General features: G+C 42.7%; 4 protein-coding genes across 4 annotated transcripts in view; 1 reads left to right on the plus strand and 3 right to left on the minus strand.

Moving 5' to 3' along the window:
- The window catches only part of pde1ca (phosphodiesterase 1C, calmodulin-dependent a), a 23905-nt gene extending 21771 nt beyond the window's left edge, over positions 1-2134 (minus strand). The window contains exon 1 of the mRNA XM_055150847.1: positions 2050-2134. Within this exon, the coding sequence (XP_055006822.1) occupies positions 2050-2134 (85 nt within the window). The remainder of the gene's footprint in view (positions 1-2049) is intronic.
- A 13742-nt stretch (positions 2135-15876) lies between these two features.
- On the plus strand, positions 15877-19293 carry LOC129408097 (uncharacterized). The gene is made up of 5 exons (XM_055150848.1): positions 15877-15977; positions 17219-17327; positions 18087-18206; positions 18319-18397; positions 19170-19293. The coding sequence occupies exons 1-5, from the start codon at positions 15877-15879 to the stop codon at positions 19259-19261; spliced, it is 501 nt and encodes a 166-aa protein (XP_055006823.1). The 3' UTR covers positions 19262-19293.
- A 13485-nt stretch (positions 19294-32778) lies between these two features.
- Positions 32779-37851, minus strand: dtx3la (deltex E3 ubiquitin ligase 3L a). Its single transcript, XM_020940757.2, has 5 exons — positions 37786-37851; positions 35592-35674; positions 35382-35518; positions 34730-34941; positions 32779-34212 (listed from the first exon to the last, which is right to left on the minus strand). Exons 2-5 carry the CDS (start codon positions 35671-35673, stop codon positions 34143-34145), a joined length of 501 nt encoding a protein of 166 aa, XP_020796416.1. The 5' UTR covers position 35674; positions 37786-37851; the 3' UTR covers positions 32779-34142.
- An 11030-nt stretch (positions 37852-48881) lies between these two features.
- On the minus strand, positions 48882-53397 carry c1ql3a (complement component 1, q subcomponent-like 3a). Its single transcript, XM_020940765.1, has 2 exons — positions 52777-53397; positions 48882-49061 (listed from the first exon to the last, which is right to left on the minus strand). The coding sequence occupies exons 1-2, from the start codon at positions 53371-53373 to the stop codon at positions 48882-48884; spliced, it is 777 nt and encodes a 258-aa protein (XP_020796424.1). The 5' UTR covers positions 53374-53397.
- Positions 53398-72089: the final 18692 nt, after the last annotated feature.

Raw genomic sequence — 72089 nt, forward strand, 5'->3', positions numbered from 1 at the left:
GGCAAAAAAAAAGCAAACGTGAGGATGGGAGGCTCTGATGCCCCACAGTTTCTAAGGAAGAAACTCAAAACATGCAAGATCTAAAGACCTAACATTGCAGGCAAAGTAACACTATGAGGACAAGCAGGTGGTGGACCCTCCCCCAACCACCAGCACTGCAAAAGTTACATATTGCATCTTTCTCTTGACATCATGAGGGTAAATATCCAGCTGTGGGGCTTCCTTGTGACTGTGGAGGTCTCTGCAACTGCTCATAGCTCGAAATAGCCCAGGTTTGTCTAATCCCAACACAGAAGGAGAGACAGAGATGTACACAAATGAGATTATATACTGCCACGTCCATTTTCAAATTGTTGCGGGGTAAAAGTACATCACAAAGTACAGACTGAAGGCCGTGTTGTTGACGGAGCTGAGTGATCGTCATGGTAACCAGACACATTCTCCATACACTGGTTTGTACAGAGCTGTGGAGACTTTGTCTGCTGCTCAGAGAGACATGGGACGGACATGGGTACTACAGTACTCTCGTGTACTGAGGGTATTTGCAGAGCTTGTACTTGTGGAGTTGAAGTAGGAGTAGTACAATGAGTGTTATGTAACTTTAGCTGAGGGCTCTTACACTGTGGCCTTGGACAGTGGAAACACAAGAGACTGGATCACTACATCTCTGTTAGTTCACACAAATGCAACGCTGTTTCACACATGCAGCAAATTCATACTTTTGTTGGTGTAGTAATCGTGTTATTATCATAGATATACAGTATCTATGTTTATCATGTAGTTTCCACATCACACACAGACCTGGAGTTGCTTCATTCACACATGTTTAACGCACAAACCCTGCACGTTTAGACTGTGCTTTTCTCTCAAACTGAAGACACAAAAAAAAAAGAGTAGGGGCGTGCAAAAACATAGAAATATTGATATATATCATGTCATTTAATGTGATGATACAGTATGGATACCGTGGGCTGCTGTATTGATATATCGCAACAGTATTTCTGGTATATTTTACTAAATTGTTTTGGTATTTGTTCAGAAGAAGGAAAGTTTTTATGCAACACATTTGACATATTCACTGTTTTCATGATTAACTTTGCACAAGAAGTGGTTTAACAAAGACAGACATGAGTTAAGCTTTATTTTTTATTGAACTGTATCGAATTGAAAGCTCACTGTGTCGAGATATGTACCGTACTGTGGCATATATATCGAGATATGTATCGTAAAGTGGCCTATGTATCGAGGTACGACGATATTGTATCGGCAACTTCTTAATGATACCAGCCTTACTTGTGATGTCATGTGGTAATACTGTGGATCTATATTTAGAAATGAGCAGAGGCCATTGAAAACAAAGCAACGCCGTCCTAGGTTCAGCTTCCAGATTTGATTATAGTTCTACTGGTAATGCAGGAAGTGCTCCAGCATGTTTCTAAACTCCAGACAGCTTCATCAGAATCATTTGGATCATTTCAGCCTTGGAACTGCAGATCTCAACTGAACTAAAGCAAAAGTAAACTGTTCACTTGAAAACTGCACCTTCATTTTCAACTTTGGAGATGTAGACAGACTAATAATAAAGAGTTACTCAAACATGTGTGAATGAAACAAAACACAACTCCAGATGTGTTTTTGAGAAGGAAACAACATTATAACCTGTCTTAAAGTTTAATATACTGTATGTTCATGGTTGAACATACGCAGAGGTAATTCCATAACTGTTACCTGCAAGCATGATGTAAACAAGGGCCAAAATCTGTTTCAATACTTAGGATTATATAAAAATAGATGACAACATTTGTATTTTGTTAAATGACTATCAGGAATATGTTGTCTTGTACATAAATTGTCTCTGCATTTTGTATAGTTTTTTAAGCAGTACAATTCTGTTTTACTCTTTTTCTCCACAGACTGTCACTAAACTGATGTAAAACTATGACAAATATTGACCACAGGTACCATCACCAAACCAAGTCAGAATTCAAAACACATGAAAAGCTTTAAGCTGTAATTACATAATATAAAGTGAGAGATTTGAGTTCTTACCGATGGTGAAGCTGAACCCGTCTATACTGAAGGTGGCGCTGCGGCACTTTTTAATGCCTTGTTTCTTTGTGCTCTCCTGTGCCATGGTCCCACACTGTCCTCTGTCCCACACTGTCCTCTGTCTTAGCCTGTCCCAGTCCCCTCACTGTCCCTCATGTCTCCTAGCTCCTCGTCTCCTGTCCTCTGTGTGGTGCCCTGCACACTTGACGCTCCCTCCCTCTTTCGCTCTCTTTTACGATCTCTTCTCTCCTCCTACCGCCCTCTCTCCTCCCCCCGTGTCTATGTCTCTCTCTCATGCTCCATCTCTACCTCTCTCTCAATCCCTCACTGTCTTCTCTCTCTCTATTTCTGTTTTCTCTTCTTCTTCCCTTCTTTTCAGTCTTTCAGTCTTTCTCCCTCCCTCATTTCTCCCTCTCTCTGTCTCTCCCTCCCTCGTTTTGCTCTCTCTCTGTCTCTCCCACCTTTCTCTCTCCCTTCCTCAATTCTTCCTCCTTGTCTCTCCATCTCCATCCTTTCTCCCTCCCTTACTCGTTTCTCTCATTTCTCCTTTCTCTCTCCTTCCTTCATTTCTCCCTCTCTGTCTCTCCCTCTTCCTCCTTTCTCTCTCCCTCCCTCATTTCTTCCTCCTTGTCTCTCCCTCTCCCTCCTTTCTCTCTCCCTTCTTTGTTTCTCCCTCTCTCTGTGTTTCTCCCTCTCTCCCTCCCACACCTCTCTCTATATCTCTCTCTCTGTCTCTTCCTCCTTTGTTTTTCTCTTTCTCACTCTACCACTCTCATTTCTATCTCTCTCTCTGTCTCTGTCTCTTTCTCTCTCTCTCCCTTTCCCACTCGTGTCTCCCTCTCCCTCCCTTCCTCCCTCTCTCCTCTCCTCTCGTCCTATGTTTTGGTGGATTGGCACTTGTCGGGTGTGATTAGGGCCACTCGACTGCGTGGTTCGCGTGCTTTGTTGCCAGGCTGCGGTCGGAGAACCCCCCCCCCGAGGGTATACCTCTCATGGGGGTGAGAGGAGAGGCGGGGGAGGGGAGGGGGAGGGGGGTGAGGAGGTGATAATGACCACAATTAGCACAACAGACTTAAAGACGAACACACAGCACAAAGCACAAGTGATGTAACTATTAAGATCCACTTGTCGCTATGGAGACACGCAGGTGGAACCGCAAGTCAAAATGACAGGTCAGGTCTGTGGAGACGTGAGCCTGTTCTTTTGTAGACACTTGACACAATTTATCTGTTTTGTTGCTATGACGTTGTTATGAGGAAATTCTTAAAGATTCTTCTTAAAAGTTGTAGTTTTGTGAGATGACTTGTAAGACTCTCACTGTGTATTTGTACTTGAGTATTATTTTTGACGTAACAGTAATCTTTCTTGGCACTATGTAACTATATACCTCTATGCCTGTCTCCAAGGAGATGTTATTTCTTGTCTAGAATGTTACACAGTATTACATTAAAACAGAGGTGGGGCCACATGAGAAACAGAAAATATTGTGAAGGCCAAAATGCTTTACTCAGGCGTGAGATCAAATGATAAAATATGTTTATTTTGTAATTCAGAATGAGGTTAAACGGGCTGGACAGAGTCGACAGAAGGGCCGTGTGTGACCCCAGAGCTGGACAATGCCCAGGTCTGATCTAGCATATCTATCTCCACCAGTAGACTAAGTTACCAGTCAGATCTGTGTTGAGGCAACCCCATTAACAGTTAGAATGTATGTGTTTCTTTCAGCAGTAAGGAATAAGCGCAAGATCCATACTGTGGAACATTTGTAATTAGACTGGCCAACCTGTAGTTGTTGTATTCTTACATATCACCACTAGAGGAGACTTATGTTACTGCTGTCGGGCCATGTGTGGTTTCATAACAGATGGTAGCTGTTATGTTTCACTCCATAACCTTTAAAAAAGATGGACAAAACTAAAAAATAATAAAGTAGAGCCTATAATCCTGTAGTGGACATGTATTAACAAATGTCAATCTTTTTATGTCTGTACATGACAGTCGCTTTAGGTGGAGGGTGAGGGGGTGATAGACTCCCTCAGTTGTCTCAAATAGAAACCTTTTGGATTGCAACATTAAAGGCCACAGAACACCCAGGCCTAAATGACAATCTGGATTATTTCATGTTCCTCTAAAACTTTGAAAACTTTCTTGGCAATTCCTTAACCTGATATACCTATATATATAACCCTATATATTGATGTTTTCATCTGTGATCCAGTGTGTCCTACTGTAGAATTACATAACTGATAGCAATACAGATGTGATGGACACACCCACCTGTCTCCAACATGTCCTGTGTGTCTTGTTGCTGTTTTGTGGGTCTGCCCAACACTTGGACTTTCCTCATGGTTGGCCAACCTTTTTTGTTTCTTTTTCCTATAGTCATGTGATCCTGTCATGTGATTTTAAGTGTATTTAATGACACCTGTGGGTCCTGTTTCACCCTTATGCCCTGACCAAGACCATCCTGCTCCCTCCATGCAATAAAGGACTTTTAATATATTCACTCAGTGTTCCTCGGGTTTGTACCCTGCCCTTTTTTATATTTTTCGTGAGGTGGCTATAATGTTCCACAGATTGGTTGTGAGCTTATCTATATTGCTTGTTTCCCATTACAGGTGTGTCAAAACTATCTTGAAAAACTGTCAAACTGTATCTTGACCTGAGTGGAGCTGTCTCTTACTTGCTTTCATGGCACATGGCATACTTTTTCTTGAAGACAAAATGTCAGTACTTCTCAACCATGTGTGTAGTATCTGAGATGAGAGGAATAAGCACCACCAAATCAGGCCATGGTCCAGCAGAGAGCGCTGTCTCCCCCTCTGGTGAGGACAGTCGTCTAAGCACACATCAGAACAGTTACACGATCTCACCGGCCAATCATGTGAACCCACTTCATCTGAAACAGAAACTACATCAGCGGGTCAGAAAAAGCAGCTGATGTTTAAAGGTCTTCTATCACACAAAACTGAATCTTAGGACCGTTAAGCCATGTTAGAATGTTCCCTCAGACCTGGAGTTCTGTGTTGTTTCTTTCACACATGTAGGAGTGACTCTTTATTATTAGTCTGTCTACATCTTCAAAGATCAAACTGCTCTGATAGTTTTCAAATTAACACCAGCTTTTACCTTTATTTCAATAGAGATTCAGGACACCAACAGTAATAATCTTAATAGATGGGTCATATTCAGGGGAGAGAGGTGAAAGAAAGTTGTTTTTTGGTATTGGTTTATTTGCTTATTTGGTTTTAACTCAGCATTCATCTGGGGAACAATTTTTGTAACTCAATTTATCTCCAGTTGTTTGTACCTGTCAGTGTTTGTCCTTGTGCCATAGAGTCACTGTTTGGATAGGTTTGGTCAGTTCAGTTCTCAGAAGGTGAGCACGTTGGGCACCAGATAGAGCAGCACGTGGCTGAAGACGGGGAGTGGACAGTTGGCATTTTAAGGTGAGATCTGACCATAACAAAGATGACATGTGCAATTTAATTTCTTTTTTGAAGGCAACAGAAGCATAAACACGTTCTGATACATGACAAAGCATGCACATGATAATCAGAGGGAACTGTACTGCTGTTGGTACTGGTCTCTTGTATGTTTGGGAAGAAAGAGGAGGACAGTTGATTAAATGGAGATGGTTTAATTCCCTTCTCATGATCTCTATTTGTCCAATGATTGTCTGATTTACTGATGTCGTCCCGTCCTCCTTCATGTTTCCATAGAGAATCTGAAAACTGAAAACAGAACAGAAATTAAATAATACTCATAATTCAAAATAATGTTTGGCAGTAAATTAATTTAGGATTAATATATATTGAGAACATAATTTGGCAAAAGTATACAATAACTTACATTTGTAATGAAACTAAAGATGCATGGGCAACACAGGAGAACAACAGGCCACAGAAACAGGAAGGTCCACTTCAGATCTCTCTAGCCTGGTGTGACTCTGCGCCCAGGTACAACCACAAACCCTACTAGTTGGGAGCCAAAGTCTCAAAAGCCCTAGAAAATGGGTTGAACCTGACATCGCCTGCCATACTTTTTATTTGTGTTTTTTTTGTTAACTGTGACCCTGAGGATCAATAATTGGAGGGTCTGCTCTTCCGGAAATATCACGAAAAAAAATTGTGGCCATTTTAGTGTAGGTAACCTTCATTTTGTGATAGAAAATTTTGAAAAATGAAAAATTTCCTCAAATCCTCAGTGGATTGGGTAAACTGTCTACAAATACATTCCAGATGCAAAGAACACATGTGGTGACAACATTCAGTGAAAAAAATATTCATAAAACACATTTCTACATGATTCTGGCTCAATTTAATGCCAAAAAATAAGGCATTTTTTCACTTTTTTCCAGTATTTTCATCTTTACTTCATTGGCAATCAACTATTCCCCCAAGTTTTGACATCAGCCAATATGCCATTCTTTTCTTCAAACAGTATAGTCATTCCACAGAAAAAATATAAAAATCCAATCAAAATCAATGGATCTGTGATGATTTCATTACCATCAACAGGCCCAGAACCTCAATAGAAAGTTAGGCTCCTCTCAACATTCCATAAGGCACACTGGATATTTAGCATGGTTGTTAATGTCCACATTATTAAACATCATGGCCTAGGCATCTTTTAAATAATACTACTACTACTACTACTAATAATAATAATAATAAATATAGCCGCAAGCGGCAATGATCGGCCCTCGCTTGAGCCTATGCCATGCCCATGCCACGCCGCACCCCGGCCACGTTGAGCTCTGCACATGCCGTGCCCCACGAGTGCACCTTACTCATTGATCTAACTTCTAAATTAACACTAACCCCTAAACATACGTGCACTCCTAACTAGGGATGGGCATTCGATGAAATTTTCTTAATCGATCGTCGGAAGAATTAACGATCGATTATCGATTAATCATTAACGTTTTTATATTAAAATGATCATCATTATTATTACTATCTGCACTACTAATCTGCATGAATAAATTCAACTTTACGACATATAAACCGTAACCACTCTAGAGCCACATCAATCCGTTTGAGATTTTAATGTGTTTAATTCAGTTTTGTTCAACTCTCACAGAAACGAAACTTAAAACCGCATCGCTAATTTGTATAAACTCAGCAAAGATAAAACTACAGCTCTTGTGTCCCTGATGCGGTCAATTTCTGTCAGATTAAAAGACATGATTCAGTGGAATACAGGTTAGTGTGACCAGATTTGCTTTTGTCAAAACCAGTATAGTCATTCCACAGAAAAAAATATAAAAATCCAACCAAAATCAATGGATCTGTGATGATTTCTTTACCATCAATAGGCCCAGAACCTCAATAGAATGCTAGGTTACTCTCAACATTCCATAAGGCACACTGGATATTTAGCATGGTTGTTAATGTCCACATTATTAAAAATCATGGTCCCTCACTCCACCTTGTTCACGAATTTAAAAAGTCAACGCCAAAGCAAAAGGCACCAGCTGTTCACCAAGAAACACCTTCCACTGCAAAGAGACCAAGACGTGATGTTTCTGTAAAACCACAAGAACAAGAAAGTGTAGCTCAGTCTGTTTGTCTTCTGTATCTCTCACTTAACAAATGGGATTTTACTTTGATGTTGCTCCACATACAAAATGTTCTATGCAAACTCAGGATGAGTTAGGCAGTCAAAGATTTCCTTTTTGGTTCTTCCTGTGGATCAATCCTGCCCATCACCTTCACCTTCCACTATTTTTCAATTCCGTTGGGAAGAGAAACAGTTTGAACAGAGGTTTGCAGTCACACACATCTGATTCACTTTTGCATTTATGGAGTTTGCAAACAAATTTCTCGAGTCGTTTTCCACTGTTAGGATCCAACAACCACACAATTAACGATATCTGAATCACAAAACTAAAATATGACAATATCAGAACCAGAAACAAAAGTGACATGGTTCAAAAGACTTGAAAAGATCGACTTTGACAATAAATTCCACTGGGAAAACAAACATGGAGGTTTGATGCTCACTCTTTTGGAAAATCCTTCCCAGTATGAATTGCACAATGACCGGAAGTCTGAGATTCTTGATGCATCTATAGGACACCCAACAAAAACTTTGGCGTAGCCAAACCAAATTTGGTACACAGATGCACCATGGGAATAGGGACAAAAAAGTATATTAACAGGAAGTCGGCCATATTGGACTGATCGCGCGACTCGGCGCCAAAAGCGCATTTTCTTGTCCTCATATTTGAACAAACGCGTCCTAAGGCATTTGACCCAGACTCACTAGAATCACACTAACTAGTCACACTAACCTATATTCCACTGAATCATGTCTTTTAATCCGACAGAAATTGACCGCATCAGGGACAGAAGAGCTGTAGTTTTATCTTTGCTGAGTTTATACAAATTAGCGATGCGGTTTTAAGTTTCGTTTCTGTGAGAGTTGAACAAAACTGAATTAAACACATTAAAATCTCAAACGGATTGATGTGGCTCTAGAGTGGTTACGGTTTATATGTCGTAAAGTTGAATTTATTCATGCAGATTAGTAGTGCAGATAGTAATAATAATGATGATCATTTTAATATAAAAACGTTAATGATTAATCGATAATCGATCGTTAATTCTTCCGACGATCGATTAAGAAAATTTCATCGAATGCCCATCCCTAGTTAGGAGTGCACGTATGTTTAGGGGTTAGTGTTAATTTAGAAGTTAGATCAATGAGTAAGGTGCACTCGTGGGGCACGGCATGTGCAGAGCTCAACGTGGCCGGGGTGCGGCGTGGCATGGCCGTGGCATAGGCTCAAGCGAGGGCCAATCATTGCCGCTTGCGGCTATATTTATTAGTAGTAGTAGTAGTAGTAGTAGTAGTAGTAGTAGTAGTAGTAGTAGTATTTAAAAGATGCCTAGGCCATGATGTTTAATAATGTGGACATTAACAACCATGCTAAATATCCAGTGTGCCTTATGGAATGTTGAGAGGAGCCTAAATTTCTATTGAGGTTCTGGGCCTGTTGATGGTAATGAAATCATCACAGATCCATTGATTTTGGTTAGATTTTTATATTTTTTTCTGTGGAATGACTATACTGTTTGAAGAAAAGAATGGCATATTGGCTGATGTCAAAACTTGGGGGAATAGTTGATTGCCAATGAAGTAAAGATGAAAATACTGGAAAAAATTGAAAAATGCCTTATTTTTTGGCATTAACTTGAGCCAAAATCATGTAGAAATGTGTTTTATGATTTTTTTTTCACTGAATGTTTTCACCACATGTGTTCTTTGCATCTGGAATATATTTGTAGACAGCTTACCCAATCCACTGAGGATTTGAGGAAATTTTTCATTTTTCAAAATTTTCTGTCACAAAATGAAGGTTACCTACACTAAAATAGCCACAATTTTTTTTCACGATATTTCCAGAAGAGCAGACCCTCCAATTATTGGTCCTCAGGGTCACAGTTAACAAAAAAAACACAAATAAAAAGTATGGCAGGCGATGTCAGGTTCAACCCATTTTTGAGACTTTGGCTCCCCGACTATACCCTAACCCCTAACACTACCCCAACCCCTAAACTAACACTACTCTAACCTCTAAACCAGGGGTCTAAAACTCAAATTACCTGGGGGCCACATTAGATAAAGTCTGAGTGAGGCTGGGCTGCATTGAGTATTCGATAAATAGCGGTTGCACGGGAAAAAAGAGAAAGAAAGAACAACATGCAACACACTTTCTTAACCCTTGTATTGTGTTAGAAAGTTACACGCGTCTTTAGTGTTAGCGGGTCAAATTTGACCCGTGATTTAACTCAGCCTGAAAATACTTAAAAACACTAGATATCATCCAATATTGTTCTTCCCCTCATAACTAACTTAGTATGTGTTCATGTCAATGGAAACATTTTTATTTATTTATTTATTTTTGGCAGCACAGACCTTTTATCTTAAAATATACCACTCGTTTTTGATTACAAAAACTGCTTAAATTCACTAATTATATTTCCTATAGTGATATAATTTGTAATTATATTATATAATTATACTATAATCATAATAATTTTATATATATAATACATATAATATAAATCTAATTTATATAAGTATAATTATATTGGGTGTCAAGAGGCTTGGTGACCATGAACTGTCACTTTTTCTTGACTTGAAGACGTCTCTTTCAGTCTTTGTGACATCTGGGTTCTCCTCACCACGTGTGCTCTTGTTCAGGGTCATACTGAACCTCATCCTCATCCACAGACGTATATATGAATGGACATAACTAACACTGTAGCCACCGCGTTCCAAATAGAAAGTTCTCCAGGAGGCTCTTCCGGCTCCTTCTGACTCTGGCTCCAATTGACTTATGTTAGGATCTTGTCGTCCTTCTCTCTGTACCTGCTGCTGTGAACCTCATCATTTTGGTCTTAAAATATACGTATTAACCTGCGACACATGATCCTGATTTTTTTTTTTTTTTTTTTGGCTGTTTTGTCTGTCCAAAAAATTCTATTCATAACATATAACCTGGCTCTAGATTCGCTCCTGTAACCGTGAGCTTCATTTGAGCGGCGCCAAACGCTGTGGGTGACGTCACACTCAGTTAGTCCACTTCTTTTATTCCGTCTGTGCCCTCATCCTCATCCTCAGACACATCTTCCTCAGCTTCACTTTCCTCTCTGTCTTCAGAATCACTGTCATGACCAAAAATCTGATCCAGCGCCTCATAAACAGTGAACCTGCTCATGTTGACTGATGCTGCAACAGATACAGCTGATAATATCTCACTAAAACCCTGTTTATATATGACAATGTTTATTTTAGATTCAAAATGTATCAATGTGCTGCAAGAAAGAGAAGAGTTCACGTGGGTGAAGACGACCTTTGTGTGTGTGTGTATATGTGTGTGCGTGTGTGTGTGTGTGTGTTGTGGGACACACTGAGCCATATTTGATCCACAGAGCAGCCTACAGCTTGTAAGTGATGCATAAAACAGCCACTATTCTCTGCCGGGTCATTTTTGACCCGTAACACCACAGATGTCACTTTTTTTTTTTTAAGACCTTTACAATTTACTAAAATGGTGAAAATTGATTTTGTTGCGTTAAAATAGTTGTGTCTGAGGATTAGATGAAGCCTCATTCCGGTACAAAAAAGCAAATGGCAGTTTTTACATACCTAAACTTGAAAACGGGTCAATTTTGACCCTAACACAATATAAGGGTTAATCTTTAATAACAGTTCAGAATATGAAAATGTATTCATAACGTAAGTTTAAACTAATATGTCTACTCTTCTTCTTTTGCCTACTCCTTACTGGTTGAAACCTGGCTACGATTCATCTTGCACAACTGAGAGATATTTCGCTTGCAGGAGGAAGCATATGAGATCCTCAGGATAGATTGAAGATGCTCATCAGTGAGCCTTGACCTGTATTAGGTGCTTTCACACCGACAGTATTTGGTGCGCACCAAACGGTCCATTCAAACCAGAAGTGGTTAGCTCGGTTCGTTTGCGTTGGTGTGAAAGCATCATTCGCTTGAATCCGCACCTCTGGTGTGAACGCGAACCCGTGTCCAAACCATAGACAGCAGGTCCAAACGAACTATTGGAAATGCATCATGGTAGAAACGTGTCTCCTTTGCCTGAAATGACGCGCTGTACGACTCCAGCGCAGTAACAGATTGCTGTCCAGACGCAGCCGCGATTCATTTTCAAATAATTTTACCAACAATGGCCAATACAGAGAATGTAATGCAGGAAGATCAGAGCAAGTACGTGCGAATGTGTGGCTCCAGAGTGAGTCAAAAATGGGGGTGTGTACTTCTGTTCAGGACCTGCACAGAGGTCCCGGTGTTCCCCGTGATCATGTAGGAACCAGCATTTGTTATTTTAGGCTTTAATTAACCAAATAATTTCATGGCAATAGGCAATCGCCCATTCAATTGATTCACCTTTAAAAAATGTCCAGCTTTTAGCTTTGCGTGAGAAATACAGTCGGACTAGATCCAAACTAGAGTCCCGAACCAGCAGGAGCAGCTCCGGTTCTGTCCGGGCTCAGATGACGTGGAGCGGGGAGTGAAAAGCACTTTCCCCAGGAAGAACCAAATGTGGACACCAAGTAAACTGGATTCATGCTTCTGTCCGGATGCTTTGCACCACCTCGGAACCAGCCGTGGTTCTTGAGCGCGGAGGACAGGAGCAGCCCGCACAGACCTGTAGTCACAGTGCATTCTCGCGTTCCCCAAACAGAACCAGTGCACAGACGGCGGAACGTACCCGCTCAGACCCAGTCATTGACCAAGGACCAGACCCCAGCGCCGTCGTGAAGAGCTGCACGCTACGGTGAGCGCTGTTGGCTGCTGCTGTTACCCGAACTCTGGGCTGATGCGGTGAGTTTGTACAAAGTTGTTTTATGAGTTCATGGTGATAAGATGAGGACGCCCGCGGTATTAACAGTGAACATCAGTATTGGTTACTGGAGATATCACTCTTCTACCGGGATACAGAGGCTCGTTAATCGGACCAGTTTTGGTTCACAGGTGTGAAAGCGGACCACACTGGAGTGTATCTTCTTCTTGTATGTCAAACATGGACGGAAGACGCTTGTTTTTGCCTCGTACTTTTTGCTAACATATCGCCAAGCCTCTGGAATAGATCACTGCCGTTTTGTGGTGCTTGCATATTGATGGGACAGCTGTGTTTGCCGCTGAGTGCGCGTGGATTTCGGCGACACATATGTGGAGCTTGGTCATCGGGTTGCCAGCAAGTTACTCATCGAGTGTTGAGCAGGTAAACAGACTGTCAGTGTCTTTTTTATTTCTTTTTAGCCCCTCCAATAAAGGTCCCATACTTATGAACAGGGGAATTCTGTCAGCGCCTCTTCTGAGCTCTGATACTGTGGTTGTGGGAGTGTAAAGTGAAGTGCGCACACGTGTACCATGTGTGGTTTATTTTGGTTCTTCAGTGACGCCGTATGTGCACGTGTACTCGTATTAACAGATCCACTTAGACTCGTTGCTTCACAACTGCTGTAAGTTGAGTTTTGGGATGTAAGCTGCGTTAATAATCTGTTGTGAATCTGCATGGGCACCGATTGCAGCTTCATCTGTCAGTGCGGCCCGCAGTAGGGGGGTGGGATTGTGCTACATCTACCGTGGGCCGCACTGACATTGTTCTTTGGAATTAAGTGGAGGGCCGCAAAAAATCCTTACAAGGGCCGCAGTTGGCCCCCGGGCCGCGAGTCTGAGACCCCAGCTCTAAACTGACACTACCCTAACCCTAACCTGACATTACCCTAACCCCTAAACTAACACTACCCTAACCCCTAACCAGTGTTGGGGAGTAACGGATTACATGTACCGCCGTTACGTAATCAGAGTACAAATTATGAGTAACTGTATTCCGTTACAGTTACTGTTTCAATGAGTGGTAATTGGATTACAGTTACTTTGCTGAAATAAGTGGATTACAAGGCGGTATTTTCCTGTTTTCACATTTTGTGCTACATCCCATTTATTTATTTTTTTATTTTGGTAATTTCACTCATTGCCGGAAACCCAAACAGAATACGCGCAATAAGAGCGATGGAAATGTCATGTTAAAGTTGGCGGTGTCAGTCACACAGTGGAAGCAGCAGTGCATTGGTAAAAACGCATTTGTGTCTTGGAAATTCTTCTCCCGATGTGAGATAGATATATATAAAAAAATATATATATATATAAAATCGCCTACAACTTAAATGTGAAACAGGAGCTACTGGCACTGGTGAAAACAACCTGCATAGACTCATAATATCTGCACTACTGTCCTATAATGACCTGCGACATGAGGGGACGTGCACACAAACACACACAAACACAAACACACACAAACACACACAAACACACACACACACCTTCATCATCGTCATCAACCTGAGAACCCGCGGACCACGTCTCCTTCCGTAGTTACAGCGTGGACACCGCCGTCTCGTGCGCCACGTGTGGACTGTGTTTTCTCGCGTAAACCGCGCTTCCTCCTGTGCGCCTCTAAACCAGAACACCAGGACTAAACCAGGACTAATCCAGGACTAAACCAGAACTAACACCAGGACTAACCCAAGACTAACCCAGGACTAAACCAGGACTAAACCAGGACTAACCCAGAACTAACACCAGGACTAACCCAGGACTAAACCAGAACTAACACCAGGACTAACCCAGGACTAAACCAGAACTAACACCAGGACTAAACCAGAACTAACACCAGGACTAACCCAGGACTAACCCAGGACTAAACCAGGACTAACCCAGGACTAAACCAGGACTAAAGCAGGACTGAACCAGGTTTAAACTAGGACTAAATCACGACTAAACCAGAAGTAAAGACCTGGTCTAGACCTGGTCTAAAATCAGGACTAAACCAGGACTAAACCAGGTCTAAACAACATGACACCTAACAGTAGGTTGACATAATTTAAGGTGATCTCATATAAAAAAATAATTTCTCTATCAATAATATTTTTTAATATGGTGAAGGAAAAGCTTATCTTGTTACTGTCTTTTAACAGACAAAACCTCTTATATTAAGATGTTGTGGTCTTTGTTTCTCTACAGCAAACAGCTGCTTATTCATGGAGACTTGGCCTCAGACAATTTGAAGACAAACAAGAATTTTCAGGATGTGTTTGCTACATTCATGTCGTTTAAAAAAACATGACAATATCAAGTAATCCAAAGTAATCAGATTACGTTACTCATTTTAAGTAATTTAATGGATTACGTTACAAACTACATTTTGGGGTGTGTAATCTGTAATCTGTAGGGGATTACATTTTAAAAGTAACCTTCCCAACACTGCCCCTAACCTAACCCTACCCTAACCCCTACTTTAAGCTCTGACCCTAATACCCACCTTTAAGCCCTGACCTAACCCTAACACTAACCCCTGTCACTACCATAACCCCTAAACTAACCCTAACCGGGCCTTAACCTAACCCTAACCTTCCTATATTCAGTTTTATTTTAATGTGTAGGAGGAGCTAATCACCTTTTTCATGTCAAGTAGACTGATGTGAAAACTGACTGAAATTTCATTGAAATCAACATTTGTGCAAATGGGAATTTTTAAAAAAAATTTAAAATCAGATTTTTTTTTTACTTGTCTTGTCATGATCTACTTCTATGTCAAACTTCTTGATTTTAAAGGGGAATTTCTTTTGTCATCTGCTCTATACCCCAATGCAATTTTTTAATGCCATTTTATTTATTTTTGGAAATTGGAAATAACCAGACGTTATGCAAGAACAATATTCAATAATCTATACATTTTTGAAAATGATGAGAGTCCCTGGTCAGTACAGGCCCTTCATTTCCTGTCAGTGCACTCACCGACTGCTCTTAGCATAGGCCTTTCACCAGCTTCTCCAGCTCGGGCCTATAGAATAATTAATAAAATGTCAAAATCAATGTGTAAATAAATAGAATGACTGGAATGATGTTCTCTCGAGTGCCCAGTAGATGTCACTCTCTACTCACACAATGGTCCTCTGCCTCCTCTTACCTCCTCTGATCTAATTAGCTCTGTCTCTTGATTCAGCGCACATGACACTCCTGCACCGTGTCCTGGCTCCTGTCCTCTGTGTCCTCCTTTAGTGTGCTCTGTGTGGGATCTGTGTGGGTGTTCTGTGTGGGATCTGTGTGGGTGCTCTGTGTGGGATCTGTGTGGGTGCTCTGTGTGGGATTTGTGTGGGTGCTCTCTGTGGGTGCTCTGTGTGGGTGCCCTGTGTGGGTGCTCGGTGTGGGATCTGTGTGGGTGCTCTCTGTGGGTGCTCTGTGGACAGCGTGGTTCTTCTGCCCCAGCATGGCTCTGTGGGCCCCTGCTCTGCTCCTGCTCTCGGGCCAGCTCCTCTCGTGTGGACTGGGCACAGCGGGGCCCCTGCATGCCCAGTGTAAAGTGGAATGGTGAGTTCTCCTCTTGTGTCTTGTGTCTGGTTTCTATCTGTTTGTATGTGGGAGTTATGATTGGGAGAAGAAGATATTTGTCAGTATTATGTTGCAGGACACTTTGTGTAGCTTAGCACTCAAAAGACCAGTGTCTGAAGAGGATTTTTACTGTCCTGTGTGTACAACTAAATGATGATGATAAATGGGAGGAAACAGCATAAATTTGAGCAGGTATCAGTACTGAAAAAAAAAAAAAAAAAAACATTACACTAACAGAACAAGGCTGGAGTTGATCTTAATTGTAATTAAAATTAGACCACATGGTAGGCCATATTTATTAATCATTCCATTAATTATTTAATCATTAAATTCAAACTTGCAATGTACAAAAGTGATTTAAACCATCACTCTGTTATTAAAATCTGTACTGAGTATCATTCCCTTGAGTTTTTGTACCGGTTATATCCATCCACAGGCGACAAATGCAGAGACTACAAACACTGGACACACCCAGTTCTAAAATGTGTCTTGTTTACTCAATAATAACAGTCGAGCTGAGAGTAGGACACTTCTGCACGCAAAGTATCAACAGAATCAATTTTGCACTGATGCTTTCCCACATCAAGAAATAACACTTGAAAAGTGAAATAAGAACAGTTTAAAACCTAATCTCGTGTGTACAGGAAACAAGCTTCTTCAGATCAGCGCTGACAGAGTAAGCAGCTCTGATGTGTGACTCATGTTCATGTTTAACTGTCATGTGATCACAAGAATAATCAGGTTAAGAGCTTCAGAGAGAGACATCCATGGACTCCACTGTCTGCAGAACACTACGTACACGTACACAGCATAGTACACAGTTACTTTTTATGTGAATTTAACCAAATAACACCTTCTATTGTTTAAAAATGCACTCCTCTAATTTCAGTCAGTGCTTTAAGAAACAGGAAATGTGTCTGTAGAAATGTTATACTTTGTACTTTTACTCAATTTGCAATTATTTATACGTTCGTTTCATATTAAGTACTTTTGTTTTGAAGTAACAGTGTTTTTCTTTGTGAAGAGAGTTTTAAAGTGTGTTGGAACTATTTTGTAAAAAAAAAAAAAAGTACTAAATAAATAAAAATGTGTTTTAGAAAATAGGAAAGATTAACTCAAAATAATATAAACACAAGTAAATATTTTGTACATTTGTTAATAATAAATAAATAATAGTATAACTAATATGCTAATAATAGACTCTTTCCTGTTGGTTGCAGGTACTTCGGGATCCGGTGCACAGAAGTGTATGAGGCGCTGGTGTCTCAGATTAAGGCCTGGAGAGGCATGACCAGCTGCACCACCGGGGGGCAGCGCTGTCTCTACAAGGTTTGTCTCAGCCCCTTCAGCCCTAGATACAGTCGGTCAAATTGTAAGTCAGACATGATCAAGCCTGAGCAAATAATGAGGACTTCTATTCTGTTGTCATACACAGAGCTCTTGACTCGAATCACTCATAGAAATGATCAGGTTCAGCATTTGTGCATTTACCTTTCGGAGATTTCATGGTAAAATACAATGTGATCAATAGGGACAGATTTCTGCACACATCTGGGACAAGGATCATCACATTCTACAATCTGATGTACACTGAAAATAAAATATGAATATTAATACTACTGTATATTATAGAGGTGTACAGACTTTGCACTAAGGGCCAAATCATCAAAGATCACATGAAGCAGAGGGTCAGAGCGCTGTTCAGATGGGCGCATTATGCACCATTTTGACTGAGCTGCCATCATTTAATATTAAAGCTTAGAAATGATACATGGTCACATGTTTCTATATGGAACACACATTTTAGGTCTGTGTCACAAATGATGTCACTGAGTTGTATTATAGTTGAAGAATTACTTGATTCAAATTTTCTTGTAGAAAGTATCGATACTGATTGGCACTTACTAAATGATTTCAGGTCTCCTCAGGTTCACTTTTCTGTCTGCACTGTTGTTGTCCGTATGTTACTCCACAGAAGTCCACTCCTGTTGCTCATGTTAGTGCTGTCAATCATGTCCTCATGTTAATGAAAGTCAATCAGAGTTTAAAGCTCTTTTCTTACGTATCTTCACATTGTGTGTGTTGCAGCTGCAGTCTGCCTCGGTGCACTTCATCGAGGCCAAACACACCACACCCTTCAAGAAACACGTGGACAACATCCACATACGCCTGATGCCCTTCCACTTCTTCACCTGCTGTCACGTCTCGGTATGTGACTTTTACATTGTTTGTCACTCTGCCACAATTTCATCCACATATACACTTTGAATTCTTTTTTGCCACTATAACCTAATTCATCCATTTTGAAATTACATTTCAGGCGATGTCTGTTTCTCAGACGTGGTACACCATTAAAGACCACGGTACAAACTACTGTAACCTCTACAACCTGATGGAAGGTGAGCCATTATCACACAGCCTGTGACAGAGCTGACTATCCCTTTGCATTCATGTTACATGAATTGATAAGGATATGTAACCACATTGTCATTAGTGTTACGGGGGTGGGTCAATTCATGTTATAGAGAAGTGGTCTGTAATGACTGATGTTACAGTTACAGGACTGATCTGTAATTGTAAAGCATTTGTTATTATTGTTATATAGAGTAGTCAAACTAATGTGTCATTACTGTTACCGTGAGTGGACTAACATGTGTCATTACTGTTACTGAGAGTGGACTAACATGTGTCATTACTGTTACTGAGAGTAGACTAACATGTGTCATTACTGTTACTGAGAGTGGACTCATATTTGCTGTTGTGGTTCCAGCAACTATTGAAGATTATGTTTATGGGGGTGATCTGTAATTGTTGTCATTACTGTTACAGGGAGTGGTCAGTGATTTTCATGTTGCGCTGAAGTGGTCTGTAACTACTGATGTTACATACAGTTAGAGGGGTGTCATTGCTATTATTGGGGGTGGCCTCACATTGTCAATACTGCTATAAGGAGAGGGTGAAATGCAACGTAAAGCACTTTAAGTCTCCTGAAAACCTCTTTACAAATCCAGTGCATTATTATTGTCATTACTAATGCTGTTCTTGTTACATTGAAGTGGTCTGTAACTGCTGATGTTACAGGCATTGTGATCTGCAGTATATGTCAGCTTTTGTAACTCTTTGTGACTTTCGGAATTAGTGTTTAAGATCCTTATTTGTTTGATGTTCCAGGGAGTGGCCTGACTGAGGCTCGGGGGTACAGAGAGATGACCAGTGACTTCATGTGCACTCAGAGGTCTTCAGCTAACTGCACTGTCTACTGATCACAACTGACCACACTGCTCTCCACTGACCAGGCTGCAGCATTTTTTCTATTTTTGTATTCCAAATATATGAGATATACATGACATGTTTTTTTGTTTTTTTTTACAATCTGCACATTTAAAAACCTGTTCTGTTCTGACCTCTGTGCTTCGTGTAACTATGTCAAATGTGTTTTATTCATATTCATATCATATTCATGAATAAATCCTTTGGGGGTCAGCTGTTTTTATGTTCGACACATTTAAGTGAATCTGTGGCTGAATCAGTCTTCTTAGAAATTTCACTCATAAAACACGGGTACTTAGTCACAAATTTTTATATATACCAGATTTTTTCCCATTAGAGCAAATGTGTCTCACCCCAGTACAGATGTAGAAGCAGCTCTTGTGGTCAAAGCATGTCTGTTGTGTGATGTTTGCATCTACAGCACAGAAAGTGGAGAGTTAAAATTGACTCTCACAGAATCTATTTTAACATGTTGCCAGGGTCTGTATGAGTCTAATTTGTTCTAGAGTTAATTTAACATTTTTGGGAAATGTTAATCAAGTAACACTGGCCCAAAGTTCCTGTTTAACCTCAAAATCAAGAGTTATATTAACATTTTCAGAGTAAACATTATGTACAAAACTGGTTCAAACTGGTCTCTCGCAGGAGTTTGAAATGGTGCATGGCAGGTGGCAAATTAACACTAAGGGAAGTTGCATTAACACAAGGGGAAGTTGAATTAACTTCAGCCATATCAACTCTGGTAAATAACCCCGACCTGAACCCCCATTTAACTTGGAAATAGTGAAAATAGCATGTTTTGTGTTAAAAGCAAGTCTGAAATATTTTACCCTGAAATTTTAACCCTCCAGTTTTTGCTGTGTAATAAGAAAGCATTTTATTTTCTGATGAAGAAGTGTGCGGTTAGCATGCTAGTTGTTGTTAGCTTTACTGTCACAGCCAAACTAACTTCCTTCATCCATGAAATTTTCTATTTAATCAATACAGAACAAAATATGTGAACTTCCAAACAGTAACTGGGCGACAGTAGCTCAACTGGTCAAGCGTCCACTGATCAGAAGGATGGTGGTTTGAATCCCACTCTCAACATAAACATCGTTGGTTTAGCATCAGATCCAATGAGCCACAGATTCCAGCTCCCACAGATGAATGCTGTCATTGTGTCCTTGGGCAAGACACTTAACCCCCCTCGCCCCCAGTGTCTGCATACACTGGTGTGTGTGTGTCTATGTGTGTGTGTATGTGCATGTGCGTGCGCTCACGTGGGTGTGTGCGTGTGTGTATGAGTGTGTGTGCACGTGTTTGTGGGGGTGCGTGTATGGGCGTGTGTGTGCGTGTGTGTGTGCGTGTGCGCGTGTGTGTGTGTGTGCGTGCGTGTGTGTGCGAGTGTGTGTGTGTGTGTGCGTGCGTGCGCGTGTGTGTGCGTGCGTGCGTGTGTGTGCGCGCGTGCGTGTGTGTGTGCGTGCGTGCGTGCGTGTGTGTGTGTGTGCGTGTGCGTGTGAATGGGTCAGTGGTTCCTTGTAAAGAGCTTTGAGCCTTGAATGTGGAAAAGTGCTATATAAAAATGTGACCATTCTTAAGTAGTGTAGTGTTTTTCTTCAAGCTGGAAGAGGGGTTTAGAGCAGAGAATATTTGGGGAATGTTTGAGAGCTCCCTGAACAGAGCAGCTTGGTTTTCTTCATATTTACAATTCAATGGATAGAAAATGTCATGTATCAAATATGACAACTTTCTATAACATCAGTTATTTTGTGTGGGAACGCAAGAAACGCACAAAGAATCACTACTAAGTTTGTCAACAAACACTTCCAGACTGGCAAAAAATGTATTTTATTTTATTTTGTGAAATCAGAGTACCGAATGTCCAAAATTTCTTTTTCAGGTTTAACCAGTTTTTTGTGGCTACATACATGATTTGTATTTTAGTAAATATTGTATGTGTGCAGTAATATATATTTGTTATATTTAATATATATTTATGTTTTGGAAACACTATTATCACTTTCAGTTTGTTATGTTTTTATATTGTAGTATTTTATATTTCTTTTGACCTAAGTGGTGAAAATATTAAATAAATTGACTTTATATCATGTTTAGTGAACTTTATAAGTCAATAAGTAACACTGGTTGAATGCCACACACTGAAATGAAGTCCCCGATTAGAGCCTCACAGACAGGGGCCCTTTCCTCTTAAACAGTCCATGTGAGTGATACAGGCCAGCGCAGGGTGAGATGTAAATATAGCTGTGAGCCCTGCGCCGCCGCATCATTCTTATTGACACATAAACTAGTTTTCGATCTTAAAAATGATGGTGCAGAGGGGTGGGGTGGGGGGGGGGATTTTATTAAGGTGGCAATATGGTCAGGTGGGCTTCATCATCCATCACCCCAGCCCCATAAAACAAAGAGGTGTCTGTGCATGTGTGCTTTTACAGGCTCTGAGAGGAGTCCAATGTGCAGAGATAACTGTGAGGAACACAAAGAGTCTGGATTTATTTATCACAAAAGTGAGTGAAATATTAAATAAATGCTACACACAAAAGCATACAGAAGCATTGATTTCTGCAGCAGTTAACATATTTCTACTGGTTCGGGAAAACACCCTTTGCACCCTGAAATAAATAATTACAAATAAACAGAGAGAGAGTGTGCGGCATTTCAACATGCATATGAATGAATGACAAGTACAACACAACAACCAAGCACAATGTCTCATTTACATGTGTTGACTAAGGACCAATGGAATCCACTTATTTCTCTGTCATAGTGCACAAACAGAAAGAAGCAGACGAAGCCAATGTTCAAAATGAAACATGTTCCTCACTGGAGAGTCCTTGCCTCAAGTGGAGGAGTTCAAGTATCTCGGGGTCTTGTTCACGAGTGAGGGGAGGACGGAACGTGCGATTGACAGGCGGATCGGTGCAGCGTCTGCAGTAATGCGGTCTCTGTATCGGACCGTTGTGGTGAAGCGGGAGCTGAGCCGAAAGGCGAAGCTCTCGATTTACTGGTCAGTCTTCGTTCCTACTCTCACCTATGGTCATGAGCTCTGGGTAATGACCGAAAGGATAAGCGCGGATACAAGCGCTCGAAATGAGTTTCCTCAGCAGGGTGGCTGGGTGCTCCCTTAGAGATAGGGTGAGGAGCTCAGTCACACGGGAGGAACTCGGAGTAGAGCCGCTGCTCCTCCACGTCGAGAGGAGCCAGTTGAGGTGGTTCGGGCATCTGTTCCGGATGCCTCCTGGACGCCTCCCTCGGGACTGCTGCCCCTGCGACCCGGCCCCGGATAAGCGGAAGAAAATGGATGGATGGATGTTGTTTAGGACATACAGATGAGTCCTGTGTAGGACATACAGATGAGTCCTGTGTAGGACATACAGATGAGTCTTGTGTAGGACATACAGATGAGTCCTGTGTAGGACATACAGATGAGTCTTGTGTAGGACTTGTAGGACATAGATGTGTCCACTGTGTTGGACTTGTAGGACATACAGATGTGTCCTGTTTAGGACATACAGATGAGTCCTGTGCAGGACTTGTAGGACATAGATGTAGATGTGTCCATGGTGTTGGACATGTCTGCAGCCTCTCGTCTCAGGCTGGGGCAGGGCAGGCTTCAGGGATCACTTTTAATTGACACTTGGTGTGTGTCTGACAGATTTTGGGCCCTGTGTGAATGCATTTGACTGGCTGAGCTCGGGCCAATTTGAGCGTACTTTACATGCAGTGTGCGTTAGTGTGTGTTAGTGTGTGTTAGTGCGCATGTCAGCGCGGCACACATGAGCGCCCAGCGCCCGCTCACTGCACGTTTACACAGCTACGCTAACATTTAGCTAAACTGTCCAGTCCTCTCAGCTGTTATTCTATCACTTTCTCCTCTCCTCTTTTGTCTCTCCATCCCTCACCCGTCTCGTGTTAGTTCAAAGCATGCCAAATCCTTCCCAAACCAATTAGAGGGTGTGCAGGGGCCTCATGGGGCACAGGCAGTGACAGTGTGGATATAGAGTGGTAAGGGTCTGCACAGGCCATCACTCTGCACTATTAGAAATATAACAGATCACAACAGTCTGACAAAGACACACATCACAAGTGCCTTAAAGAAATGGGTTTAAATCTTGAGAATAATGTAGGTCCATTTATGATTAGGAAGCTTTTTTATCATACATTTTATTTATAACAGTGAATAAGTGATAAAAAGTGTAAACACACTTTGTGTATGGAAATTAATAAGCACTACTGAAGAAACACTTGCAGGGTTCCCCACAAAAACAAGCAGGTGTGAGGCAAAGGCCTGGAAGGCCTGTTTGTAATGGATTTTTGAGCAATAAAAACACTTGTATCAAAAAAAAAATATGTACAGTATGTATGTATGTATGTATGTATGTATGTATGTATACTGATACTGTATGTTCAGGTTTATGCTTTAATACCATGACAGGCAAAGCTATAATGTCTCCATGGAGACAGGTGGCACACCCTCCATCAGAATAGTGATATAGTGCACTTTTAAATGTAAAGAACAAATGTCTGTTATGTGATGTATGACATCTGGACATGTTCCCTGTTCTCGGGTGACATTATCTCATCTCTCTCATTGTATTAAACAGTGGTGATTACAGCAGCGTGTTCATTTGTGTAGCACTGACACACCAATACATCACCCCCCTGCACCAGCAAGGCTTTAACAGCAGTCATGATTACTCCTCCCCCTCCATCCTCCCCATCTCCATCCTCCTCTTCCTTTCTGTCCTCCTCCCCCTCCTCCCCTCATCAGGACATTAGACCTGCAGATTAATACCTCTGTGTATGTGTGCCGGGGGTGACCTACAACTACTGCTACTGTAGGTGAAATCAGGTAATCACATTTTGGACACATGTGCTTTGGGCTGGTGGTCTGGTATTGCTGGGTTTCAGATGTCAGGTCAGATCTATAGAGAGGCAAGGCATCATGGATGGATGCATTTCCACCTGTAGTTCCACATTCACTCTCACGGACACTTTCTAATTCATACACCAGTGCACAGAGACTGGGTGAAGTGCCTTGCCAAAGAACACAACGTCTTCATTGAGAAACATGCAGTCTGAGCTGGCTTAGCTTCAGAGATCTAGCGACATTATAGTAGTTCTAAATTCTCTATAGTGTGATTTCCCTAATATCCTCTCTGGATAACAGACACATTCCCTGTTTCCCTGCTCCTCCTGCTCCAGTGCTTCTGTGGTCCCCTGGTGCACTAGTACAGCTCATACAGACAGACAGTTTAAGCCTGACCCCAGGCCAAGCTGTGGCTTTCCCTCTGCAGGTTTACATCAGCACAACACATGAGCACAGGACAGGACAACATCAGATTAGACTTGAGCCATGTGTGGCTCAAACTCTGTCCTCTTGACTTTTAATAGGACCATCTTGTAGTTTAGGTATTTCGTGTGTTAGGTTTGTCTTTTTTTTAAATCTTTTTTATGATTTATTTATTTTTATTTTTTTATTTTTAAGATGAATTTCCTGATTTTCAAACTGTGAAAGGTGAGAAAAGGTGAGAGTTATTAACTAGACACAGGGACAGACCTTCAAACACAGTCAATCCTAGCAAGACTTAAAACTTTTACTTCTGGGTTTGAAATCAATATTTACTTCATTGTGCACAGTCTGACATGGTGCTGCTTGTAGAGATGAGATTTTACTCATTTACAGGGTTAAAGTTAGGGACTTGTTCTGCAAACTGGACTTTTCAGGTCTTTTAATTATGTTATAGTATTTCCTTCTCACTGACCCTCTGAATTTGTATTTGGCGTGTTCTTTATCCTCCTGTATTCAATTTGGTCATAAGAGTAGTATTTAGCAGCATTGCAGAGTCATTTTGGGACAAAAAATAAATAAAATTTGTTAGAGTGATGTTTAGAGATAATGAAAGGGAATCTGCAGGAATCTGTTCCTAATCCCTCACTGGGCCCTGTAATAAGTGGATAGTTTTTTTTTTTTGTTTGTTTGTTTTTTGTTGTTGTTGTTTTTTTGACTGTCCTTTGTATTTTTTTAGATGAATATTGTGATTTTAAATGATAACATAATGATCCATGGGTGTCATAGATTAGAACTATATAACAGACACAAGCACAATGTGTCTTCTTTTTTTCATCAAATTGAACAGAACCCTTTCACATGCTTTTATATTTGTCCAGAGCACCCACATCCACTGTATGATTTCAAATGACCAGTCTTATTATGGTTTGTTTTGATCCGGGCGGGGCGGTCTAATCCCTGTGCACTCCTCCTCCAGGACAAACACTGCTCCCTGCTCAGTGCTTTAGTTCAAACCATCAGTGTGTTTGTCTGACCTGCCCAGGCTCCTCTCACACCAGCTCCTGTTTTATTTAATATGAGGGGACAATCTGCTGTGAGCTGACCCTGTCGATGTGAGGCCAAAGTGGAGTCAACATTACAGATAATAACACAAGGCCAGATAAGGTTTGTTATTGGAGATGAGCTACAGAGCATGAGGCTTCTGCAGTTGGGACACTGGCTCTAGAGTTATAATGACACACGTAAATCATTATGTTGTAATCTGGACATTTTAAATGACAGTTTTCATCTAGAACAACTTAATAAACAAATAAATTCATAGACTGCCATGTTAGAAAACTGTTGTGCCTAATGGGAACTGATGTCGCTGCAAACATCATCACAACAAAGAAAATAAAACTGGAGACAGAAGTGTGTACATCACAGTGGGCGTGTAGCAAGTGGAGGTGAAAACGGGAGAAGATTGGAACAATGACTCCGCTCCTCAGCTCTCACTCTCCGGATCCCACTCCCCCTTCTCTCCTGCTCCTCGGCTCCCACTCCCAGTGTCTCCCCCGACTCCATGGAGAGCGGGAGAGTTCTGAGACGGTGTCTCGCTGCTGAGTGCACATGGATTTTGGAGATTCTTATGTGTTGCTGACCCTCTATGCCCGCCCTACAGTGCACTGCATTCATTAAGCTCACAATGTTGTTGCATTTAGATGGACGGAGCATGGTCTTTGCATCATCAGACAATTACGCGCACAAGAAGAGGCTGCACTGCAGGTATACAGCCTGTCAGTGACTTTTTTGTTATTATTTATCACCCCCCTTTCCTTAAATGTCACATATTTATCAATGCGGGATTCTTGTCAGCACCTCCCTTGTGCCCGAACCCAAATCCTAATTTTAAACCCAGCCACAACCATAACGCTAACCCTAGACACAACCTCAACCCTACAACAAATCTAATCCTAACCATAGCCACAACTCTAATGCCAACCCTGACCCACAACCCTAACCCTAAGACTAGCTCTAACCCTACCCACAACCCTTACCTTGACCCTAACCCTAATGTCAACCCAAAACTTAACCCTAGCCACAACACTAACCATAGTCACAATCCTACCACTAACCCTAGTCAAACCCTTAGCCATGACCCTAACCCGAGCGACAATCCTAACCCTCGACAGAACCCTAGCCCTAACCGGAACCCTAAATCTAACCCCTAATTTAACTCACAGTTTGTAACCCATTGTGAGATTTGTTGATTTTATCATTTGAACAGAAGAGACATTTTTGATCCTGATGTCAAAGTTGAATTTTGTCCAAAATGTCAGCGTTTTTTTGTTTTGTTTTGTTTTGTTTTTAATTTAGGGTACAGAGTTTATTTTTTGTCAGGACGTCCAATTGGTGAAGACAGATTTTTGGCATGTTGCCATGGCAACACAATGTGAGATGGGGTGTGGGCGATCAAGATCATATATGAAATCATTGTATCATGGTGTCATTGAGTTTTGTGATCAGAATGTCAAAACAGACTGCATTTTTTTTAAACTCCTCATATTACATTTTCTTTCAATCTGTAGAGGGCACAATTTTTTTCATTAAATAGTTTTAGGACAGAGAGTTTGGCAACCAATAAAAATTTCACTGAAATTTGTTTTTGTGAATAGGAGCAGTTAATAAAAATAAAACATTTAAAAGTGTCCGAGCAATTTTTGCTGCTTCACCACTTAATAATTTTTGATAGATCTATGCCTAGTTTAGTTTAATCCAGTATGGCTGACCCCGAGTGGAGCAGATGCTGTTGGCGTAAATTTATTTATTTATTTATTTGTGTCATTCTCATATCCTAAAGCAATAGTTTAATGTGTGAGGGTGCTGATGCGCCATAACCAGAGTGCAGAGTAGTGCGTTTTAAGAGTTCATTTTTTTCATTGGGTGAAAAATGCAGGGGTTGGTTAGGAGAAAAAAAAAAGAAAGAATAATATTTCGATATGAGAACAATGTCCACTTTTAGGCGGTAGTATAAACTATAAATTTTTTGGAAAGCACTTAAGCGCTTATTCCTAGATCATGGCATATCATCCACTTCACTTCACGTCACTTCCCGGCCACTAGTAGCATTGTTTTGTGATACTAATAGGCCCTTCACCAGCTTCTGGTGCTCGGGCCTATTGAAACACTAAGGCTGCATGTTCAATGCAATAGTATGTTTTAACTTATTCACTAAATATTTCCCCAATGGCCAATGGACTCAGTATGCTCACGGAAAACATTATTTTCAGAATTGATCATTTTCTGTACTTTGCAGAACATTTTCTATGGAGAGGGAGAAAAAAATTTACAATTTTCTTTTCAGGCAAAATCACCCAGACCTACGTGTCACATGAATCTCTCATTTGTGTTGGCTGTTTCAGAGCTGAAATCCAGTTGGTTTAAACCTAAAACAACCCTCTCAGATTGGAATGGTCTCTCCCTAAACCCCAGCACCTGCACCAGTCATGAGTCAGTGCTAATGCAGCCTCTGCAGCTCAGGGAGGGAATTCTGGAGGTTCTGAGCTTCACATGAGACATGACTTTATGAGACACACTTGGATGTGTCGTCTCTCTACAGTTGTAGTTGTAGTATGTTTCACCAAATCCACATCCATCAACAGAAACATCTCATCTGTCGCTGTCTGAGCTAAACCCGACCATAAACCACCTTCTGTCCCAACTTTTTTACAATTACATCTCTAGAGGAAAACTGACTCGTGACTGCTCCCCCTCCCACACCCACACACCAAGACACCCACAGTGTGTCCTGTCACACACACACACACAGAGGCTGGGGGCCCCTGGGAGCCACATGTCTACCATCCCTTCAGCCCTCTGTATAAAAATATAACAACTCCTGTGCAGTCTTTGAGCACTCCATTTGCCCCCCCTCCCCCCCTTTATATTGCCTGGCCTGAACTTTTCGTCTTTACCTCGGGCCTGATGCTAGCCTCCAATTGAATTAGCTGCAGGTCCGCGCGCCCACAATAACGCCTAATCTCATCAGGGGGCGCCGTAGTCACCCTGGCTCTTTCTTTAAAGCACTTTCGCCTGGACACTCAATCCGTCGCACTGTGGCAGGTCCATCGCACCTGTCAAATCTGTCTTCTGGCACCACACAATATCACCTCCTCCTCTCCTCACCATTGCCGGGGCCCCTGTTCTCTCATGAAGCTTCCCCACTGCCAAAATGTTACCCCCTGCAGTTTCAAAAATGATTTTGACTAGAGTTGTCAAAAGTATCAAAAATCTGATACTAATCAACACTAAAACTAGTATTGAAATACTGATCTGAGCAGGAGTTACATTCACAGTTTCCTGAATGTCTTAAAATGATGTTGAGTTGTATCAGAACAAGTGTCAGAGCACATAGACTAGTACACACACATGGACCAACATGAACCTACTGCACCACTGACCATTATATATAATCTATATAATAACATATACCAACGTAAGGCCACGTGGGAATAGAAAATAAATACAAGACAAAAAACAAAAGACGAAAAGTTCTTTTTTTTTGTTTGTTTGTTTTATCACAGTGATATTGGAATCGGTATTGAGTCTATTCCTTAGTATCAAAATCAAGTTTAGTGAAATTTAGTATATGACAGCACTAGTTGCCAGTAACCTGCATGAGAGACATAAACGTGAAAACTCAGAACTTCCAAAATTCCCTCCCTGAGCTACAGAGGCTGCACTAGCACTGACTCATGATGCTGCAGGTGCTGGGGTTTAGGGAGTGACTGTTCAGATCAGAGAGAGACATTTTAGGTTTAAACCAACTGGATTTCAACACTGAAACTGTCAACACAAATGAGAGACTCACATGAGGCTCATTTGATTTCTGATTGGATAATTGTCTTTAATTAATCACTGCATTTGTATAGTGCCTTTCAAAACACCCAAAGCATTTTACAGTTCATTGTTCATTTGCTCCACACTCAGAGGTGGTAAACTACTACTGTAGCCACAGCTGCCCTGGGATAGACTGCTCTGCTGAACTTCTGAGATCTGATGGGATGACAAGCTGGTATGACCACATATATCTGGAGAACCACAGCACCAAATTATAACAAAATAACTACCCTTGTTGCCAGGGCAACAGATGTCATGTATTTTTCTCCCGTTCATCGTTCATTTGATTCACCTGACTGTGTGTCATCTCTACCCGCCCTCATACTCGCCAGTAAAATTCCAGAATGTTGGAACCAGCCCATTTCAGCAACTATCTGTAGTACCCGACTCGGGCAGGACTCTGATGTGGATCACTGACAACTGTTTACTCAATACCCCGTCTGTTATAACGTGAAGAAAACCTGTGTGAATTGGAGGACACATTTTGGCCGAGGAGCTGTTGTGTCATAACACGGCTCCTGTAGCCTGGGGAGGGGCTTAGCAGTGCCGTGTAACGCTCAGGTATATTTGTCAAACAAGAGATCAATGAAAAAGACAACAATGAAAAAGACCCAAGTGTTTTTGCATAATCCCAATTTGTGAGAGAATAGGACGAGGGGTGCCGGCGGGCGGGTGTCATCAGCGCACCCTGAAGTGACAAATGAGACACACGCGGTTTCATTAGGCTCTTTAATTTGGAGGGGGTGGTATGGGGGGTTGAAAAGGGGGAGAGATTGGAGGACACTGGAACCCAGGATAAGGATAGAAGCAGTCTGCTCACATAACAGCATTTAAGGAAAGCAGAAAAAATAAAGCGCCTCGTGTCAGGGGAGGTTAAGGAGAGAGATGGCTTTAAATGGGAAAAGTGATAGAAATTTTAAGAAAAAAATATGATGCTAATTAATCAATCAAGGCATCGAGTGCATATGATTATAAGTGTATGTGGCAGGGTGGCTGATCATGCGGTAAAGGTAAAGGTCAGAAGTGCACAAGCTCACTTCCTCTTCCTAGGCCTAACACGTGGTTATTTTTGGTGAGCCAAATAAATCTGTTTTGTATATTTTAATCTTGCTGTGACAAGTGTGTAAAATCCCTCAGTTGTCCAAGAAGAATCCATGGCAAAAGGAGAAATTTAATTTGTCAACTAGACAAAAGTTTATTTGGTCAAATACGTTTTTCATCTTATCCAAGCTGCTTCTCCACTTCTGATCCACCCGCATCCCGACCTGGGGCCTCATTTATAAAGCGCACTTACGCACAAATCCTTGTGTACGCGCTTTTTACGCCAACCGCGGTATTTATGAAACTGGATTTAAGCGTGGCGCTTTGCTTTAACAGAAAATCCACGTATTTAAAAGAATGACCTTCAGATTTGTGCATTTAAGTGTTTGGTTCGTCAAAACAGGGAGAAGTGCTGTTTATTCCACTCATTATTCACCATCATATTATACATTTGAAACTCGTGCACGAGCGCGGCCACGTTCCCGGTGTAGCGCAGGGTCTGCCACAGTCCACACCGCGACCATAGACTTCTACAGAACACAGTCTGTGACCAACACAGAGGACGAAATAATGACCCGACCTGAGAGAAAAAATCTTCCCTTGGACGCAGCAGGAGCCAGGCTTTGATTTAATGAAGACAATTTTAACACTTTTACTTTAGTCTTTACGCACCGAGCGCCAGAGTGACCTGAGTCTGCGCACGACACGAAGCCTACTGTCCGAACCTGACTCGAACCTTAAATATTACCTACATTTTTGTGTAATGGGGAACTCTTGCACATGAGAGCTGCTCTCTGACAGTATGAAGAACAGAATAATGCCCGTGCCCGTCTCGACCCAGACCCACACTCACAGGTGAGCAGTTTGGATGTTTCGTGTGGATTTTAATTGGCAGAATAACATCTGTATCTGATGTGTTTCGTGCTAAATCTGTGTCCTCGTAATCTCTTATCTCTCGCTCCTTTCGCTCTCCAGGGGAGGGCATCTGAATCTCTCGCACGCGCTCATAATTTGACCATTCAGATCAGCGCGTGTACGTATCTAAATGTAAATGCATAAATATACAGGGCCAGTCCACACACACTTCATAGACAGACTTAAAAATATAGCGATAAAACTCTTGAAATAGCAAGAAAACAATTCGGCTTTACTGCAAAGATGTGCTGCCTAAATATTCTGAAATATGATTAAATGAACAGATGAGTCATTGTTGTCACTTTTACTTTTGTATTTATTTATTAAACCATGTTTAAGTCTTTGTCGTGATCACGTGGTGCTGCGTGGAGCGTCCTCCTCCCTCTGTCCCGCGTGTCTCGGTCAAGCCCACTGATTATCGGCTCATGTTGAGGGAAATCTCATTCACCAGTCACTTTACCTGCTCCTTTTATGGTGATGTGGGTTTACGTGAGCAAACTCTAGTTGCAGGTGCGACGCACTAACTTACAACAACTCCTACGTAATTCTTTATAAATGAGGCCCCTGAAGTGAAGAAGCAGCTTGGATGAGCTCCGAAGCGTATTCGACTAAATAAACTTTTGTCCAGTTGACAAAGTGAATTTCTCCTTTTGCCACGCTGTCAAAAGACTAAATTGTACTTTCTTTTTTTTTCACTTTAAAGGGTCCTAACAGTCCAAATTGTGGAGTTATCACTTTTAACCTTTATCGTATTGTATAATTGTGATTTATGTAATTATAATATTAACTGCACTGTTCTTACAGGCTCAGTGCTGTTGTCAAGTTTTTGAGTTTGAATTCTACTGTTGCATATACACTGTAGCTCTGCAGTGGGTGTAGGCTGGAGCCTCACCCCTGTGGTGGCATCGCCACCTCTCCCATACCAAGCAAACTTAAAGAGACAGTTCAAAATTTTGGACATAGGACCTCATTTCCTACTGAGCCAGAGTGCTGGAGACGTGTTGAGACACTTTTTGAAATATTCCATCTAGTCCTTGTATTTGCAGAGGTCGCTGGTGCTAGACTAGTGCATGTCAATGGCCATAGTTCTCCTGCCACTAAAAACTTGCCTACTCCACAAAACACCTGAAGCAAATCTGTTATTACACCAGACTGTCCATGTAAATGTCTGTGTTGATAGAATAATTTTAGAAGTAAAACCAACCTTGCATTCGATGGATTTATGTCTGAGCAGCAGTGAGTTCTACTTACTGATAGAAAGCTTGGCAGCAGCAGACTGATATATGAGAAAATAATTCCTCAACATGCAACAATTCATGTGATGCAAGGTTAGTTTTATTTTCAAAATGTATTCTATCAACACATTCACATGGACAGTGCAGCTCTGTCTGCATCGCTCTGAATATCTGATCTGCAGCCAGTGTGTGGGACACTATTTATCACAGTGTGAGGACTCAAACCTGTACACACTCACATCGTGGCCCCTGTGAGGACAGATATCAGGTTCCCATGATGTAATTTCTTTATTATCAAAAACATAAATTCATCATTGGTTTTATGTGGCAGCAGGCCCAGACCTGCTCAGTTGCTCAGGATTTGACAATGTAAAAGTAAAACATAGTCTAAAGTTCAGATGGATTAAAACAGATTAATGTGAGGGAGAAGAGTGAGAAGTCATGGTTTAGGTTAGGGTTTAGATTAAGGTTATAGGGTTTAGGGAGGGGTTCGAGAGGTTAGGTTTGTAGTGACTATGGTTAAGGTTCACATCAGTCTCCAAAAAATGAATGTAATGTCCCCAAGAATCATGAAACACGTGTATCTGTGTGAGACACTGAGGGGCCCTTCTGAAATCAGGCCATAGTCCGACTGTTCTTTGTCACACACAGACCCAGTATCTGCTCGGTATCTGATGAAGCAGGGGTCTGAGGACCCACAGCCTGGACCTTTAGACGTGTGTGCCATACACAGCCATAGGGCCATAGCCGGGCCCTTATCACACATCAGGGGCCAGGCCCCTGGGGGCTCACTTTGTCCTCACACAATGGCCCTCATAGGCCTTTTATACTAACGTCTAAGACATGGTCTCGTCCTGAGCATCAGTGTGAACGGTCCTTTCCACTGTCCCTCCTCTGACCTCCTGTCCCTCCACTGTCCCTCTATTCTTCTGTCCCTCCCTGTCCCTGATCAGAGGACTGTTATCAGTCACGCTGTTAGACTTTGATTCAGTCTAAACAATGTCTGCTGCATGTCTCTGAGTCCATAAACAGAAGTACAGGAACATTTTAGTGATTTACCTCAGGAGGAGCAGAGGAATAGAGGAGCGAGGAAGAGGAGGGAGGAGCAGAGGGGCAGTGGCTCTGCTTGAAGCTTTTACAGAGATGAACTGGGATCAGAACACTATTCCAAACCCATGGTTCAAAATTACACTGAAGACTATTCCAGAAAACACAGGCCACATTTGTACCTCTTTATATTCTGTACAAGAGCCCACAGCTCACACACACGGGACAAATACACAGCACAGTTACAGTGGTACACGGAAATATCACATTGTCAAAAGCACAGGGTTTGGTGCATGTCACAGTCCTTTACTGTTGGTCAAACTCTCGGATATCTCTGATTGATCTATCCTTCATAAACCTCTCCTCTGATTGGTCGATCCTTCATAAACCTCTTCTCTGATTGGCCAGTGCTTCATAAGCCTCTCCTCTGATTGGTCAGTGCTTCATAAACCTCTTCTCTCTTGGTCACTCATTGAGCTTCTCCTTCAGGACGGCCCTCACTTTCTTCAGGTAGTCTTCGTCTGGGTAACCATTCCTGTAACAACAGCAGCACTCAGTGTGTACTAGTACATTCATGAAGGACCAAAGTACACATATCATGACATCACCAGATCCAATGTGAACGCTGCTTGAACATTTGTGCCCCTATAAACTATATACAAAAGCAAAGAGAAGAGAAATATTTACATGCACATATGCACAGCACAAGCTTTGGGGAAGCAGAGATGTGTACACTTCAAGAAAAGCTTTTCTAAACAAATTAGAGCACTAAAGTACACTATGGATCAGTCATTCATCCAGTAGAAGGTTTTACAAGCCTTTTTTTTTTTTTTTTTAAATCAAGACTCCTGCCTACTGTACCTCTTCCCTCAGGGAAGGACTTATCCAGGCAGTAGACATTCTCAGGCCAGTACCTTCTGATGAAAATTACTTCTGGATGACAGTTAAAATGTCTTGAGATCCAGGTGACTACATCTGAAACTTATAGTATATATAGTGCAGCAGATTCTGCACATTGCCCAGAGCAAGGCACAGATCCCTGCATGACTCACATGATAGCACCTCCCTCCTGCTGGGTCTTCAAGGGCACAGAGGCAGGAGACACCACATCCTCTCCGTGGACATTTGTGGACACAGTGAAGAGCAGCTGCTGCTGGAAGGCCTTCTCCAAGAGGGACAGGACCCTGCGGCCATCGCGGCTGTCGGGCACATAGGCACAGAGGCGCAGGCCGGGGTAGGGCTGCCCAGGATGTGGGTGTCCCTCCTGTAACACCAGAACATGGGAAATCAGCACACAGGAAACAAACATTTCATGTTTTGTGTGATTGTGTTTAGATCAGCGGCTGATGTGTTTAAAGCTCATTTATGTTTATGTTCTATATTTAAAAGGTAATTTAGAGTTAAACAATATTATTAAACAGGCTCCTGACTTCACAGAACACTGCACACCTACTACATAGAACATATGTGGACTGAACCAGACATGGCCCCAAGAAGACCACACAACCTGCCTCTCATATATTATATTATCTGCTCATTTAAACAGGAAGTCATTTTATTGTTCTGAAAAAATAGGCCTTTGGAGGGCGCGGTTTTCAGAGTTTGCTTTATAGAACACACAGTGTGTAGTCCAGGTCCCCGGGCTTTAAACTACAGTGTGAGTTAGTCTGTGCCCTGTGTGGGTGCTCCAGTTACCGCCCTTACCATCTGCACGCCCTCGGGGAAGGTGAAATTGACCTGTAGGGTGTCGTCATGGGGGTAGCCCGGCAGATTTCTGTGCAGCACCACCCATGTCATCTGACCTGGGGGCTGGGTGCGGGGGGTGGGGGGGCCCAAGTGAGCTACACAAACACGTATATGTATGAATATGAGTACAGGAATATTAGAGCAGATATACAGTAATATGAGCCGCACCTGCTTTCTCCAGCGAGGGGGGGCCCTGTCCATTCAGGTAGCGGTTACAGTGCAGTGTCTCACTGCTCTGGTTACTCCCCATTCTGAAACACACAGGTCCAAGAAGATAGATATTCCACCGTTAATCAGAACAGATGCAATAACAACTGACACTGTAAGTCTGTAATCAGTGGTCCGAGCAGAGGAGGACTACATCTGTTTGATTCATTGGTTTATTTCAGCTGCACACTAAGATCAAACTGCAATAACCATGATCCTCCACCCATCTGGGCCTGGGTTGTGAGGGCATTAGTTCAAGCAGGGACTACCAGATTTCCCTCACCCCAGACACTTCCTCCAGCTCCTCCGGGGGGACCCCATGGCGTTCCCAGGCCAGCCCAGAGACATCCGGTGGCCAGAACACCTCTCCAGGGAGATGTCCAGGAGCATCCGGAAGCATTGCCCTCCCCTCAACTGCTCATCTCCATGTGGCGGACCAGCGGCTCTACTCTGAGCTCCTCCACTGTGACTGAGCTCCTCACCTTATCTCTAAGGGAGCACCCAGCCACCCTGCAGAGGAAACTTATTCAGTGCTTGCATCCACCATTTTGTCCTTTGGGTCATTACACAAAGCAGTAAATTGAGAGCTTTGCCTTTGGACTCAGGTCCTTCTTCACCACAACAGTCCGATACAGTCCGAACAGCAGCCTCATCACTGCTGATGCTGCACTGATCCGCCTGTCAATCCCACTCCCCATCCTCCCCTCACTCATGAACAAGACTTTAATCACAATGATCATTTGTTTTATAAAACTGTTAGCCCCTCCAGCAACATTAGCTAACACAGTTATTCTAGCTCTTGACATTGAATGAGCTTACAGCTTTTCTCAGTCAATGAGCTGTTTAGTTCCTGGTTCCTTGTGGCCTGAACTGCTGATCCTTTGTGATAGTTTTATATAAAAGAGTAAGGTTATGAAAAGTACCACAACCAATTCTCACACACACACACATGCACGCACACACGCACACGCACACACACACATGTCAGACCTGTTAAGCTGCATTTAAGTGACTGTACCACAGACTCTGTTCAGAGTAAACACAAGTCTAACATGTTTTAAATGTTTTTTTCATAAAGCCTGATGAAGCACAGCTCATGAAAGTGCTGTGATTTTGGACCACAGCAATACAGTGATAATATCAGCAGAATTAGTAGTAGTAGTAGTAGTAGTAGTAGTAGTGGTAGTGGTGGTGGTAGTAGTAGTAGTAGTAGTAGTTGTTGTAGTTGTAGTTGTAGTTGTTGTTGTTGTTGAGGTAATAGCAGAGGTAGTATAGTTATAGTTCCAGTACTGTTAAAAGCAGTAGTAATAATAGTAATAACACTACTAATAATAGTAAAAGCAGTAGTAATATAGTAATACAGTAAAAGTTGCCATAGTAATAGTTGTAGTAGATGTAACAGCAGCAACAGTAGTTTAGTAGTGTAGTTATAGTTCCAGTACTAGTAAAAGTAGTAGTAGTAGTAGTAGTATCATTATCATCAGAAGATATAGGTGGTTGTGGTAGTAGCAGTAGTAGTAGTAGTTGTTGTTGCTGTTGTAGTACAGGTTTACAGGCGTTAGTTGGTCTGTCTAAGATATAAACTTGTTTAAGGTATTCTGAACAGGTCTGAATTGGCAAGAGTGAGAGTCAGAGTACACACAAGTACACGGTGAACCATCACACAACCACATAACCACAGGAGTACATTCACTTAACACATGATGATGAACACCGTTAAAGTAATAGAAAAAAATCAACCATAGCTATGCTGTTCAATATCCAGTCATACAAAAATAAATAAAAATACTGATGTGCGCACACAATTTATTAGTAGCATAAATATGTGTTAAACTCTAACACTCTATTTTTGAGTTTTCTTAGTTAGTTTCAGGATTTTTTGGATTCACATTATTTATGTATGTTTTATGTAAGTTTGCACCAGTCAAAAAACTCAACAGTCTTAGCACAGATTGCTGTCAGACTGACCTGCAGAAAACGTTGAAATCAGTTTAACCATATTAGTCCATTTCTGTTTTGATTTACTGTATTTTATTTCATCATAGCACATATGTACTATTATTCATGGTAATAAAACTATCGAACTAATTGGAATTTTTCATAAAACTTAACATAAAACTTCATGACAAACCTTGAAAATTCATTTAGTTCTTACCTGCGAGTGCTCGTCTCTTGTAGGTTTACTTCATCCTCTGCTCTCCTGTGTGTATGTTTGTGTGTGCGTGTGTTTCAGGGCCGGATGTACCTGCACACAGAGGGGCGTGGTGCTGTGGGAAGGGGGGGCTCGTCTTAAAGGGGACGTGGTTCTGTTGAAAAGGGGCGTGGCTCTGCTCTGCCGGGCCGGTCCCACAAGTTTGAGCACTCTGGGAGAGAGTGCATGAGAGAAAAGTCGTGCATGTGTTGGTATTTTTTGAAAGGTGTGGAGTGATGTTTCTGTTTCCTTTTAGCATAAGACACAGATGATTCTGAGAAAGTGCACAGCAGTGTTCTAGTAATGCTCTTAAAGAGTATATACAGTATGTATGATATTGCAACCTAATCTCAGATCAGACCTGGCCAGTGTCCAGCTCTTGGGCCACGTACAGCCCTTCGGTTGACTCTGATCGGCCGTTTAAGCTCATTTGGAATTACAAAATAAATATTTTTTATAATTTGACCTCATGCATGGTCTAAAGCTGCTTTGTTTTATTTTAGAGGTGTTTTTTTTTAAATGACTTTTTTTTTGTTCGGCAGCCACACTTTTTCATTGTTTAGTCATAACATAAACTCTTCCCAGTCTGACCAGCACATCAAAACAATGATATTTACTGCTTTTTATAAAGAAACACAATTCAGATTATGCAGAATTGAGTGACGCATTTTGACCTCCACAGTATTTTCTGTTTCTTATGTGGCCTCATGGTGAAAAGAATTGCCCATGTCTCAGATGGAGGGCAGGGATCTACTTATATATCTGCAAACAATATGCAAATGTTCAAATCAATCTCAAAGTCATTATTTGTTTTGGAAGGGCTCCACAAACACACTGCCAACATCTCACGTGACAAAGTGCAACTATAATATGCAAGTATTTTAAGAGCAGTATCGATACCCTCATTTAGAACAATTGGTATTGATGAATTTGCATGTCCTTACCTCTCTGCCCAAAACACTCTGTGCCACTGTGTGACATCATCATGTTGTATTTAGTTTTTGTAAATGTCCATGCCTCAGTGATTATAATAAATATACATATTTGACCATGGAGTGTCTGAAACCTTATTTTCTCTATGGTTGTCTCCATGTTATTATTTTGAATGAAATATTCCACAAAGATACATAAAATTTGGCAGTCTCCATAGAGATGAGCAAATGCCTCAAAGCAACTATTTTTATAAATATGGCAATAAAACTGCTGTAATTGAATAAATAAAAGTAAGTATGTTTAATGACAGTTTCAACACTGAAATCCAGTTGATTTAAACTTAAATGTCTCTCTCTGATCTGAATGGTCACTCCCGAAACTCCAGCACCTGCACCAGTCTTAAGTAAGTGCTAGTGCAGCCTCTGCAGCTCAGGGAGGCACATGAGGCATGGCCTGTTCACATTCTGAGAATGAGACAAACATTAACAGCAGGTTAAGGCTGTGGCTGCCCAGGTTCATCTGTGATTGTAGAATCTTTGTTAAAGCAGTAAGAGCACAGGATGTACACAGTTTCTTTAAAGTGCTTTGTTTACCATCGGTGCCTGAGGGGCTGTCTGTCCACACAACAGTGTGTAGTATCAGAAGCTCTCTGGGCTCAGGTAAAACCACAGCCTCTCCTCTCTCTGTAGACTGCAATACACAAAGCACACAATAACCCAGACCACACCCACTTCCTCTAAACGCCAAAGAGAGACTGGCTCCACCCAGAGGGCCCTACCCCACCCCACCTAATCTGAAAGTGTCTTTGTGTTGTCCCTGCTCTGCTCTGCTTGTAGAGGGAATAAACACATAACACTTTATTGTAAACATGAAGAATACAATGGCATAAATACAAATGTGTGTTGTCCATGTATGTTGCTGTGGGCTTTTGTCTGGTTCAGATTAGGCACATGTCTGTTATGGTTCAGGCTGGGGAAAGGGTTTGGGTGTTTTATGTAAAACAGTGGTCAGGAAACATGAGAGTCCTCTGAGAGGAGGTCTGCAGACAGATCCCTCTTTAAAATATCTAGATTTGGAAACTAAAAATTTAAAATGCATATATTTGTCCTGGACCAGTTACCATTAACAAGCCAAGTTACACGTCAGATCTGTGGAGAGGCAGCCTGCTCACAGTAAGAACACTTTATAGTAGTAAGAATGAAGAAAGAAAACATGCAAGATAGATATGTTTAATACTGTTGGTCATTCCTGGCAAAGCAATAACATCACCATGGAAACAAGCAGACGCAGCACCAGAAAAATGACACAGTGTACCTTTAATATTTCTGTAATTACTAACTAGGTTCAACATGTTGCCTGTCCTAAAATGGACCAAAGGATTATAGATTTAAAGGACAGTCAAAGGAGGCTACATTAGCTGATAAGAGCACAGACAGGAGCAGAGACAAGAGCAGAGAGAGGAGCAGAGACAGGAGTAGAAACAGGAGCAGAGACAGGAGCAGAGACAAGAGCACAGTCAGGAGCAGAGACAGGAGCACAGACAGGAGCAGAGACAGGAGCAGAGAGAGGAGCAGAGACAGGAGTAGAGAGAGGAGCAGAGACAGGAGTAGAAACAGGAGCAGAGACAGGAGCAGAGACAAGAGCACAGTCAGGAGCAGAGACAGGAGCACAGACAGGAGCAGAGACAAGAGCACAGTCAGGAGCAGAGACAGGAGCACATACAGGAGCAGAGACAGGAGCACAGACAGGAGCAGAGACAAGAGCACAGTCAGGAGCAGAGACAGGAGCACATACAGGAGCAGAGACAGGAGCACAGACAGGAGCAGAGACAAGAGCACAGTCAGGAGCAGAGACAGGAGCATATACAGGAGCAGAGACAGGAGCAGAGACAAGAGCACAGTCAGGAGCAGAGACAGGAGCACATACAGGAGCAGAGACAGGAGCACAGACAGGAGCACAGACAGGAGCACAGACAGGAGCAGAGACAGGAGCACAGACAGGAGCACAGACAGGAGCACAGACAGGAGCAGAGACAGGAGCAGAGACAAGAGCAGAGACAGGTGCTGTGTAAGCAGGACCAGGGCCTGTTTGAGATCCAGGATTTGTCCGGGTCTACCATGAGATCAGGACTAAGCTCCCCCCCCCCCCCCCCCCCCCACACACACACACACACACACACACACACACACACACACACACTCACTCACACTCACACTGTCATATCCAGCTGCATTCACCCTGGTGTGAGTGCAAGGACTGTGCAATGTGAAATGTCATATTACTGGATTACAATATTTAATAGGCTTAATAATTCTTATACTAAAAGGTACGGGGCCAAGGCTTTAGTCAGTCTGTCTCAGGGCAGTTGTGGCTACAAGAGTAGCTTACCACCTCCGGGTATGGAACAATGCACCAAATCACAAAGAGATAGTGAGCATCTGGAAAAGTGCTCTATAAGACTAATGCATTATTATTAAAAGATATATGCTCAAATAGTAGTACTGCATAATAGTATCTTATAATATAATTATATTATGATGATCATAATAGTCTAAGCAGTTCAACCTAAATAACAGCACATAGCACTTGGGGAGTCCTTCACTTAAGCCCTCGTGTTGAAACGGTAGGACTAAGAGTGGTGCTACAAAAGAGAACTGGGAATGGGCCTAAGATCCTTTTATTCGAAGGTCAAGTTCTGAGTAGACAAGGAGACAGAAGACTGGAGGAGAGAGGAGAAAAGGAAAGAGGAGACAAGGAGATACAAGACTGGAGGAGAGAGGAGAAAAGGAAAGAGGAGACAAGAAACTAGGAGAGAGGAGACAGGAGTAAAGAGACAGGATAGAGGAGACAAAAGCAGTTTCCCAGCGTTGTGTAAAACTCCTCGTCACTCAGATCACTAGTGACAGCAGCATGAGGCCACTTGGCACAGGCCTCTGCTCTTAATAGTCTGCTGTGGCCAATTTGTGCAGGAGTTTAGCGCCGTGCATACAGTCCAGTGTGCTGTCAGCTCCAATCACATCACACTGCTGATACACACACACACACACACACCCACCACCACCACCACCAGCCAGAGCCCCCACGTACACACCCTGGACTGGGTGGCACTGGAGCAGTGGTGGTTTGGTGTTGGGACATTCAAACAGGTCGGGACGACCAGTGTCAGTTCTCAGTTGTGATGAGAGTGACAGTGGTGAAAGTAAATGTCACCAGGTATTGAAAAACTGCAAATGTGCCGTAGTCAGGCAGAGCTGAACACTGCTGTCACTGCACAAAAGAGTGAAAACACATTTTTACTATTTGGGATTGTCCTTTCGTAGATCTGACCTGTAACTTGGCCTGGTTTCTTCACCTGCTGGCTCCATTTAATGCCATACCAGGGAACATTATAGGTAAAGAAATTACATCTCCAAGGAGACAAGTAAGTGATGGACCCTTTACCAGAAATGTTTGGAGCTAAACTGTCTCCATGCCTCCTGTATGCTCAACCTGTGTCTATATGTCCACCAATCAAGCACAGCACATTCATATGAGGCAAGTGTCTTGCCAAAGGGTATAACAACAGTAAACACTAGAGCCACTACTGCCACACTGTGGCACCTGTTTTTCCCAGAGCTCTCCCATCCAAGTACTAACCAGGCCAAGTGGCTGAGATGTACTGGTCCAACGTTTCCCTTGCACTTTCTGTCTCTAATCAACATTTGAATATAGATTTCATGGGTCTATGTCAGATGCCTTTCCTGTCCCTTTACAGAAACATTGGACCAGCCCAGAGACACATTTAGAAGACACAGATAATAAAACCAGATGAACACACAGGTTTGGTACCAGTTTATTAGTGCTACATTTTCTCGCTCGGAGTGGCATACATGACTGCTTTGGGGGTATGCACAGCATAAAGTCACACTCAGGAACTTTTTCTTTTAGTCAGGTTAATCAGGTTGAATGTCCCATATTTCCCCTTGACATTTATGAGCAATACTTGGCCTCATGAATGGAGTGCTCTTACTCAAAGTTCATACAACACGGTAGATACTCATGTTATGTCCTGTTTTCACAGGGATATGACCCATCAGATATGACAAAGAAACATATGAAAAGCAGAGTGTTTCACCAGGTTAAAGTTGTTTCTCCTGACCCTTTACTCACCTGAAGTTGTATTTGGAGTGATTCATGCATGTTTGAGTCATCTTTAATCATTTATTTTCAAGATGACATTTTGCTGATCAACTCCTGTTCTCACCTTCACCGGTGCATGTCCACTGTGACGTACACACTTCCTTCTCCAGTTTTATTTTCTTAATGAGTGATACACATAGGATTCAGTAGCGCTCTGCTCTAGTGTGATGTGCAGCTCTCCATAGGAGGGGCCCACAGCCTGCGGCGCTTTGCTTTCATGATGTTTGCGGTGACATCAGCTCCCACTGGGCACCGCACTTTTTTAACACAGAAATCAGAGTGCTTGTTTCTTTTATTAATTCATATGAAATGAATATTGTGAATCATAACATAATGATCCACACGGGTCAAAGATTATAAGTATAGAGCAGACATAGGTCCGATTTAATACCTTCTTGTGAAGACATTTATGAAAACTTGTACAAGGACAAACCCCAGCAGAAGATACTGAAGCACTGCCTCATTCTGTTCTCATACAAGAAAAATATAATTCCACCATTGTAAAATTGCTAACTTTTTACAGATCATTTAAGAATAATTCTATTTCATTGTATCATGGACAAGCTCTGTCCCAGTCTCTGACCTGTGAGAAAAGAGAGAGGGTCGCTGCTATCTCTGCTTCTACAAAACACATCATGAACCTGACACAGAGCTCTGAGAAAGTGGATTTTATGAAACTATCAACCAAACAGTCATGCATGAGGCCAGTGTGCTGTGTGTCTAACAGTAGGGGGCACTGCTAAACATACCATTACATTACCTTTGAAGGTCCTATAATACGCAACATTGACTCTTGTAAGGTTTAAGCTGCATTAGAACATTGTTCCCTCCTTAGAAACAGACCTGGAGCTGGAGTAATCCTTCATTGTTGGAATGTCTGTTCGATTTTGTGATCATTAAATTATAGTTTTGATGAACAGCTATTTTAGTGATTGGACTCTTTTATTCTACAATACACTAGAATAACCTTAAATTGTTACCTGTTTGAACAGTTGAGACTGTTACAGAAAGTCCACAGTACCATCTGGTGCACTGAGTAGTTTCAACCAGGCATTGAAGTTTGGCAAGTTTGGCAATTGCAGAACTGAAAGTGTTCAAATGATTCTAGTGAAGGTGTATGAAGTTTTAAAACAGTTTGGAGCACTTTCTGTATTACTTGATGATGTCACAAGGAGGAACAGAGTGTTGTCTGTTTGAGAGAAGAACTCAGCCTAAATACTTCGTTCACTGATGTTAAACATGTGCGAACGAAGCAAAACACAACATTATAACAGATCAGAAATGTCAGATCGTCCCTTTAAACTCATCTAAGGAGATAGATTAGAGGCCAGTGAGTCTCTTGTTGTCTGGACAAAGGTTAAAGTGTACGATCACTTCTATTGCACTGGTCATATTCACATTCATATGCTCATATATACAGCCATAATAATGCCTCTATAGTGTACATATATATATATATATATATAGTGTGTGTGTTTATAGTGCAGACTGTACAAGGCCACTGCAGACGTGTGCTCCTCACACCACAGCACATCTCACTGTAGAAACCCATCTGTCCACGTGGGACTAAAGTAAGCACACATCACCACATTACAACACTAGATATTCTTGAAGTTATGATGAAAATACATCCCATATCGTGTTGTTCTGGAGATATGGAAAAATTTAATATCTGTTAAAAAGGCTAAAATAATAAATACATAAATAAATGCAATCTTGATGTGTAATCCCTCAAGTAAAGGTGCTCTGTTTCTCAAGTGGTTCGTCAGCCAACTGTCATGGAGGTGTTATTTGTTTGCATGGAATGTTGCGTAGTAGGGCATTAAATGTATCTATTTTGTGTGTAATAACTAACAAATGTTTTTATTGCTCAAACATACTGTGAAATACTTGCATTTTTACTGTGAGTAGGGGTTGCATCTCCACAGATCTAGCCCATAACCAGCATCACCCTTATGTCTCTAAAAGACAGCTAGGTTACACAGTGCATCTTTAACAAGTACTCACTTAAAGTTGCTTGTGGACTTTCATCACCACCATGTGTGATTGCACTCATGTCAGTGTCTTATGAACATGTAAATGTCCTTATTTGCAGGGTGTGCAGGTTTTTGTTTTTGTTTTTTAAAATAAACATTGATCATGAAGACTCCTAATAGAAATATCTGCACCTAGTTTCAGGACAGAGATTGTTTGGGCTGTACAATATCTTGCATTAGAATCCTAAATAAAATTTGAGTTGGCTCAATTATCAAAACGCAAAGAGAGCAATTATTTAGATAATAGAATGTCCTCTGCAAGAACAAAATATTCTTTCTTTTTATAGGAATATCTTGTCCCTGTAGTTCAGACTTCTGCAAACATGTTCTGAAATACATGGGATTCTTGTCTAGTTCATCAGTTCAGATTTCAGTCTCTCAAATGTTAACACTCCTGGAGTCGTTTACAATGTACACAGTGAAGAGCAGCCTACTTTTGAAAAACAAATCTCAAATCTAATCACAATCACATAACTTGTTTGAAAAATCACAGAATCACAAAATGGTGCAGCGTCAGTGATTGTGCTTTGGAAAAGGAGGAAAGTCACACACAGTCACACAGGCCCATTCTTCTGCCACTGGCTCAGGTCAAAGTGCGTGTGTCCTGTCCACAGGAGGATTGCAGGTTGGGGGTTTCTTTTTTACATTTTAACATTTGTATCTGTATATATTGACTTTCTCCTCACTCTCAGAATAGTCATGTGATGTTACAGATCTACAAAGAACTGGTTATGTATGTTAGCCATTCTTAACCTTGAGCAACCTCATTCCTGACTGGCTCTTTAGTTGCTATAATACATGTGTTCAAAGTTATTAATATGGAACTTGGCTCCAAATTAGCCACTATAACTGCCGGCCTTGATGATCTTCATTTGACTGAAGTCAAATGCAGTGGGTGACGTCACACTCCCCCAGTCCACTTCTGTATACAGCCTGTGCTCACAAGTGATTTGCTCTCTGCCACACAAATGATCACATCAAAGATCAGATTGTTTCTCACTACAGTTAACCAGGATACATGCTCTAGTTCAATTTAAAGTGATTTACAAAATGCATGCAAATCTGGGAACTACCATTAAAGTGTAGTGTTCCAAATCTCTTAAGACCAGTAACACATCTGGAAATGTGTGCATGTCATCTGATACCTGCTGTATGTAACAGCACAGTCTGATTTACACTAGGAGCAGACTAGGAGAGGGATTCAACTGCACAGGGTAAGACACAGCTAGGAAAATATTAGATGTGTGTTTGGACATTTTAGATCAGCAGCAATGACACACCAGAGTCCCTCCACCATGGACCAGCACATGTGTTTCATTGTTCTGCTTTGCTACATTAAAGTGAAAGTAAGACCTACTGGAACTTGAATGTGTTTATTTCTGCTCTGGAGAGCAAATCATGTCTGGAAATCAAACGTTCAACATAAAAGAGATACTGCTTATATTTGTCTGCCAAAAGTGTGGTTATATATGCATGCAGTTTCATACATGATAGTTTCGACTGTGAGGAAGACCTGTATAGCGCTCTTCCTCAGAGTGGTCACGTGATGTTGCTGTGATGTGTCCGGTCAGCTGATTTATACTGGTTTTGGCGCTGTCATCCTGCCTCCACCGGTAGGAAGACATCGCTAAAACCTGCATAAATGAGCTGACCAGACACGTCACAGCAACATCATGTGACCACTCTGAGGAAGAGCGCTAGTGAGCAGTCAAAACTGTCAGGTAAGAAAAAAAACTCTTGGTCTGTAAAAAGAACCTAACATCATAAAATATCAGAAGACCAAATGAACCTTATTGGACTATGCAGAGCATAGCTGTTTTTAATAGTAATTATAGATGTAAGGTTTTAGTCCTAATTCTAAACTACTAAACACCCCCGAATGCCTCCAGCCCCCGATCACACTTGTTGGGTTCTTTGAGCTGCTGTGGAGGGGAACAAGAGTCTGACAGGCCATACCAGCTTGTCAAAGTCTGATCCCATCAGATCTCAGAAGCTCAGCAGGGTCAGACCTGGTCCACTGGGAAAATCAGGTGCCACAGTGGGGCAAGAAATGGTCATTGTGTCCTTGGGGAAGGCACTGCACCCACATTGTCTAGTTTGAAAGTGGTGTGTGTGTGTGAGTGATGGTGGTGGTCAGAGAAGTCAATGATGCAGATTGGCAGTCTCGCTTCCGTCAGTCTGCCCCAGGACATCTGTGGCTACAATAGTAGTTCACACCACCACAGAGTGTGGAGTGAATGAATAATGCTCTGTAAAGCGTCTTTGAGTGTCCAGAAAAGCCCTGTATAAAACATATGCATTGTCATTTTTATTATTATTTTGGGGTAAAGACAAATTGAATGTGATTGTTTAGCAGACTCTGAGTTTTCTGCCCATGTAATAGTGTAGTAGCTTATCGAGCAGGTCAGACATGGAATACAGTGCCTGTTCATAAATGAGAGCTTTCAACACTGGCAGCATTTTCTAAAGCTTTAAAACAGTGGTTGTTCAATGGCCAAATATGTGGCCAACCAAATAATGTTTAACCAAATATTTTTTTTAAACTTGTTTTTTGTTGGTTTTAACTCTTGACTTCAAACTTCAAATGAACAGTTTGAAATGAATTGTATGTATAGAGAGTGTACAGTGAGTGTGTTGTATATGTATAGTAAGCGTGCTGTTTTATGTACTTTTGTGTGATTGTTGCTGTACTTTTCCCTGTCCTGTTAAATGTTCATTAATATGTGCTGTCCCTTTACAAATAAATAAATAAATTAGAAATAATAAATAGTGAATGAAAAGACAAAATCTAATGTGATAGCTGGTTTATGTCATCCTGCTGATCTAAAACAAGTGATTAGATGTCCGGACACAAGTCTAATATGTTTCTGTCTGTTTCTTACTTCGTGCAGTTGAATGCCTCCTCTAGAGTGATTGGACTGTGCAGTGTGTGGCTCTCTCTCCAAGAACTGCTCCATCTGCAGTCCAACTTCTTCAGACCAGTGACTCAGGTCATTGAAAGCTGACAGGCCCCTCATCCCAGTTTACTGTCCTGTTCGACATTCTCCAGTGCCTCTAATCCAACATTTGTGCTTTTGTCCATTGTCCTCGATCCAAATATTGTATTCATTATTAGTGTTCTCCCAGTCCCTGAACACTCCCTGATATCCTCACTGCAACATCACATGACTTTTCTCAAGTCGGATGTAATTCATTTCATGTCAAGATTAGAAAAACAGCAATGGCCTGAAGAAAAGAAATTAAGCACACTACGTAACTTTTCTGATGGAGGACCTGGCTCCTGCTTGTCTCCATACAGATGCTTGCCTGGAATCCTATACATGGCATCAATTAATTCTATCTTCAGAGAGACCTGCAGGTGAACCCACAAGGTCAAGTCACAAGCCAGATCTGTGGAGAGGGGGCCTCGCTCAGTGTAAGAAGCAAGGTTTTAAAAGGTATTTTAAAGCAATACAAACACCTATAAATGAGTAAACACAAGATGGATCTGATGATCAGCATACAACATTCCAGGCAAAGGTTTCAGCTAATGGGAATATATAAATAAACAAATATGAAGAAAAACAGGTGAAGGATCCTTCATCAGAAAAGTTACACAGAGCGTCTTTACCAATTAATAACGTTTGGAAGACAAACTAAAGTAGTTCTTGTGAGGTTGAAAAGCCGGATCATGCTGTAGATACGCTGTGGTGTGAGAGACATAATTCCTGTACAGAGTCTCTTAGTGGCCAGTGAAGTGATGATGATAACCAAGGAGATTAGAAGGTGCAGAAGAGGATCTCAGGAGGTGCAGAAGAGGATCTCAGGAGGTGCAGAAGAGGATCTCAGCAGGTGAAGAAGAGGATCTCAGGAGGTGCAGAAGAGGACCCCAGGAGGTGCAGAAGAGAACCTCAGGAAATGCAGATGAGAAACTTAGTCGGCATAGATGATGAAGCCGGAGAAGGTGCTGTACTTGTTGTTGTTGCCCCCGTGGGCTTTGCCTCCATCCAGTTTGATGTAGACCTCGTCCCCTGGCTCCAGGTGCAGTACGGCTGAGTTACTGGCGTAGTCGTAGTTCTGGTCAGCGTCCTGTGCAATGGCACTGGCTCGCACCTGCACACAGACCAGTTCAAATGAGGCTACTACAGTAGCTGATATATATAGTGGGTCATGCAGCTTTTTAGATATGCTCGGAAGTTCTCCAGGTTCTCCAGGTTCTCCACACAACATGTAACCCTAACCCTTTAGTCCTCAACACCTGACCCCACCTCCCCTCACATTCTCCCCTTTAGTCCTCCAGACCCTGCCCCACAGTCCTGCACTGGGTCAGGTACCCTCAATAGTTGCTGAAATGGGCAGGTTTTAAAGTTTTGGAATTTTATGGGCAGGGTAGTGATTACACATACATATATATATTTACAAATTGATACAAATTGTGGTAATGGCAGTGTGTGTGAGCTTCAGTTAGAATGCTTATAATTTGTGTGTGATTTATCATGGGCACGGGCGGGTAACAGGTGGAATGTTAAAGGGACTGGGGGGGTGCAGATTTAACTTTGATATATGGGTTAATGAACGGGTGCGGGCAGGTGCAAGTCCCCACCCCCCATACCAGACTGATATGTGTGTCTAACTGAAAGTGATTGAGAAAATCTAAATCTGATAGGTTGAAGCATCACAACAACAGAACAAGCCAGAATTCCAACTTTTGTTCCTTCCCGTTGAGAGAAAAGGACAGACATCTTTCCCTCATTCAAATGAAAAAGGCACTTCCCTTCTGCATGTTTTTCACAAACTAAAAGTGATGTGAGAGTGAACTCACAAAACTCACTAGAATTCATCTTGAGAGAAAAGTTAGTTAATTAACAACAGCTATCTCAAACTCATCCAGCTCATGTCATCTCAGTTCTTCTAAAGACACTCCTCATTTCCAGCAGAACAGTTTGCTCATTGTGCCCAAGTCCCACAAGCATCATCACTGCCTTCAGACCCTGCTCTGACCTGCTGCCATTTTCGTTTCCTTTGCTCCATCTTCATCACGTCTAACCAAAACACATAGTTTTGTCTTGTGACATGGTCCTATAGATAAAGGAGGATCTATTATGAACAAATAATTAAAAAATATATATATTAACCCAACCACACTTCATTTCCAGCTGCCACACATCACAGATAAACAGCCAGAAGATTTTATTCTCTAAAACTGTCATTCATGCTGCACTAAGGTCCAGACTGCTACTGACGGCTCGCCCAGCAGCTCTGAAGAACGACACAATTCCGCTGCAGGGCAACACCACAGGACCTCTGAGCAAAGCACTAAACTATTGTGACTTTGAAAGCTCATTACAGTCACTAAATAGGCTTTAGGTTGATCTGAAGGAGCCCCTCTGGGTTTCTTGTGAGGAGCAGAGGGACAGAGGAGCTCTTTGGAGCTTTGCAGAATAAACTATATCTAAACTCCAGTATTGAATTACTAAAAGTAGTATATTTTACAGCCATTTAGAGAGGGTGTATTATGTACCATGTTGTTCTCTCATTTTAGATTTCATCCATGCATGTTTGAGTAATTTAGCAATCTCTCCCGGGCCCAAGGCTCTGCCCACAAGCCTACGTCACTCATGTTCCCACACAGCAATTCTCGGTAAATATGCAAAAACGTGATACAAAACTGTGCACAACTGGACAAACCTGATGCGATTTGCAGTTTCATTAGGGACACACACGCTGTGTTGTGATTGTGCTCAGAGACTTTGAGCATTTCTGTATTTTAAAGTGATCATATTTTTTGTGTTATGTCTTGTTTTGTTCCTTTTTTGCTAAAATGAAGCACAATTTACATATGCCTCAGTGTACAAATTCATACTGGCGTCTCAATAAACATTTAGTTTAGACTCGTAGAAAAACATTTCTTCATCCATCAGTTCTGACAGAATCAAATTCAACTTCAAATGAACCCAACCTCACGAGACTAAATCTACAGATAAGCTTTCTCAAAGCTACAACAAAAATGCTAATAAATCTGATGCAGAAATTCTCTCACTTCATTCCTATAAATGCACTCTCTCTTCCTTCCTTCCCGCTTTTGTTTGCTATAACCCTCATCAGACCTATCTCCACCGCAGCAGCCAAACCATCAGCCTCCTCAGTCTCTCCTTTTCCTCCTCCTCACCACCATCATCGTCCAGACCTCAGAGCAGACCAGACCTCTGCGGGGCGGCAGTAGCTCAGTTGGTAGAGCATTTGCCCACTGCCCTGAAAGTTGGCGGTTCGAATCCCGCTCTCAACATAAAAAAAAAAAAAAAAAAAACATCTCAGGTTGAGCCGTCAGATCCACTGACCCACAGGTTGGCTGGTGTGATTCCAGCTCCCACAGATGAATGCTGTTGTTGTGTCCTTGGGCAAGACACTTAACCCACCTTGTCCAGAGTGTCTGTGTACACTGGTGTATGAATGTGTGTGTGTGGTTCCATGTTGTAAAGCACTTTGTTCACCTTGAAGGTGGAAAAGTGCTCTAGAAAAATGTGACCAGCTGGAATTTGGCACTATGTGACGTTTCCAGTGGAGTGTCCACCATCTGCTTGTCTTAATAATATTGCTGCTAGTCTGGAATGTTTCACAGTGTAACATTTAAACTAATCTATCCTCTCAGACACCACCAGGCCTGGTCACAGCTCAGATCTGTGGAGAGACGACCATATTCACAGTAAGAATATAGATTTTTCAAGGCTTTTTTGAGTAAATATGCACATGTAATGAATAAAGCGTTTCATTCTGTGGAATGCTCAAGGCAAAGCAATAAAATCTCCATGGAGACAAGCAGTAGAAAAGTTACATGGTAAATGGTCACATTTTTCTATAGCGCTTTTCCATCACACCAGCCAATCTGTGGGTTAGTGGATCTGACCGCTCAACCTGTGATGTTTATGTTAAGAGCGGGATTCGAACCGCCAACCTTCACCAACTGAGCTACTGCCGCCCATAGTGCAGCTTTAAAATATAAAAAGGCATTTGTTGTTGTTGTGTTTTTGTTTGTTTAGTTTTGGGGGTTTTTTGCATCTTGTCCATAAAAATATGTAAATGTTTTTTATTTTTGTTTGTTTTTTTCCACAAAATCTATATCTGAGAAAACATATCTTAAATCTCCCGTCGCACTAGCTCCACCAAACACGGCCCATATGGCTACACCCAGGAATCTGCATTATTTAGTCACATTTTATCAAGAATATAATAATAATTCAAATCATTCAACATTTAAAATCATACTTTTTTTTATCAAATTAGTCAAGTTTTTGAAAATGCAAAAACTACTCGTGTGTGTGTGTGTGTGTGTGTGCGTGTGTGTGTCTATAGTTTGCATTGGTCTCCTTATGATTTTAGGATGGTAGTCTCAGAATCTTTGGCCTTATCATCTTATTAATCTAAGAATAAAATAATTGGATTTTACATTTTTGCACTGTAATAATCATTTGTAGGAGCTGTGAGAGTGTGTGAGAGTGTGTGCGAGCTGTGTGTAAGGGTGTGTGAGAGGGTGTGTGAGAGTGTGTGCGAGCTGTGTGTAAGGGTGTGTGTGAGGGTGTGTGAGAGTGTGAGAGGCAGAGGCAGCTCCATATTCATGGAGAATAAACGCTCAAGAAAAGCCCGGCGCCTTTGGATGGAAGAACATGGTGCGTATTTGGCACAGCCTGGTCGTGCGCTGCGCCTCTGTGCTCTGTCCTGTCCATTCACTGCTAAGTCCCCTGTCCCTACACCGCCCTGTCCCCATACTGTCCCCCCACTGCCCTGTCCACGCGCACTACTGGTCCCTTGTACCCGCACGTGCACGCCTCACCTGGTTATTTTTGCACAGGTCTGCCCACATGCTCGTGCCGTCCCCGCCGCGCATCAGCACGTGGTAGGTGAAGTAGTAGATGCCCGGGATGGAGCAGGTGAACTTGCCGCTGGTCGGGTCGTAGTGGTTGCCCAGATTCGTCACCACGTCGTCGAACTTGAGCAGCTCGTACCCCTCGTGCTGCTTCTTGAGCCCCGCGTAAAAGGCGATCTTGGGCACGGTGCTGTAGGTGGCGGCGCTGATGGCCCCCGTGGAGCTGGGGCCGGGGGGTCCCGGGAGTCCTGGGGGCCCCGCTCTGCCCGGCTCACCCCGCTCTCCAGGTGGTCCTGGAGGACCCGGTGCGCCCGGCTCACCCGGCGGACCCCTAGAGCCGATTTTCCCGGGACGTCCCGGCTCTCCTTTGGGTCCCTGGATGAAGGTGGGTAAAGACTGGACCAGCGCGTTCTCCGGGAGCGCGTGCGCTGGGGCGGTGCTGCTGGGAGAGCGCGTGCCGTACGGGTCACACACCATGCGGCAGCTGCCCAGCATCTCATAGTGCGCCGCTCCGCCCGCGCTGTTCACCAGCACCGGGATCAGCACCACCAGCACCAGCACCATCACCACCCCCAGCACCCCCGCCGCCACCAGCCGCCTCCTCCCCACCAGCCGCGTGAGCGCCGCGCGCTCCGCGGGGCGGCTTTTGGGCGGAATCTTGCTTGATGTGGAGAGCAGTCCGGGAGAAAGCGTCCGGCAAAGGTCCAGCCCCTTGGTCCTTGTGGAGTCTGGGGTAGGAAGCGTGTCACTGTAGTCCGGGACAGTCTCCTGTAGTCTGGGTACAGAGCTGCTGTGTCCCGCTGTGTCCCGCCGTGTCCCGCTGTGTCCCTCTGAGGTCCTGTTGGTCTGTGGGCTGACTTTCACGGACAAGTGAAGAGCGCGTGAAGTGCGCGTGTCGATCCACAGGTTCCACTCTCTGTTGCGCGCGCCCTCAGAGCGCACGAGACATGGCCAGAGCGCACGAGACGCGGTCAGAGCGCACGGGGCAGTGCGGAGGATGAGGAGGATGAGGATGAGGAGAGGGAGCTCTGTGGTGAGACACAGACGGGGGTTGGTCTGAGCACAGGGAGCGTATGGAACAGACTGAGGTTTTACACTTTGGACAGGTTTTGTCCTTTCAGCTTCTGTAATGACCCAAAGACTGAAAACAAATATTTGGCTTCACACTAAATCCCCCTGTGAATGTTGGTATTAAAGACTTCTGCTGTACAGAAACACTGATGACATTGTGTTGTGCACCTCTTTGCGTGGATCAGATTCATAGTTTAATATTTGATTTGAAGTTGTCCCCGTTCTAAATCCACACAGTGGCTGTGGTTACGTGCTGACTCCAATCAGATTAATAGCAAATGTTTAGTTATAAGATTATTTGGCAAGTAAAAAGTGAAACCATCAGATTTCTTTCTGGTCATGGCCTCCATAAACACTCTCAGATTTAGCAGTTTTCATGTATTTCTGTATTCATCTTAAATGTCCAGAAATCAGATTATTGGTACATGTGACCAAAGCCTGTGTCTATTTCTTATTCTCTTTTTGCTTTTTTCCATAAATCACTTTTACTAAACATCACATTGAAGCCCAAATCTTCCTTTACTTACATACATATAGGTGTTCATTACATCAGCCAACAGCACACGCAATAGATTTTTATTTTTTCCCCTTTAGAATGCACGTAATGACGCCAGGCCAAGTTACAGGTCAGATCTATGGAGATGCGACCCCTCTCACAGTGAGTCTTTGTGTTTCTATAACAGTAAAACACCTGTAATAATACAATATGTAATAATGCAACAATACAATACTTATGTGTTATATTTGTCCATTCACCTTCACTGTCCCACTCAGATGAATGTATTCATTTATTTATTCATTCATTTATTTTTCTGACAAAGAAACCCCCAAACTTGTGCTTTTATGGATGTCTCACAGACATTTAGTCTGAAGTGTGGGGAGTATTCACAGGGGGACCAACTGTCCCTCAGGAGCTCAGAGTCAGGGGACAAGACAAGAGAGTCCTTGACTGTCTCTCTGCAGACCACAACACCAGAGGAGGATACATGTGCAAGAATCTCCATATCTGTCCCTCAGCAGCACAGAGACATGGGGCAAGACAAGAGTGTCCCTAACTGTCCCTCTTCAGACCACAACAGGGTACCAGAAACAATGTCCATAATTGTCTCAGCAGTGCAGGAACAGGAGGAGACATGTCCAAAAATGTCAATAACCACAACCACAGCACAGGGACAGAAGGAAACATGTCCTATTGTCCCGGTCCTCCCTCTGGACCAATCAGCTCGTTCGGTTTCATGTAGTTTGTAAAGTGAAGCTCGGGTGTTTTCTCTCAACAGCCACACACAGTGTCGTCCGTCGTCGTCGTCGTCGTCGTCGTCGTCGTCGTCGTCGTCGTCGTCGTCGTCGTCGTCGTCGTCGTCGTCGTCCCAAAACAGGTTCTGAATCACTCTTAAAAAAAAAAAAAAAAAAAAAAAAAAAAAAAAAATGTAAGTTTTTTTTTTTATTTAATGGAAATTTAGTCAGAATGGAGTTATTCTTGTTCGTCGATGCCCACTGTATTTATATCCAAATTATGGAAATGAGTTGAAGTTTGGTGGTTTGGTTTATTGAGGATGATTTTATGAGCCAGTAACAGATGGTTCTGTCTGCAGTTTTGAAGTTTAGCTTAATGGTTTAAGGTGCTATCAGCCTGAACATAAGAATCTAAATTGACCAATCAACTTTATTCTCATTCCTCTGAACAGGTCATCTCACAAATCACTCAGAATGCTTCTTTTCTTCTCTCCATCATCTTACTAGCTACAAACATTGTTTGACTTAAGTCAGTCACAGCAGCAGACGCACCAGCCTCGTCAGCCTCTCCATCTCCATCTCTTCACTCCACTTAACCAATCTATAATTCTTCCCTCCTCGTGCCTCTGAATCTTTACATGCTGAGGTCTAAGCGCTATAACGTCCACCCATTCCATAGACTCGGCCTAGAGTGTATCGGCAGCCATAACATTATCCAATATCCACAGGCACAGAGCCAGAGGGGGGAGGGGGCAGGGGGACAGGGGGCCGGAGTGGGGGCCAACTAGAGGTGCCCCAAGGTAACGGCCATCATCAGATCGACACAAAGCTCAATGAGAGTGTGCATGATGAACGAGCTCTGCAGCTCGCTCATATCACAGTATACAGGCCCAGAGTTATTATGACGTTCTGAAGGTCTGCATGGGCTCAGGTCAGCAGAGAGAGCGGATCTGAAAGGAAAAAAAGAACTGCACTCAGACAAGTTACATTAGATGGAATCAAAGGGCCTGTAGTTACACTATTTTCTGTTCTGTGTTTTTAAACTCCACACATCTTCACTAGAATCATTTGGAATTGCCTATCTCTAATGAACTAAAGGTAAAAGGAGCTGTTCACTTGAAAACTACTACTGCGTGACATCACAAGGGGAAACAGAGCATTTTGAGCTTTAATAATGTAGACAGACTAATAAACCAGGACATCTGTGAATGAAACAAAACACAACTACAGATCTGTTTTTGAGGAGAGAACAACACTGTAATGTGGCTTAAAGCTCACAAGAATCAGTTTAGCATCATATAGGACCTTAAAATCTCACAAGACCCACACCTGAAAATAATGCACTTCTGTATGAACCAATTATATGACTCACAAATAACTCTAAAATGGTTTAGTCACCAGCAGAGGTGGGAGTAGACACTATTTACACTATTTAATATATATAAGCCTGCTCAGGAGCAGGCCCTGGGCACTCGAGCAATAGAGGCCCAGATCTACCACACCAGACAAGACCCACAGTGTAGACTGTGCAAAGAGGCTCCTGAGACAGTCCAGCACATAACTGCAGGGTGTAAGATGCTGCAGGGAAAGCAAACATGGAGCGACATAACCAAGTGGCGGGCAGAGTGTACAGAAACATCTGTGCAGAGAACGGACTGGAGACCCCAGGATCAAGGTGGGAAACACCTCCAAAGGTTGTGGAGAACAACTAAGCCAAGATCCTGTGGGACTTCAGATCCAGACTGATAGGATGGTGATGGACCAACCAGACATAGTGGTGGTGGATAAACAACAGAGCAGAGCCATGGTAGTGGACATCATAACACCAAGTGATGGTAATATCAGGAAAAAGGAAAAATACCAGAGACTCAAGGAGGAGCTGGAGAAAGCCTGGAAAGTGAAGGCATCAGTCGTGCCGGTGGTGATCGGAGCACTTGAGGCCGTAACCCCCAGCCTGGAGGTGTGGCTACAGCAGATACCGGGAAAAACAATGGACATCTATTGTTTATATATATAAAATAAAAATAAAAAATGTGTTTCTCACCTTCCACGGTGGTAGGTCTCTCTCACCCTCATTCAGCTCAGGTCCTCTACCAGAGGCCTGGGAGCTTGAGAGTTCTGCGCAGTATCTTTGCTGTTCCCGGTACTGCACTTTTCTGGACTGAGATGTCCATTGTTTTTCCCGGTATCTGTTGAAGCCACTCTTCCAGTTTGGGGGTTACAGCCCCGAGTGCTCCGATCACCACAGGCACCACTGATGCCTTTACTTTCCAGGCTCTCTCCAGCTCTTCCTTGAGCCCCTGGTATTTCTCTAGCTTCTCGTGTTCCTTTTTCCTGATATTACCATCGCTTGGTATTGCGATGTCCACCACCACGGCTCTGCTCTGTTTCTTATCTTATACATATATATATATATATATATACACACACACTATTTAATACTAAAATAGTGTGACTAGAGCCACCGTATTGTAACAGAAATCTGCATCTAAATAATATACATTATAGCAGTCCCCATCTGTGTTAAATATTTTTGGACACAGTTATTGATTATCAGTGTGTGCCCACTCAAATCTGTGATACGCCTCCATAGTCCATGTAATACCAAACAATAACATGACTTGAACCTTCTGAGCCCACCTAACCTGTGCAGTTCTCCTGCACTGACTCAGTTTCAGAGCTCTGACATTCAGTTAAACCAAAGATGTTCATTTTGTCTTCTGTATTTTAACTTCTTCTTTTTTAAAGACAATACAGTAAAGTGTATTTACCTTGCTGACATTTTTCGATTACTGCTGCTGCATCTTCAGAACTGTCCCCGGTGTTGGTGGTGACATGTCATTTATCAGCTGTTGTTACTTCCTGTAAGCGTGGTCAGGCCTGATGGACCTGGCAGGTCACTCACCTCACCTACGCCTACAGGAAGTAACAACAGCTGACCACGCCTACAGGAAGTAACAGCAGCTGACCACACCTACAGAGAAGTAACAGCAGCTGACCACGCCTACAGGAAGTAACAACAGCTGACCACGCCTACAGGAAGTAACAGCAGCTGACCACACCTACAGAGAAGTAACAGCAGCTGACCACGCCTACAGGAAGTAACAACAGCTGACCACGCCTACAGGAAGTAACAGCAGCTGACCACGGATACAGGAAGTAACAGCAGCTGACCACGCCTACAGGAAGTAACAACAGCTGACCACGCCTACAGGAAGCAACAGCAGCTGAAATTTCTGAATTTTACATTTGTGGATGTAAAATTTGGCAAGACATAATATTAAGTTTACACAGAGTTCTTTTTTTATTTTGTAGTAGTACACCAAAAATTATAACATCTCTGTTTAACAAGACTGGTAAAGAACGAAATGTGGAATTGATCCAGAGTTGCATTTCAGACCAAAAGGGTTGGATTGTAGCACAAAAGAAAAAAAGATGATCAGTGCTTTCAATCTCCTTTTCAGAAAAAGTGGAAATGTTTTCTTGAATTTTAAAGCACAATTGAAGTAATTCTTTGGATGGATATATGTTATTCATGATTTTGTAATGTGTTTCCTTTACTTTAGGAGAAACAGGAAAGGCCAAATACATTGTTCTCAGTTTTGTTATTGCTTCTTTATCAAATTTATATTGAATATCATTTTTATTTTGCAAACCAGGGAACATTTTTCCTGTTAGAACTTTTCTAATGAAGTAATTATTGCATTTCTGTCTGTTATTGACACTCCTTGTACTGATAAGGCAGGTATATGTGGGTGTATATTTTGGTTTGCCAAAATGTTCCTTGAGAGATAAAGAAATTCTTTAGGGAGAGCATTACATAAACATATGAAGTCCAGATATGAGGGATTAAAATCATGTTTTGCACAGAATTGGTTGTAATTTAGTAAATTGCCACTTTCATCCATTAGGTGTGCTATTGACCAAATATTTTTTTCAAACCAGTCTTTGTAAAACAGTGATTTGTTACGATGTAGAATATATCGGTTATTCCATATTATTGTGGAGTGTGGAGAAAAGTTATGAACATACAACATTTTCCAGTACAGTAAAATTTTCTTATGGAACTCTGATAAAGAGACAGGAAGCTTATTGATGTCAAAGTCACAAACAAGTAGAAGGTTTAGTCCACCCAATTTGTTAAAAATAAAGTTAGGGATACAGTACCATAAGGAATTATGGTGCTTAATCCAAGATTTGAGCCAATTGATTTTTAGGGTTGCATTGAGGCACTCTAAATCAATTACATTTAGACCACCTTCACTTGTTTCTTTCACTAGATGACTTTTCTTCATATAATGAGGTCTATTTCTCCATATGAAATTTAGATTAACTTGATTTATAGATTTGATTAAATAGTTTGAAATGGCATTTGAATAGAGTGGGTATATACATCTTGATAAACTTTCTATTTTGGTCAAATAAATACGGCCTAATAATGATAGATCTCTTTGGAGCCAAATGTTCAGTTCTGATTTACATTCTTTAAGTTTGCTTTCTATATTGACCAACTGGCTTACTTTTTGTTCTCTACAGAGCTGAATACCTAAATATTTTATTTCAGTTTTGATAGGAATGTGGCAGATTTCGTTTATCTGAGTCTCACGGAGAGAGAAAAGTTCACATTTTTTCAGATTTAAAAATAATCCTGAGGCTTTGGAGAATTTAGCAATTTTGTCAATAGATTTTTGAATTTGGTGCTCATTTTTTTAAAAATAAAGTTGTATTGTCTGCTAACTGACTGATAACAATTTAATTGCCCATTTAATTTTTGGATATCAGTACAGTTTTTAATATAAATGGCTAATAATTCAGTGACCAAGATGAAGAGATACGTAGAGATTGGGCAGCCCTGAGGAATACCAACTTCTACGTTGAAGCTCTGAGTAGAGCCCTTTGATAGAAGAACACAGCTGTTTATGTTTTGTATAATCCACCAATTAAATTTCTAAATTTGATACCAAACCCAAAATGCTCAAGTGCAGATATAATAAATGGGCGTTCTACTGAATCAAAGGCTTTGTAAAAGTCCAAAAAGAAAATAAACCCATAGTCTTCAATTAAATTACTGTATTCAATTAGGTCCATAACCTGTTTTATATTATTATGGATAGATCTACCCTTTAAAAAAAACGATTGAGTCTCTGCAACAATGTTTGAAAGCCCTGACTGTAGACGAGAGGCAAAGATGTATGTTAGGAGCTTATAGTCCGAATTCCTGAGTGTAATAGGGCTTCTATTTTCTATGATTCTAGGATCTTTATTAGGTTTTGGAATAGAGATTATAACCCCATGCCTCATTGTAACTGGAAGTGAACAGGTCTCAAAGATTTCTAAGAATACATGGTAAAGTAACTGTTTATGTCTTCCCAAAAAAATTTATAGAAGTTTCCAGTGAGACCGTCTGAACCTGGGGCTTTGTTGGGAGATAGTTTGCCAATTATGGCATCAAGTTCAACAATAGAGAGAGGACTATCACAGGTTTGTTTATAGTACTCATTTATTTTTGGGGATGTTATCTGAAACCTCTTTAAGAAAGGCTTCACAGTCAATTTTAGAAAATTTAGAGGTGTAAAGTTGCCTATAAAATTCAAAGATCTCAAAGGACATCATTCTTTCATCAGTAATTTCTTGGTCATTGATTAATATGGATTTTATGCTTGTTGAAAGTCCGATGTGCATGGGACTACGATACCCATCATGCATCTGTTTGTAGTTCCGGTACACTTGGGCCCCAATAGTTCCGCTCTTGTTGCAGTAGAGCCTCGTGCTAGGCTTAAGCCCCTGTTCCTATTTGTGTGTATATTTAACGTGTGCGTTCATGCAGGGTGAGTATTTTGTACCACACACATACATACACACATATTTTCGCTCCCCATGTAAACCACCAATAAACATCTTCTATAAACATCTACCTTGCATCACTGGAGTTGCCTGTCCTTCTGATCGAGGACAACTCAGTTGAGGACAAAATCAGTAATCAGTGCATTCCAGACGCACACAGTCCCTCACAAATGGTCCTTCGAGCCGGATTGTCTTCGGCTGAGTTATCAAGATGGCAACTTCACAACAAGATGAGGCACCTCAGGAGGAACCACAGCATAGTCCCCGTCCGCACAGGAGCCGGAGGCTTCCAGGACATCTGGCAGACTATGAACATGGCCTACCTGATCCAGAGGTTTCAGACTGTAGTTTTGATGAATCAGAGGAAGAGGAGAATAGATGGGAGAAAATGGAGAGTGCTTGGAACAGAGTGCTGACAACGATGAAAGAGATGCAAGTCACGATGAGGGAGACCAGCGGTGCTTTAACTAGACGTGTGGAGAAACTGGAGCGAGATTGCAAGTCCTCTAGCCCTCTCGTTCAGCACGTTAACACTCCTGTACCAGACAGAGCTGCCTCTCTTCCTCTTGTACTCAAACCTGTACCACTGATTGCACCAGCACCAGCCCCCAGGCGAGATACCAGAACTCCTGTGAACCTGTTCCGGCCAGTGGAACTTGCAACAGGAACACCTGGCTTTGCCCAGCCTGCAGCACAGTTGACTTCTCCTCCACTGGACCCTACAGTGCAGCCTACAGTGCAACCAAGAGTATCTCCTGCTCCTTATCCAGCTCCACTCCCTCCAAACCCTGTAGTACAGCCTGTGCTACAGCCTGTACATCAGCCCAGTGTTTTTCGACCGGTGCCTCCAGCTGCCCATCAGCCTGCAACACTACCTGCTCCACCGCCTAGGGTGAGTCATGTTATCCATCCTGAGCGTCAACCTGCCATCCAGGTAGTCCAGTCAACACCCCTTGATAGAGCTGAACCACATCGAGCAGAACTCATATTCAGACAGAGGTCTCATCATCCACCTCCTCCAAGCTCTAACCAGGTATTCTATTCACAGTCTCATAACTCCGCAGTCATCAGTAGACCCCAATCTACATCCCTGCATTACTCACCACCGAGGGCAGAGGCACAGCCGTATGACACCTATGATCGGTCATATGTTGCTCCTCCCATGGATGCAGGCAGTCGCTACTATCCATCAGCCTCTGTTTACCCACCACAGCCTGCTACCTATCATCCTTCTCCAGCAGATATCGCCCATCCTAACCTGATGGAGATGATAGTAGCATCTTCGTACGGCATACCTAAACCTAAACTGGTGGTTTTCAGATCGGGCAGAGAGAGTGACTTTGCATTGCTGAAGAAGGGACTGGACAGTTTACTGGGGCCACATGCTCATCTCACAGAGGAGTATAAATATCACATCCTGCTGGATCATTTGGAGCATCCATGTGCTTTGCAGGTGGCTCGTCGCTACATTCATGACCGCACTCCCTACAGCAGTGCCATGAGAGCTCTGGAGCAGAGGTATGGGCAGCCAAGACAGTTAGTCCAGAGTGAGCTGAGTGCCATCCTTAACTGCCCTCCGGTTAAAGCCGGTGACCCTCAGGCCTTTGAAGACTTCTCCCTGGCAATATCCAGCTTGGTTGGCCTCCTCAGTACCATGGATGATGTAGCCGCCAGTGAGCTCCAGTGTGGTTCACATGTAGACAAACTGCTCACTAAGCTCCCTTCTAGCTACAGAGACAGTTTCATTGAGTACTGTATCACACGTGGCATCATTCGCAGTGGCAGCAGTCGCACATATAACATGTATGACCTCTCTGAATGGCTGGAGCGTAAATCACAAGTACTACAGCTGTCAAGACAAGCCACTCAGCCTCAGCATGTAGACAGAACACGCCCAGAGAGAAACCACCTTAGAGCCACTGCAGGGCCAAAGTCACAGTATAAGTCCAGCTCCATCTATTATGGTTCAGACCTTGCACAGGCACAACCCAAGACAGAGCCAAAAGCGCGAGCTGTTCCTTCAGCCCCTTCTAAGCTGAAGCAAAAGTTTAAGCCCTATTGCCCTTACTGTGAAGGGACAGAGCATTACCTCAGCAGCTGTGTAGATTTTAAGAAGCTGGATCTTAAAGCTGTAACCTCCTGGATAAAGGAGAAATCCAGATGCTGGCGCTGTGGCCGTAAACACACTCCTGAGCAGTGCACACTGAAGAAACTGTGCAGCAGCTGTGGAGAACAGCACTTACTAGTTCTACATGACCTGGCTGAAGCAAAGAAACAGGACCCTAACATTCTAACAGTGAGCACCAGCAGAGTCATTCTGGGTCCCCTCAGTCACTCAGGCCGTGTTATCCTCAAGGTTGTGCCCATCCAGCTGCACCATGAGAGGAAGTCGCTGGACACATTTGCTCTCCTAGACGATGGCTCAGAGAAAACCATCATTCTCCCAGCTGCTGTCAAATCATTAGGCTTACAGCAGAAAGAAGAGACACTCTCACTGAGAACTATCCGCCATGATGTGATTCAGGTAAAGGGAGCCTGCGTCTCATTCTGCCTCTCTCCTAAGGCCAAGCCTAGAACACGCTACAAGATTACTGGTGCCTTTCACCGCCACCCAGCTTTGCCTTACTGAACAGTCCTGCCCAATTGACTTCTTAAAGGAGAAGTATCACCACCTACAGCGTGTACAGCTTGAGGGTTTCTCACAGGTACAGCCTTTAGTGTTAATCGGCTCTGATAATGCTCACCTCATTACTCCTGTCCGCCCTGTTCTGCGTGGACCAGCCCATGGGCCCGTGGCTGTCTACACCAAGCTTGGGTGGGCCATCCAGGGTCCCAGCTGCAGCCTGCCTGCACAGAGGAGTGAGGTACACTGCCTGAATCTGTCATGCCTTTCTCCTGCTGAGACCCTCCATCAGGATGTGCAGCGTCTGTGGCAACTAGACGCTCCCCTCCACAGACCAGAGAAGGAGGTCACACGCTCTAAAGAGGACAGAGAGGCAATAGCCATGCTAGAGGCTAAAACCATCAGAGTCCCGGTAGATGGTGTAGAGCGATACGCCACTCCCCTGCTCCGGAAGAAAGATTTCCCACAGCTCCAAGTCTCTCCTGACGTGGTCAAAGGCCTCCTGAGATCCACAGAACGCAAGATAGCTAGACACCCGGATCTAGCTAGCACATACAATCAGGAGATTAAAAGGTTAACAGACTCAGGCTATGTGGTTAAGCTGACTCCAGAAGAGATTCATAGCTCTACTGAATCCTGGTATGTGCCACATCACATAGTGCATCATAACAACAAGGCCAGAGTAGTTTTTAACTGCTCCTTTGAGTTCCAGGGAACCATCCTCAATCATTATCTCCTGCCAGGGCCTACACTGGGGCCTACACTACTTGGCGTATTACTTCGCTTCCGGCAGTTCCCTGTGGCTGTGAGCGGAGACATCAAAGCTATGTTTCATCAGGTCCGACTGCTCCCAGAGGACTGCCCCCTCCTGCGCTTCCTGTGGCGAGATGGTAAAACAGAGCAGGCCCCGGATGTGTATGAGTGGAGAGTCCTGCCGTTTGGAACTACCTGTAGCCCCTGCTGCGCTACTTTTGCACTACAGACCCACGTGAAGGAACATATAGACACTTACCAGGACGTGTATGACTCTGTACACACACAGCCTTCTACGTGGACAACTGCCTGCAGTCCCTGTCTGACCCACAAGAGGCCAAGGCGCTCGTTGACAGAATGAGAGAGCTTCTCCTCCATGGTGGATTTGAGATACGTCAGTGGGCGAGCAACATCCCGGAAGTGATTGCTCATCTTCCTAGTGCGGCCAGGTCAGACAGCTGTGAAATGTGGCTAAACTTCAAGAGCCTTGATCCACAGGAGTCAACATTGGGTCTCAGCTGGCACTGCCCGACTGACATCCTGGGATACAAGCATCGCCCAGTGTCCTACACCACTGTCACACCCCGCAACGTGTACAAAGTATTGGCCAGTCAATATGACCCACTGGGTTATATCTGCCCCTACACCACAAGAGCGAAGCTGATAGTGCAGGCCTTGTGGAGCACAGAGAGAGGATGGGACGAGCCTATACAAGGCACTCTGCTGCAGTCCTGGATTGAATGGGAGAGCGAGCTGTTACATCTCCAGCATATCACCATGCCTCGTTGTTATGCTCCTCCTCATAATAGCGACAGTGCGACATATGAGGTTCACATTTTCTGTGATGCCTCTGAGAGAGCTTATGGAGCTGTAGCCTATCTCAGGGTGATGGACCATCAAGTGCACATCTCCACCTCATTTGTCATGGCACGGTCCAGAATAGCGCCCCGCAAACAAGTGTCGATGCCCCGACTGGAGCTGTGTGCGGCGCTTACTGGAGCCCAGCTGACCAAGGTGCTCCAAACCGAACTCACCATCCCTCTACAGTCCGTCTATCTGTGGACGGATTCCACGACAGTGCTGCAGTGGATCCAGTCAAGCTCCTGCCGCTACAAGGTATTTGTGGGAACTCGAATCTGCGAAATCCAGGAGCTGACCTCCCCAGCGCAGTGGTGTTATGTAAACTCCGACAATAACCCTGCTGATGATATTACTAGAGGCAAACCTCTGGCAGAGTTAACTGTTTCCAGCCGCTGGGCACGAGGCCCACACTTTTTGACTCAGACGCAGGACATGTGGCCAAAGCCACCAACAGATCCTACAATCTGTGGCAGTGAGGAGCTCAGAAAAGCAGCATTGTGTGGCCATGCCGCTGTATCACCGAGCCCCCCAGATCCAGCACAGTACACAACACTGGATGACTTGGTCCTGGCCACTCACCAGTCACTGCACGGGGCGGCCACTCCTCCCACTGCAGCAGAGCGCTTGGAAGTAGAGACGTTACTGCTTCGCTCTGCACAGACTGACAGTTTCCCAGAGGAGGTTCAAGCCCTCCGAGCAGGCCGTACTGTTAACTCAAGCAGCCGTCTGAGTGCGCTCTCCCCTGAATATGACAGCCTCAGTGGTCTGATCAGAGTTGGAGGCCGTCTGCGTCAGGCTACAGATGTAGACCCGGATAGCATTCATCCTGTTGTGCTGTCAGCAGATCATCCCCTGTCTGAACTTATCATAAAGCATTATGATGCTCAGCTCCTTCACCCAGGCACAGAGAGGCTGTACGCAGAGATACGCCGCATCTATTGGATCATCAGAGGACGTCAGGCCATCAAGAAATATCAGTACCAGTGTGTGGACTGCAGAAGATGGCGTGCTTCTCCTTCTACTCCCAAAATGGCTGACCTTCCCCCTTCACGGTTGCGACTTTATAAACCCCCATTCTGGTCTACAGGAGTAGACTGCTTTGGTCCATACATGATTAAGATTGGCCGCAGAAGAGAGAAGCGCTGGGGGATTATCTACAAGTGCCTCACCACCAGATGTGTGCACTTGGATCTCCTGCCAAGCATTGATACTGACTCTTTTCTTATGTCTTTACGCAGGTTTATTGCACGCAGGGGGAAGCCGTACGAGCTGTGGTCAGATCAGGGCACAAACTTCAGGGGTGGTAACAACGAGCTCCATACCGCCTTTGAGAACATGGCCCAAGAACTAAAACAACAACTAGCCACCCAGACCATTAACTTCCGCTTTAATCCACCGCATGCTCCTCACTTTGGGGGTGCCTGGGAAAGGGAAATCAGGTCAGTCAAGTCAGCTCTGCAAGTTGTCCTGAAAGACCAGGTTGTAGCAGAAGAAGTTTTGCTTACGACACTGATTGAGGTTGAGGGCATCCTAAACTCTAAACCTCTCGGGTATGCCTCCTCTGATGTGGCTGACACTGATCCCATCACACCAAACCTCCTGTTAATGGGGCGGCGTGACTCAGCGCTACCACAGGCAGTGTATGGCCCACATGATGCTCTGTCTAACAGGAGATGGAGACACAGTCAGGTGATCAGTGACCATTTCTGGAAGCGTTTTATTCAGAACTACCTCCCTGGGCTTCAGCTGAGACAGAAATGGAGGAAATCTACTGACAATGTGGTTGTGGGACAGGTTGTCATGATTGTGGATGCAAATCTCCCCAGAGGACTGTGGCCTGTTGGCACAATCACCAAGGTTTTCCCAGGAGTAGACGGTGTTGTTCGATCTGCGGAGGTGAAAGTTAGAGACAGTACGTACGTACGCCCTGTAACCAAACTAGTGGAGCTTCCTGAAGTGCCTGAGGACACTGGCAGCACTCCTCCAACTTAGTGGACTTTGCATGTATGTATTTGCCCTTCAAATACAGGGGCGGCTGTTGAAAGTCCGATGTGCATGGGACTACGATACCCATCATGCATCTGTTTGTAGTTCCGGTACACTTGGGCCCCAATAGTTCCGCTCTTGTTGCAGTAGAGCCTCGTGCTAGGCTTAAGCCCCTGTTCCTATTTGTGTGTATATTTAACGTGTGCGTTCATGCAGGATAACCACACACATACATACACACATACGCTCCCCATGTAACCACCAATAAACATCTTCTATAAACATCTACCTTGCATCACTGGAGTTGCCTGTCCTTCTGATCGAGGACAACTCAGTTGAGGACAAAATCAGTAATCAGTGCATTCCAGACGCACACAGTCCCTCACAATGCTGTTTTTTTCCTGACGTCTTTTTTCTAGACCACAAAAATAGGCAGAGTTCTTCTCTCCTTCTTCTATCCACTTTGCCCTAGATCTAATAAATGCTCCTTGAGCTTTATGAATATACAACTGATCTAAAGAGGATTGAAAATGTAAAATGGTTTGTTTATCTTAGTCACTCTGAGTGGGTTTGTTACAGTAGAAATTCAGTTGGTTAATAATGTCATGTTCCTTTTGTTCAAGTTCCTTTTTCTTTTTTTTACTATAATGGATTGAGAATTCACGGATTTTAAATTTTAGGAATTCCCATTTTCTTACTGGAGTTGAAAGTTCCTCGTTGCATTTAATATAATTAATTAATGTTTTAATATGTTGGCAGTAATCCTAATTTTTGAGCAAGCTTGAGTTGAATTTCCAATATTTGTTAGAATGGAATCTGCTCTTAGATTTAATGTGAAGATATATTACACTGTGATCAGTTAAAGGTGCTGCAGAAATATTACAGCTAAAGTCAGAATAGATTAAATTGTTTGAAATTAACCTGTGATCAATTCTAGATTTTGAGCTATAATTTGGATGAAACCATGAGAATTGAATTATGTTAGGATTAAGATATCTCCAAGCGTCAGTTAGGCCAAGTTCATCACAAAGATTATTAAATGTCTTATTAGGATGAGCTGAGGTAAATTTGGGGGGAAATTTATCAAAAAAATCATCATTGACCAAGTTCAGATCTCCCCCTAACAATATATTCTCAGTTGAATGTGCCACTTTTAGGTGGTCCAGATGTAAAATTAATTCATTTAATAATTGTTTGTTGTCATTTTTATTATTGTACCCATAGACATTTACCAATATAAAATTTACATTGTCAATATTTACAATAAGAATAAGCCAATGGCCATTATCATCTGCCATACTATATTATCTGTCCGGCAAAATTTTTTAGGAAGATAGCTACCCCTGCTGATCTGGAAGTGCCATGACTGAAGTAGGCTTTATCACCCCACTGTTGGGTCCAAAATGAAACATCATCTTCCTTTGAGTGTGTTTTCTGCAGAAAAAATAAGTTAACTTTTTTCCCCTTACAAAATAAAAAGAGACTTTTCCTTTTTGTTAAATCTCTAAGGCCCCTTGCATTTACAGATAAAAGAGAAATTGAACTTTTAATATCAAACATATAATACTGAACAAAAGTGATTCACTGTAAACAGTAGAACAAACAACTAAGTTCTCAAAAGTGATACCAGCGAAAAGGTGGTAGCAAAACCCTGAATACTTTTAATAGAATATACCAACAGGACCATTTGATTTAAGGCACAACCCTCTGACCGTTGATGTAGGCATAAGGACCACGAAACATAGTCTTGTGACCTTCCCTCCTAGCTTGCTCCACTTTGGGCCAGACTGCTTTTCTTGCTTCTCGATCTTCTTTGCTGACATCCTCCACGAAGCGGATGCTGAGGTCTTTGCAGATTTGATTGTTTTTTGTCACTCGCCACAGTTCGTCCCTGTAGATTCTCATGGTGAACTGCACGATGACCTGTCTTGGGTGGTTGGTAGTGTGTGGACCCACGCGATGCACAGAGTCCAGGATGAAGCCCATTTTCTCCTTCCAGTGTGGGGCAATCTTTGAGAGAAGACTTACAACAAGATCTCGAGTGTTCTCCTCTTTGTCTTCCTTTAAGCCGTTTAATCTTAAATTCCACCTTCTCTTGTACCTCTCTGCTTCTGCCATTCGACTTTCTAGCTCTGCTGCCCTTTTCTCTAGATGTGCATTCTTCTCTTTAAGTTGGATTACTTCACTTTCCAACTTTCTATTTTTTTCCTTGCAATCTTTTATCTGTGATGAGTTGTACTCTACAGATTTGGTGAGGTTAGTTAGGGTCAGCGTGTTTTCTTTTAGATATTTCTGCACGTCGGTCAGCAGCACTCGGAGGTCCTGTATCTGGTCTGACTGGGTCTTGATTGCCGCCAAAACAGTAGCAACATATGGTGGCTCCGATGAGGAAAGAACATCAGTGTCGTTCGGCTTAATCTTTTTTTGAGGTTGCGGAGGTTTCGTAGGTGAGGATAGGGTGTTCTTGGCTCCTTTAGCGTCAGTTTCCATTTCCATAAGCCCACAGTAGTCATGGGAGATGAGCGCTTTAGCTTTAGCCATTCCCTTAGCATTAGCGTTAGCTTTGGCCATCAGTACCAGTAGTTAAAAGTTTACCAGCTTTTAGTGTAAGTTTTTCCGGTCCTAGCGAAGGTAAATGTGTTGTCAGAGATTGTCAGGGAGTTCATCTCAACGATGAATATTGGTCCAGTTTGAATTTATTCAGGTTTTGCACCAGAGAGCGGTTACTGAGCGTCTGAACTCTCCACCATCTTGCCCGGACCTTAACAGCAGCTGATAAACGACCCTTCACCAACACTGGGGATAGTCCTGAAGATGCAAGAGCAGAAAATGAAAGGCTGCACTTGTTTTTTAAACTGACTTCCAGTTTACAACAACTTTACAAGATATTAACCATTAACACTCTAGATCCACATCAGCCCGTTTGAGATTATAATGTGTTTAATTCAGCTTTGCCACATTTGTTTATGTTTTATGAATCTTAAAATCGCATGGCTAATTTGCATAAATTGTAAACGCAGGGAAAAAGCAGCTTTTTTCTTTCCCGCTCATGCATCAGCTTCTGTTGGACGAAAGGACACGATATATGTGTTCTTTCTGTGACAGAGGGATGTCACTGCAACTTTTGGACGCCTAATTTGAAGCATGCATGGAAAGTGAATGAGGGCGGCTCCACTGCACGCGCTAGATGCGCGTGGAGCAGCGCGTCCTGCCCTAGATTTCGGAAAACAGGATCCATCCTTTTTTTTTTTTTTTTTTTTTTTTTTTTTTGACGCTCTACGCGAACATAGGCGCATATCCCCGTCAAAATACACAGAGAGCATCGATCTATTGTTGTATTTGTGCGTTTACCATCAGCACATCGTGCTCCTGGGGCAGTTTTGTATCGTGTGAAAGAGCCCAGCTCCACAAAGATTGTTAATTAGTGCTTTGAAATTTACTTTTGAAATCCTTGCGTTTGCAGTGGTCAACCTGTACAGAAGGTAAATACAAGCAGCTAAACGCGCCCTGTCAAGTTTGATCGGCTTTTCCATTGACAAACTGAATGTTCCGCAAGAGCTGTCGGTGGTGATGGTTTCGAGGTTAAGTGCGAGCAGATCGTCACTCGGTGAAAACAAATTCAGACGTTTAACTGAACCCCAACAGTGACGCACGTCGTTCATCTCACATAATTTGAACAAATTCACGTTCAAGTTCTTGATTTGCAAATGTGTTGCGTTCAGTTCAAAGTTCACAGAAAAATGAACGTGTTCAGTAAACGCGTTCTTTTGAACTCGTACATGCACAACACTGTGTGGGGCAGCAGTGATGGTGGTGGGAGGGGCTGATGGTGCAGAGTGGCAGCCTGGCTTCTGTCAGTCTGTCCCAGGGCAGCTGTAGCTTCAATAATAGTTTACTACCAGTGAGTGTGAATCATAAACTGTATAAAAAAGTGGACTAAGCGAGTGTGACGTCACCCACAGCGTTCAGCTCCACTTAAATGAAGCTCACGGTGCGCACGGTTATAGGGATCAATTTGGAGCCAGAGTCTGTATTAAACAGACAAAATAGCAAAGAAAGAAAAAAAAAACACCAGGATAATGTAGAGCAGGTTAATACGAGCATTTTAAGCAGCAGCAGTGACAGAGAGAGGGTCATTATCTCAACAGGGATAGGGTCAGAAGGAGACGGAAGAGCCTCAGGTGAACTTTCTGTGCGATTTTCAGGTTCTAGAATGTGGTAATGTCAAACTCCCAGATGGGGGCAAGAGTCAGTTTTTCCTATTAATTATATTGTACTTTACCATGAAATTTCGGAAAGGTAAATTCCCAAATGTGGAACCTGATCATTTCTGTTATTGACTAGACCCAAGACCATGTCAAACTGCAACAAAAAATCTGCAGTTGAACAATATTTCTTATATGTATTAAACACTGGCCTATAGAATGCTGTGACATCATCTGAAACCTAATGGTTTGGAGTGAATGAAGAATGCTCTGTACAGTGTCTGGTGTCTATGAAAGGTGCTATATATTTTGTTTGTTGATGTTAAACCACATTTTTTTTCTTCTAATTTTGTCCTGACTCAAGAATGACCAAGCCTATATAGCCTAAATATGTCCTTATGCTTTCTGGTGGCAAGAGCACTTTTAGTAAGAATATTTATTTTAAGATTGCACTTGTCATTCACATAACAATGAAACAGTACAGACACAAATACACATGGGCTGAAAAGGGGATGGATGAAGCAAAGCAGTCCACGTACCATTCTTTCTCTTGAATTTCAATTAAGAACAAAAAACAATGAAAAGGTGAAAACAGTTTATTTCATTATTCCGTTTTTGTGTAAAAAAAATAAAACATGGTTTGTGACGTAGGCTAAGTGTGAATGGAGTCTGTTGACACTGAATTCTCACACAGCGGGGATATA

Source organism: Boleophthalmus pectinirostris, unplaced genomic scaffold (assembly GCF_026225935.1).
Source record: "Boleophthalmus pectinirostris isolate CB_2022bp ecotype Guang Dong unplaced genomic scaffold, ASM2622593v1 HiC_scaffold_15, whole genome shotgun sequence".
Taxonomy (NCBI): domain Eukaryota; kingdom Metazoa; phylum Chordata; class Actinopteri; order Gobiiformes; family Gobiidae; genus Boleophthalmus; species Boleophthalmus pectinirostris.

What these genes read in the sequence shown, in the direction of transcription:
- LOC129408097 (XM_055150848.1), top strand. Translation starts at nt 15,877, where the DNA reads ATGGCTCTGTGGGCCCCTGCTCTGCTCCTGCTCTCGGGCCAGCTCCTC. An exon ending in TCACCTGCTGTCACGTCTCG is followed by an intron (nt 18,207 to 18,318) that starts GTATGTGACTTT and finishes ATTACATTTCAG; the next exon opens with GCGATGTCTGTTTCTCAGAC. An exon ending in CCTCTACAACCTGATGGAAG is followed by an intron (nt 18,398 to 19,169) that starts GTGAGCCATTAT and finishes TTGATGTTCCAG; the next exon opens with GGAGTGGCCTGACTGAGGCT.
- dtx3la (XM_020940757.2), bottom strand. Translation starts at nt 35,673, where the DNA reads ATGGGGAGTAACCAGAGCAGTGAGACACTGCACTGTAACCGCTACCTG. An exon ending in CCCCTCGCTGGAGAAAGCAG is followed by an intron (nt 35,519 to 35,591) that starts GTGCGGCTCATA and finishes GTGTTTGTGTAG; the next exon opens with CTCACTTGGGCCCCCCCACC. An exon ending in TCCCCGAGGGCGTGCAGATG is followed by an intron (nt 34,942 to 35,381) that starts GTAAGGGCGGTA and finishes CTGGTGTTACAG; the next exon opens with GAGGGACACCCACATCCTGG.
- c1ql3a (XM_020940765.1), bottom strand. Translation starts at nt 53,373, where the DNA reads ATGGTGCTGGTGCTGGTGGTGCTGATCCCGGTGCTGGTGAACAGCGCG. An exon ending in ACCTGTGCAAAAATAACCAG is followed by an intron (nt 49,062 to 52,776) that starts GTGAGGCGTGCA and finishes GTCTGTGTGCAG; the next exon opens with GTGCGAGCCAGTGCCATTGC.